This window comes from Clarias gariepinus, chromosome 2 (assembly GCF_024256425.1).
Source record: "Clarias gariepinus isolate MV-2021 ecotype Netherlands chromosome 2, CGAR_prim_01v2, whole genome shotgun sequence".
In the NCBI taxonomy this organism is placed as follows: Eukaryota; Metazoa; Chordata; class Actinopteri; order Siluriformes; family Clariidae; genus Clarias; species Clarias gariepinus.
The window spans coordinates 26,909,751-26,972,048 of NC_071101.1; the positions used below are offsets into that span (position 1 = coordinate 26,909,751).

General features: G+C 37.1%; 3 protein-coding genes and 1 long non-coding RNA gene across 5 annotated transcripts; all 4 read left to right on the plus strand.

Annotated features, from left to right (window-relative positions):
- The first annotated feature begins 15,523 nt into the window (after positions 1 to 15,523).
- LOC128513585 (uncharacterized) lies at positions 15,524 to 24,133 on the plus strand. The gene is made up of 4 exons (XR_008356413.1): positions 15,524 to 15,601; positions 17,824 to 17,909; positions 19,506 to 19,637; positions 23,058 to 24,133. It is a non-coding gene; the product is annotated as an uncharacterized LOC128513585 (long non-coding RNA).
- Positions 24,134 to 27,741: 3,608 nt separating this feature from the next.
- Positions 27,742 to 39,457, plus strand: hsd17b12a (hydroxysteroid (17-beta) dehydrogenase 12a). Its single transcript, XM_053483649.1, has 11 exons — positions 27,742 to 28,026; positions 34,079 to 34,125; positions 34,530 to 34,605; positions 35,981 to 36,088; positions 36,242 to 36,306; positions 36,702 to 36,746; positions 36,877 to 36,911; positions 37,360 to 37,441; positions 37,584 to 37,649; positions 37,746 to 37,895; positions 38,269 to 39,457. The coding sequence occupies exons 1-11, from the start codon at positions 27,849 to 27,851 to the stop codon at positions 38,374 to 38,376; spliced, it is 960 nt and encodes a 319-aa protein (XP_053339624.1). The 5' UTR covers positions 27,742 to 27,848; the 3' UTR covers positions 38,377 to 39,457.
- A 2,459-nt stretch (positions 39,458 to 41,916) lies between these two features.
- On the plus strand, positions 41,917 to 52,973 carry alkbh3 (alkB homolog 3, alpha-ketoglutarate dependent dioxygenase). 2 transcript variants are annotated; one of them, XM_053514188.1, is made up of 10 exons: positions 41,917 to 42,007; positions 42,432 to 42,516; positions 42,696 to 42,766; positions 42,853 to 42,887; positions 43,041 to 43,088; positions 44,561 to 44,667; positions 46,332 to 46,420; positions 47,534 to 47,743; positions 47,829 to 47,927; positions 52,536 to 52,973. In XM_053514188.1, exons 2-10 carry the CDS (start codon positions 42,441 to 42,443, stop codon positions 52,629 to 52,631), a joined length of 831 nt encoding a protein of 276 aa, XP_053370163.1. In that variant the 5' UTR covers positions 41,917 to 42,007; positions 42,432 to 42,440; the 3' UTR covers positions 52,632 to 52,973. The 2 variants fall into 2 exon arrangements, with proteins under 2 accessions (XP_053370163.1, XP_053370154.1); XM_053514179.1 differs by having other exon boundaries at positions 41,965 to 42,026.
- Positions 52,974 to 59,689: 6,716 nt separating this feature from the next.
- Positions 59,690 to 61,219, plus strand: c2h11orf96 (chromosome 2 C11orf96 homolog). Its single transcript, XM_053485599.1, has one exon. It carries the CDS (start codon positions 60,072 to 60,074, stop codon positions 60,441 to 60,443), a length of 372 nt encoding a protein of 123 aa, XP_053341574.1. The 5' UTR covers positions 59,690 to 60,071; the 3' UTR covers positions 60,444 to 61,219.
- Positions 61,220 to 62,298: the final 1,079 nt, after the last annotated feature.

Below are 62,298 nucleotides of genomic sequence, written 5' to 3' on the forward strand. Positions count from 1 at the left end.
ATTTCATGTTGGTATTAATCTATGTCCATTCATGGATTTAAATAGTCAGAACAAAGTATAAATTTTTTAAATACCTTTATAAGACTTTATGCAAAAATAAAACATTGAGTGGTGGTAAATGTAGAGTTTTCAGAAAGGCAACCCGAGCTCCACTACAGCTAGAATCCTTTGCCTTTTCCTATGACCTGTGTGTGTGTGTGTGTATGTGTGTGTTTGTGGGTGAAAACAGGCGTACAGTATATACACATACATGTGTTTATTTACAGACTGGGACCACACTCAGAATCTCAATAGTAATTAATACAACACATCAGAGGACAACACATCAGAGTTTCCTTGTGCCTAATTTCTTCTCTGAAGGATCATACAAAAAGGAAACATCACACTCTTGCTATCGATAATCTCTGAAATGTACGGAAATATTGAAAAGTTTCTACCCTTTAAATTTGGTTGTTATATATATTTCCCATTTTTGGACTTTTACTCATTTGAGCAAATTATGTGGCACAGAGTGGCTGAAAATCCAAGCACATCAGTTTTTTATGTCACAAGATCAGTGAAGCAAAACTACCAGCTATGCAAAACAACGGCTTCTATGAATGAACTAATACATTCAAGGGATTTTGGAGAATGTTAAAGCCAAGAAAAAAGCTATAAATATCTTTACTTAAGTGTAAGTATCTTTTTTCTTGGCTTGAACATTCTCCAAAATCCCCTGAATGTATTAGGTTAATATATCGTCCACTGTAAACTTTTCACTGCAGTTACCCCATTAATGGAATACAGGTATCAGTTGTTTAACTTTCACAATGCATTCTATGAAATCAAACATCATTGGATTTAAATGTTTTGTGCGAACACCATATTATATTCTTAACAAATCTATTCCTAACAAATCTTGAACTCACTCTGGACATTCTGGACATTCATTGACACTAGTGGCCACTGCACAACTGCACATTTGTGGACATTAGTCAATTACTCTATCACAAGTCACTTTAAAAAAGTCACTTTCAAGCATATTTCCACCATCCCCACCCAACCCCCTCCCCCCTGAACGTTTGTTTCCCTTATGCACAAAGTCACTTTAAATATGTGGATATTTGAATCATTACACTTTCAGGAACATTTGCACACCCCCTGGACATTTCCATTTATATTCATTCCCACACAAAAAAAATCCATTTTTATCATATATTTGTCTTATATTGTATATTTTGTACTGTACAGATATTTTATATTTTATTTTTTTCTTTCTTAGTTAAATTTAAATTTACCTTCTATTTTCTTTTTTATATTTATTTCCTATATATAGTCTTTTATTTTAAGTTCACGGGCAGTTGTCTAAGCATTTCACTGCATATCGTACTATGTATGACTGTGTATGTGACAAATAAAATTTGAATTAGAATTTTAATATAGTGTATCAGTCTGTTTTTTTTTTTCAAATCAAAATTTTTCTTTATTCTTCTTACTTCTACTATAACTATAACTAGAGATAATGTGTACAAGAGACAAAAAATACATGTGCATTATGTTTGCTATATCGTATTTTCCAGTGAGATTTCTAAATAGCTGAAAAAAAGATGTCTTCAACTACTGAAGTGAAAATAAAACTGTTAGACGATGCTGTAAACTAAAGTTTTATAAACTAATTATTTTATAGTCTTCAATAAACTAGGTAAAAATGTTCAATTAACAACTGTTAAAGGTTAACATAATGTTTCAAAAATCACACAAGATTTTTTTGCACATCATAAAGATGTATAAACTTCCTGAACTGCATTAATTCATTGTAACATAGATTCAACAAGGTGCTATAAACATTCTTTCAAAATTTTAGTGTATATAGATATGTTAGCATCACACATTTGCTGCAGATTAGTCAACTGCATGTAGCCTACATAATACAAATCTCCCTTTCCACCACATTCCAAAGCTGCTCTATTGTATTGAGATTTGGTGACTCTAAAGTCCATTTGAATACGGGAAACTCATTTCCATGTTCACGAAACTGGTTTGTGGTGATTTTAGCTTTCTGACATGGCTCACTATCCTTCTGGTCACAAATGGATGAACATGGTCAGCAACAACACTGAGGTAGGATGTGACATTTAAATGATGGTTAATTGGTGTGCCAAGGAAATATTCCACATAACATTAAACCACCACCACTAGCCTAGATGGGTGATAAAGGGGAATATGAATCCATGCTGTTTTTTTTTTATGCTGTTCATGCCAAATACTGACACTATCGTCCTAATTTTGAAACTCATCAGAACAGGCAACATTTTCCCAATTTTGATGAGTCTATGTGAATTGGAGCCTTGGTTTCCTGTTCTTAGCTGATAGGAGTGGCACCTGGTGTGGTCTGCTATTGTAGCCCATTTGCTTCACAATTTAATGTCTTGTGCATTTAGAGATGCTCTTCGGCATATCTCAGTTGCAAGATGTAATTTGAGTTACTGCTGCCTTTCTATAAGCTTAAACCAGTCTGGCCATTTTCTTTTGACCTCTGGCATCAACAAAGCATTTTTACCTAGAGATATGTCACTCAGGATATTTTCTTTTTTTCTGACCATCTTTTGTAAACCCTAGACATGGATGTGTGTGAAAATCCCAGTAGATCAGCAGTTTCAGAAATACTCAGACCAGCACATCTGGCACTAACAACTATGCCACATTGAAAGTCACATAAATCACCTTTCTTCTCCATTCTGATGCTCAGTTTAAACAGATCATCTTGATCAAAATACTAAATGCATTAAGTTGCTGAGATGTGATTGGCATATATACTGTATGTATGTGTGTGGGTAGGTATAAACAAGCAAGAAAGAGAGAGAGAGAGAGAGAGAGAGAGAGAGAGCGATGAAGTGGTACATCAAGTATAGCATATTGTAGTATTTTGTTTCAATTATGTTATTTGTTATGGACATGCTGTTTTCACAGTTTTCTCTATTTTAAAAACCAAATATTTAGTTTGCATCAGTTAAATGAAGAGAGGTTTTGAGCATCATCCAACCACAGTCAGCTGAATTTAAAATATTTTTAGCATCAGTGGTGAGTGGGGGAAGACTAGCTTTGTTGTTATAGATTAAACTATAGATCAAACCAACATTCCTCTTTTTTGAAAATGGTCAAGCTTTCTCAGTTGAAATAGCTATTTGGTTTATTGCTATTATTACACTGAAACTATTAAAACAACTGTTTCAGTACTACTGTCTTATAAAAATGAAGACAATAACACTATAAAATAAACCCACAAATTTTTCATTCTTAAAAAGTGCTTTACAATAATTATTTTAAATATAAGCTATTTGTTTATAAGCCATTTTATTTATATTAAAACTTCCATTTTCCACTGTCTTATCAGCAGTTTTCATTCAAGGCTACTGTCTTCCCAGTCACTGTTGTGCAGATGTTATTGTGGTACATCAGTTGTAATTGTGGTTCCAGCAAAAATGGATGCCCCCTTATGATTTGCATGAAAGAGGAGGAACATGCAGTGATTTTTGTGATATAATGGAAACTGGTGCTGAAACAACTCACTAAAGAGCATAAACAGAAGTGTTTGGAAATCTGCAAACAAAATTTGGACTGATACTCTAAGGAAGGTGAAAGTTTTTTTTAAAGAGAATCATTACTGGGGGCAAAACATAGATTTATCACTACAATACTGAGGGTAAATGGCATGTAAACTATCCAAGTATGGAATGGAAACATCTTCAATTGCAGCTGGAAATTGATGTCTACATTTTATAAACACAAAAGCTTGCTGACAGATGGACAAATTGAAAAGCAAGTAGATTATCCTGGAAAATTATGTATTTGCTTTTTTCTAAAAGTTATTTAAAATAAATTCTACAGCCAGTGTGCAGGTAATTCACACCCTCATACTTCTTTGGGTAAACTGTTATTAAAGCAAAAAAAAAAAAAAAAAAGATGCAATCATTAACCTTATTGTTAGGTAACAATTATGTTACATAAGTCAGTTAGTAAGTCAGTTAGTAAGGCTGAGCCCTTTACTATTAGTATTATTAATATTATCATGATGTTCGCAAAAACATGCTTAAGAATTTAATTGATGACCCATTAGGTAACAGCAACACTAGAATAAACCATTGGTGTGACAAATCTCACTCTTTATTTACTTAAAAACCATTCAAGGCTTAACTTAACTTTATTGCTCACAATGTTTAGAAGATTTTATTTAGAGTGTCAAACTGCCAGTTACATGATATTATCTTCTTTGCCAAATTGGTCTAACTGATACAAAATGATGGTTTCTCCAAATTGGGCATGTTTTGGAGGTAAATATGGTACTTTCAGTCTACATGCTACATCTGTAAAAATTCAAAAGAAAATCTGTAGTTTTTCACAGTAATCCTCAGTAATGGGACTGGCCATAGTATGGTGATTGGTTACATTTGGATACATATTAATTACTTGAAACAAAGGCATGTCATATATGACACAGAATTAAGAAGAGAAAGTACATTCTTCTCCAGGAAATAATAAACATCAGTTCAGAAGGTCCCACAGAATCAGTTATATATGTAATTACTTTTATTTGACCTCTTATAATCTTCAGCAATTACACAGCATGCAGACTAAGCCAAAAATCTTAGACTGACTGATTAACACTGACTAGCCAAACCAACAAGCACTTGACTGAGAGTCCCACAGCTTTCTGTCAATTTTGGATTGAGTAAAGCCACCAGTAAAAGAAAGAAGTGGAAACAAAGATCCCGCCAGTTATCTTAGGGCCACAACCAGGACACTGTGGCCCAGTGATGGAATAAATATGTGGAATGTGTGAGGAATTAATGGTATAGGGGGAAAAGCATATAGTAGAAGGTGAAGCCATTTGCGGACCAATGTCTCCTGTCCCAGAAGGGTATATGTTTCCTTCAACAGATGTTCAATCAGTATTCATGCAATTGGAGAAAAACTCTTAATATTGTGCAGTTCTGAACGCTAACCTAGCTAATAATTTTTTAGGGGTATTAATGTCATACCAGGACTTTTGATTGTATAAAATGAAAAAGGCAGAGGCCTTCACTCCCGAATCAAAAGTACATAGTACCTTAAATGTTCCTGGGGAGGCCACCTTGGGATGCCTTGGCTAATGTAAAATGTTATACTGTTTAATAAGTTTGATAGTATCAGTAAAGGGATATGTGACTGGATATATACCACTTTGCTCTATTCTTGGAAAATGTGAATGCATGGTAGCTGACCTGAAAAAATGTTTTGTGTTGTTTGAGCCAAATAACCACAATATTTATGCTATTTTATCAGCCATTTCAGTCTTTTTCTGGTATATATTTCTTTCCTTTTTCCATTAGATAAAAGCCTGTAAATACCTGCATGGCAAAATGTTGTCCAGGTAATTCACTAAAAGAAAACTTACAACTAAGTTGACATTAGCCAGAGGGGGCAAGGTGGCACCTGAATGACATGGTCTATTAAAAGAACACTTAAGTTTATGTCCTTCAACTTTGTACTTAATAAACAAATAAGCCACAAAATGTATTTTTTTAAGTAACTTCTGTCAGAAATGTAGTCTTGATTAATTAAATCAACCTTGTAACTATGGTTACAAATATGATAGAGTCTGATGTCCTTCAACACCATGACAGACTTTTTCCCACTCTTCCTTGACTTAAAAGGGTGAGTGTGTGCATTTGTTTGTTTGAGCCCTTTAACAATGTCACCTCCTAGTTTGGAGTGTTCTCTAATGTCTGGATTAATTTGTTAGCATACACTCTTCTGTGTATATGATAGGTAGAATGGTCTTTCAGTTTACTGGTTAGGAGAATTTATATCTGTTTCCTTATCATCATGCATGTCCCTCTAATATACTTGTGCTAAACACATACCAGTTCATCTGATTCCTCTGGTTTTTGGGATATAATTGTGTCTGTCTCTAAATTTGCCTTAAACCTACTGGTGCTTACTATAGTATGTCCCTCCATCTTGCCTATGCCACCAAGTAAATTTTGTAATCTCAGCTTTGCTTTCATCATGGAATTTGAGTGTCCATGTCTTTCTGTTTCTCTCCAGGCTATTGGCACTATCAGAGCTGGAGTGTGTGCCCCCCTCCAGAACCACTGTGTTATCATGAGCATCTTTTACAGTCTTCCCACTGGCTACCAAGTCTGTAATTATTTCCAGAGCCAGGCATTGTTTAGCTTGGTAGAATCTGGCCATCCCAACTAAGAAATCTCCAACTAGTCATGCTAGCATTTCAGATTGTATCTATGAATGATGGTGCACTTTGCACACCTGTGAGTATGTAGCTGCAGAGACTAAAGGTCAATGCACACATGCAGTTGCAGATAGTCCATGGGATGGAGGATATCAAAGCAGGGGTGGATGCAGGTCTATGTTGTTGGCAATCCTATTAAAATTTGGTAGCTACTCGTCTGATCAAGTGCACCAGGATTTTCTGCCTGTGGCAGCTATCTCAAGTTGCCCACAGCAGAGGATTGCCCACTTAATGTAAATTTTTAGAGTGGGCAGCAACTACATCAGATCTGTGGATCCTGATGGCCATGTCACAAGAGGACACATTGATTTTTGGTGCTGTCACCCAATCTTCTCAGAGCTCAAAGTCTACAAGTTTTAATCCCCTAATAAGTTGCTATTCTTATGCAAAAAGTTTTTTTCTTCTTAGATAGTGACATATTGGTATTTTATTTAATACCCAGCTTTGTTCTTGTATACCATGCAACTATGAGACTGGTTTACATGACTGGATCTGCAATGTACCCTTACTACCATGCTCACACTATAGCATGTGGCACATTTCAACAATTACTAACTAGATGCCAACAAGCATGCTACTTCTGATACTGGCTTCTATTGTGGATACTGGGATTTTTGAGTGCAGGTTTGCCCAATCATTTCTCACAAAAGCAATAATCCTAGGAGCTGCTTCCAACTGGAGAGACATCAAATCCTACAAGTTCAGCGTTACCCTCCCTTGTGGTATGGCCACAACCACCATTTCCCAACATCATACCAGTGAGCTATAGATGATTGGTTGTCTCGTGGCCATGTGGCAGAGGTATTCAGGGGTTAGCTTGCGCAGTTTGAAGTGGCTGAATTAAGTACTTGTTACAGATTTACCAGATGACTGCCAGATTAGACACAGGATTCTCTGAAATTTGAAATCTCACCCAAACTAAGAGGTATTCATTGAGTAGTTTCTAGGAAAAAAAACATGGAATCATGTAACAAATGTCTTTATAGCAATACCATGGCAGTGACAGTGAACTACAGGTAGATGTGTAATTAGCTTTAGGGTGTTGACGCATAATCTGCTTTTTTATTAGCACTAATAGCCAAAATCTGCTAAGTTCAAACACAATATACATATAATACCAGTAACCATGGATTTTCCACTCAACACAGTATTTTAGAACAACAACTCTTTTCTCGTATTGTTGATGTTCTTGGGTTTTCCATTAGAAGTGTACAAGTTAAGTTGTAAAACAGACCATATTGCCTTGGTACTTTAGGCAATCCCATAAAATGTCAACTGTTCTCAATAACTTAAAACATTGTGTCTTATATATACATAATGGGCTAATATAACCTCTAACTAAAGATTGATCTTTATCAATCTTAACTAAATTATTAGCCCTAATAAAACTCACAAAAGAATATAAAATCAGATTTTTTTAATTTGCCAAGATTGTTTTATTAATCTGCTAGTGCACCCAACTGACGACATCAGTGGCTCAGTGAGAACTGTGGCAGCGTTTGGCGACACCATGCGTCCATTAGTTCAGACAGTGGAGGTATTGATACGTCTCGGGTGCAGTGTGGTTGATTTACCCTTTTTGCTGCATATTTCAATTTCTTCGCTAAATCTGGCTCTCCGGCTCTCTGGGGTGCTTTGTGACTGTAGTATCGGGTTGCACGATTTAGAAGCAAGAAACCTTTCAGAAAGCAGTGCGTCGGATTTTTAGGTTTAATACTGCATAAATGCCTCGGTGTGAAAAATGAGCTTCCTGCGTTATGCCTTGTGATACCACACTACACTACACCGTACTACTGTCCGTACACTAGACTTTGCTCCAAAGCTTTGGGTCAATACAAGCAGCTACAGGGTACTTGTGTGCTGTTCAAAGAAATGATACATGGTGTTCCCTGCACTGGATGCGTCCATGGCAAAGCAAGTTGGTCGCGACGGCAATCCACTACATGAACCGATTCCATAATCATACTCTAATACTACAAGAAAACGTGCAGTAGATCTCTTAACCCCTTTTTCAAATCGGGTTTTAGTTTGTTACAACACCGTTTTTCTTCCAGTGCGTCTGTGTGCGATGGTTGTAATCAACAGCCACAGACAGTAAAGTGGGAAAACCTAGATGTGACGTCAATGCCTAGTAACTGACGCAACCTTCAGCAGGAAAAAAAAAGACTGACTGCAAGGCTTAATTATCATCTTTTGTATAATGTTTAATACGCAGTGCTGTTACTGTGTACTGTTATACATGTAGCGCTCTAAATATTTAAAGTCGTAGTGTAAAGCTGATTTGTTTGTGTGTGTGTGTGTGTGTGTGTGTGTCTTTCGCGCGCGGGGTCTCTCCCTCTCTCTTGAGCAGCGAATCCGTCCTGAGTTTCCAAGCGAAAGTTGCATGGAGACACACAGCGTAAGACGCGTGTAATGAAGAGAATGGTGAGAGAGGGAGAGATAAAAGAGAAGGAAAACGGGAATAAACTCAAACCATGCGAGATCACAACAGATCTCCAACGATTACTTTGCGAGTTGTTTCAGGCAAAAGAATAAAAGGGCATCAGGGCAGTATTGTAAACAAAAACCACTGCATCGATGCAACAGAACCGACTCGGAACCCGTGCACGGAGTCGGAGAGGCAGAAATTAATGTACATTGCATGCACTCCACGTAACGCTCCGGAGCGATGCCTTTGTGAGTGTTTTTTTTTTTCGTACTGCGAGCTAAAAATAGCAGCAGTGTTTGATCGCGCTCCAGAAATAGGCAGTGGGGTAACACAAGTATAAAAAGGACTGCAATTCTGAGAAACCTTGGACATTGCTGAGGTTAGACGTGAATCAAAGGCAGCATTTGATTGTCATCTTGTGTAATGTGGTCACGTTTGATTGATTTAAAATGTATGTGTGTGTGTATGTGTGTGTGTGTGTTTTTCCTTTTCAGCCAGGGCTCACTGCATAGGTAAGTACATGTGCAAAGCGGTGTTCGAGTCAATATACTTCTTGTGTTTGATTATTGCAACCGGGTTTGGTGCATGCATGCTGTTGGGTTATACAGAAGCCATTCCCGCCACAGAGCAGAAACGACGCAGGGTAAAACTACATTTTAGCCACTGGCATGGACTTCATCCAACCTTTGATTGTAACTTCATGTTTTTCCCCCCTCAGCTTCATGGAAATTAAAACGCCATCTCTTTCTCTCTCTCGAGCAGGAATCTCACAAATCGTAAATATGACAACCCCACAAGCAAGACCAAACTCATTTGTCTGACGGCGCTGTTGAGCCATTTTTACGCTTTCTGTCGTCGCTACAACTGAAAGTTCGCGATGGGAAATCCCTACCATCAGAAAAACACCGGGTGATGTTGGTTTAGCAGATGAAGAGGACACTAGATGAAAGCATGCATGGGAAAGAAGGAGTGCCGGGAGGCGCTGGAGAAGCGCTGCACCGGAGTCGATGCGATGAGAGGGAAACACACTGGCTGCACACTGAGCTGAAAATACAATGTGGCGTCAAGGGGAGCCTGTGCTCCTGCCCGACCTGCACCAAAATTACCCTCTACTAGGCATATTTTTAAAATAGCTACCACCCGCAGATGGATGCAGCAGCGCAAGCAGTCTCTTTCCAGAGCCACTTGAAATGCATCCTTAAGTTTCGTGCACATAAGTCCGCATGACAGCTTTCCCGCCTGCATTGTTCGTACAATTCAGTTCGCAGTTAGAAGCTACAGATAATATGGCAATAGGCGGGCTGACTTGGATTACTCTTCCGCCCACGTCATTTTCATTATACAGCGCTGCAACAGACTGTTTTCTCGTTGCCATGAACTGAAATGCTGCTCTAGTGATGGCACCTATGCGTTCACTTTTCTATTTATCAGTGGTAATTAGGCTACAGAGTATCACCAGCAGTCACAAAACTGCATCTGCCAGTACTCTTAACAGGTTTGTAACTCTAAGTCTGCAGCACACAGACTTATCTGAAATTTGGTGCAAATCTGTGGAAGTGTGTACTTGAGAGTGAGAAGACTTGCGCGTAAAGAAACAACAGTTGGTAGACGCCGCTATCCTGATCTATCGCGCCACTGTTACACCGCAACAATGTAGCTCGTAAGAGTCGACCTGGACTGCATATTTCAGGTTTATACGAGTCGTGCAACGTTTTATACCCTGATCCATGATACAGTATCCACGATCCTAGTCAGATTTCTTGAATACCTACCATTTGGATGATCCATCATCCAAAAGAAACAAACCCTGAAACTGGTAAATTGTTGCTATCAGGAATGCAAACTCGTATTTAGAGAGCACTGATTGCTGACATGGGGAACGAAAACACAATGTTGATAACCTTGACTTCAAATACCATGTGGCTTTCTTTGTTAAACGCACCAATAGTCCATGCAGGCCAAGATCTTCTTAAATAATGCAATACTGGCGGTGTAATTTTGATGGCAAAACAGATTTCTCCGAGTCGTGACTGCTATAGTGAGTAATATGGGCGCGTTGGCTGCGTCAGGAGATGCAGTCGCTGTGCGCTGCAGACGGAAGGGGGAGAATCGTGACTGACTGCTGGAGACGACCGCAGACGAAACGACCACCCAATAAAATCCTCTTAATGGCATCTGGGCAAGATATTTACACATGTTATCTCTCTAGCCCTTTACTCTTTGCGTTGAGCCACCTCAACCTCCCCTTGCACCACCGAAGACATGAGAAGAATATCTGTGATTAAGGGACGGGAGGGAGGATCTTGGTTTGGGATGAGTTCCGACTGGTGTGTGTGTGTGTGTGTGTATACCGGGCGGGGAGGGGGGTCCAGATATAGATCGTGACCCTCCCACCTAGTACAGTTTCTTGCATATAGTTCCAAAAAGGGATTGCCAGAGACTTTGTGGTGCATTTTGACAAATGATTACTATGTGGATATAAGAACAGGAATACTCTGGTAAGTAAAATTCAGCTACCAATACTGTACACACTAGGTCTGTTATTCTGAGGGAACATATGGTTGCTTGCCATTTTATATTACTTTTATGTTTCAGTTATTTCTACTTGTTGATGTAAAAGTAATAATAATGATGATAATATAGTTTAGTGAGTACAGAAGTAAAAAATTTTAAGCCACCGGAATTGTTGTTGTTGTTGTTGTTTATTTTATTTTGTTGTAGCAACATGTGCTACATTATAAAATAACATTTTGTTAAAGATAATACAATTTAATTTGTAAATGCAAGTGATACATCCAGCTTGCTTTTAGCACTAAATGAGTTCGGCTATGAAGTTTTGGCTACGTCAATGAAAGAAATCTGAATTATTGTGCAGGTAGTTTATGGGGACCCCCATGTCCCCACTCAATGGTATCAGCCAGTGAACTCTCTGTGGTCATGCAATGAAACTGCTTCAGAAACCTGTCATGTTGTTCTGTTCGTGTGGAGGGCGATTCGGTGGTCTGCTCTCTTGAATGACACACTGTCCTGGAAAGGGGTGAACCTGTTTATTAATGGTCATTTGTTTCTACAGCATAAGAACTGGCGGTATACCGTCATTCATAGGCTTGCCTTAACCAGCAATATGATCGCAATCGTGAATGTATACGGTGCCGTATTAACATCACGAAACACTCTGAGACGTGACTAGACAAAATTTTTATTTTACATTTTTTACATTGTTTTATGCGAATGTCTGGTCATTTGCGCTAACTAGGATGCAATTTGGTTTCCCCTTTCTTTCTTTCTTTTTATTTTTTTCAAAAAGGGGGGGTCCCTATATGAGCAAGACACCGATTGGTCGATGACGATTTTTTGTTTGCTCCAATAGGCAATAGGATTCCTTGCTGCTCCCTATTTATTGCGAGCAGATTACAGACTGCTCTCTTCCCACCCAGAGCACTCCAGCGGCACTATCTGCTCATGGCACCACTAAGCGATAGCTCGAATGAGGGGATATGTGACATTTTGTCTACAACAAAAGAAGCGCAGAGCAACGAGAAAAAGAGTCCGTGGTGTTTCTTTTTTTGTTTGTTTGTTTGGGTTATTTTTTTTGTTTGTTTTTTTTGCACGCGTGAAAGATGTATTATAAGGCGAGTCATACAGTGCAGCGCGCTAGGCGAACTGAAAAGGGGAGAAATAGGTGGGAAATAAACTATCGGAATAAGGAGTGTATTCAGGACCGTGGAGAGCGCTCGCAAGCAACGCACTGGCTTTTGGATGTTAAACCCCCGCCCCCCTCGTAGAATGTGAATCGTAGAATGTGAATGAGTGGGAATACACTTTAGGCACGGAGAAGCCTTCAGTGCTTCGGCTTGCCGAGGTCTGGATACACACACAGCGCGCGATGTAGGAAACAAGCGAGACTGAAAGCGCGAGGCGCCTGGATGTCACTGTTCGATGTCATGGACTTAATCTGCCAGCGGACTGAAATTTGTCTTTCGCGAATCTTTTTGCGGTCTGGGCTTGCTGTTCATATGTATCTAGCTGGGAAGCCCTTACCCCAAAAAGCATTTGCGGAAGACGCATTCGGCGAATTTTCATCGGAAGAAGCTTCACAGATCTCTTGGACTTTATATGTTTACAGTTATTATTATTATTATTATTATTATTATTATTATTATGTACCTTATTTGACTAATATTATTTTCATTGCCGCTGTGGGATGCGGCTCCTGTGAAAGTCGAACTTTTTTCACCACTCCAGAGTTAAAACTATCTGGCGTGTCAATTGCCAGAACGCTTTTCTATCGTGAATACGAATGCAGAAAGTCACCCAAACATTACACATCTACCAAAGGGTTTCCAGCTCGCACGTGGGAAAACACAGAGGTCCATTTGGGGGGTGAAGGGGAGGGGGGGTGGATGTGGGGTTGGGTATCTTGTTTGGGTCCTTTGAAGGGAAACACGGTTTAAATGACCCCACCCCTTTTTCAACAATATTTACACACGTTTATTCACAATTACACTATGGACAAACCGATTTATGGACAAACAAGTATATTTTAAATGATCAGCGCATAAGTAAGTACCAAGGTGTGGAAGTACAGGCGTCACTGTGAGTCTGTACGTCATTTTAGGGGCCCCGAGAAGATTCCTCCCTTCCAGTAATTCATTTCTCACACACACACACACACACACACACACACACACACACACACACACATTCAAACACACACACACACACACACACACACACACACACACACACACGGCAGTTGTAACATCCCTATAAAATAAGAAATCAGACTCCTGGTCATTTCCAGATCATATACAATCTTTCCCAGTGACTGAGTAACTAAGTAACTACATTCATGAAAATAAAGATTTTGACAACTGTCTAAAGCCAAAGGAGCAAAGCAAGCGTGTGTGTGTGTGTGTGTGTGTGTGAGAGAGAGAGAGAGAGTGAGAGAGAGAGAGTAACAATGACCCTAACGACGTGCTTTCTGCATGTCCAATGAGCCGCCTCAACTTACACAACTTGTGGCTATCATTTTGTTTCTCGTGGGAACGTCTCAAATTGTTGCTACGATTTAATTTTATCCTGGCATCTGAGTGAAAACAGTGAGATTATTTAGTGACCTAGATGAAAGTCTGGAGTTATTTCAAAACAGGTTTCGCTGTTACCTGACCATAATCTCACTGTCGATTATGAACGGGTTAGGCCTTTTTTATGTAGACAGTAATAAGATACCTCTCCTGTTCAATTAAACATAGATGTAGAACTTTATTACTACTCATAAGTTACTCAGTTTTATCTGTATCAATGTAAAAAAAAACAACAGTGGTCCTGTTTTTTTTCTCAATTAAAGCCCAAATTTCAAAACATTGGAAGGTTACATATATGATGACCTCGAATAAAAATTCATTTGTGCATATAAAAAGTTGTTACGCACGAAGTTATACAGGCAAGTAGATGATGCAATTGAATAAACTTGACTAATCGGGACTGCAAGGGAATAATCAAAATTACTTTTATGCAGATATTAATAAGGTTACATCACGACATTGTAAAAGAGCCAAATGGCTCCCAGAAATGACGAGCTATCAGTAAATTTAGTTCTGTCGCTTCCGAGCTGACCACATTATGTTTAGCCTTAACAAAGTGGCCCCATAACTGAAAACAGCAGCAATCAGAAACGTAGACAACATATGAGAAAACAAAAAACGACGTATAGGTCCAAATCCTGGGGGACACGGGTGACGAGTGACGGGTTAGACTTTCCACATTATCATGAACTTCCCTCAACCAAACACCATACAGCCCAGTGTCATGACGGAACACTCCCGAGGGCTCCAAGCACGTTTTCTTGGTTTATTAATAGAAATAGCTTTTTTTCTCATAACACGTGACACTTGACAGAATGCAGGGATGCAACTCTTTTTATTATCATTATTAAAATGAACATATCCAGACCCTAATATTAAAGCTCATGTCCTGGGAGGATCAGAGCCCATTAGCTGTGAGCTGTGAGATTACGTAGTAAGGGCATAATTATGTAGCAATGTTTCTCACGCTCGCTTTTTCAGGTTGGGTTCTTAAGACTTTAATATAAATGTCTATCCCGACAAAGAAAGAAAATGAGCAAAATATGCATATACATATGTACGTTTCTACCATGGCGTATTGTCGTGTGAGGAAACGATAGTTAATCCACTCTGCTGTTTTTCAAAGAAAGAAAGTAGGTAAGAAAGAAAGAAAAAAACACATAATCATAAAAATAGGCGCAATAACAAATATTAAAGAAGTATATTTCATTGGTTGAAGATGAAAAGTTGAAATGTGAGTTAATGACCCCGCGCGCATCCTCTGATCTGCGCGCGCGCACATACCAACCCCTGTGCGCTCGTACATGCAAAGCAAACCCAGCTTCACTCACATCTGTCTGAGAAGTTGTAACCTTAATACCCATCTGTGTCCCTGTGTGTGTGTGTGTGTGTGTGTGTGTGTGTGTGTGAGAGCGTGCGTCTTTGTGCGACACAGGGGCAAAGTCGTTACCTGTGACTCGACGAAGCGCAGAAGTTTCTTGTCAGTGCTTTCTATTTTTATACCTAAGAAAGTCATGTATCTCAAATGTACAGAATTATTAATACAGGTCTTACACCTCGGACAAGGTATACATTCATGTGTCACTTAGCCTATATGATGATGTGATGAGATTGAGGGACGTAGGTTGTACTTTTTTTTTTACTCAAGAGTTTGGTGATTCAGCAAACCTGCTAAATACTGTGGACTCTGCACGTTATATTTGTACTCAAGGCTAAACTGTGTTTTGTTTCTTTTGTAGGTTTTAAAGCGTCTTGTGACTACTGAAGTCGCCTCTACTTTGTGCTGCCCTATGCACATTGTTCAGCTCATTCCCTGTAAGTTTTTTATTGGCAGAAATAACCAAGCTATTGTCTTTTCTTTAAATAAATAAGTTGTGTTCTATTGTATCAATGTGCTGTTAACACAGTTGTTAATTCCAAATGCCATGTGAATATTCTCTAATATATGGCATCCAGTAGGAAAATTAAAAGTTAAGTTAGTTAGGCCAGCCTGTGACACCTTCAGTTTTCTTAATAAAAAGAATAAAAAGGAAAGCTATTTAAGTGGCCCAATCATGGAATTGTCTGTCTAACAGTATCTGACAGTATTAGAACTGGGTGTGGTGCACATAATAACTGCCCTTTATTGTACTTTATACTGTCTGAGGATTATGCTATATTTATTTTTCAAGCTCAGCTATATGTCATTTCAGCATACAGTGCTTACTATGATATTTAGCATATGATTAGATAACATGGACTTTTGCACCATAATGACAGTGAGCATGACCCTCTTATCTGTTAGAATTTTAGCATTTTGATTGTTCAAACATTATTTATTTTCATGAGTTTTCTACTTAATATACTACTTAATGTTAAATAAAAAGATATAACTTTGCACACAGACACGCACACACACAAACAAGCATATACTGTGTATACATACATACACAATGGACGGCTAATGCTTATGATTGCCTGGGTAAAGGGCTTACTTCTGTATAGTTCCCAATTCTATTTTAACTATCGTGAGTCTTTAAACACCACAGAAAGGGTATACATTAAGAGTAGAAAGTTTAGAAACATCTTCCTATAGAATGAGTTTCCTCTACTATTTCCTTTACTATTACTAATACAACTTCATACGTATAACAATAATAAAAGAGCTAACTCTATAAATAGAGTAAGTTCTATTACTCTATTTATATTATTTATAGTAAAACTATTTAATATTTCAAATTATTTTAAATTCAGTATTCTTCAGTTTTGAGCGCTCTTGTCATTTTTTAAACCAGATTCATGAGGGCGCATCCCATAGGAGGCTTTTCTTAAAGTTCCCAAAAAGGCTGAGCACTTGTTGAATGAACATTTTTTAGGAAGCAATTTCATTTTAAGTAAAAACTGCCTGATTTAAATAAAATAATTATCTTCAGAAATAAATATATACATGACCAAAGACAATGAGACTTTATCAATATGTCTTTAGGACAAATATATGTACATATTCAGTCCCAATCAAATCAAATGATAAAACTTTTCACACTTGAAATGTATATCCAATATATTTTTTATAAATGGGTGTAGGGGGAATCGTGTAACTACATGGACAGTTTTTGATGTTCATCCACAGGGTAATTTCTTTAATGTGAAATTTATTCCACACTGGAACTATTGAACTATATGTGACATTGAGCTTGTCATGAAGGAAATTAGTAAGCCCCTAATATGCAGTTGAAGTCTTGCATTTCTTTAAAAACTTGTTTTAACTTAAGATAACAAAGATTAGTGACTCCATAAATCAATTCACCTGATAAAAGTAATGTTAAGAATTCTTCAGGAAGTGATGTATATATTTTTAATGTATCTAAACACACATCAGAAAGAAGCTTTTTCCCCACATCTAACCTAAGCTCTCTAAAGTATAAGACAGGAACTCAATGCTCTCAACTGTCTCATTATTCCTTCATTCATCTGATGGAAATGCTTTATCCTGATCAGGGACACTGAGGTGATAGCCTATCCCATGAATACTGGTTAAAAAGTAGAAATACACCCTGAATGAGGTCACTGTACATGCACACATTCATTCACTCAGTGATAGCTGGGGGTAATTTGGTGTAGTCAACCTATTTATGAGCATGTTTTTGAGACGTGAGAAGGAATCCCACACATACTTGGGGAGAACAAGTGAAACTCTGAACTCAGAAATGAACTGTGAGGCTGTGACAAACGGCAACTGTGAGGCAGCATTCGTGCTGCCTGCAGTCACTGTGAAATAGTTTAAATCACTTTATGCAAAACTTGGCATGACTTTACAAAGCAAAATCCATTAAAAACAAAATACTAGCTTTTTATTAATAGAAGAAAGCATGCATATGAGCTAGGGAAATTGCAAAAAAAAAAATCATATTAAACACAAGAGTAAATAAGAGTAAATGATAAAAGTAAACATTCAGCATTGTCATTTTCAGGTTAATTTAACATAAAACACATTGGTGTCTGAATGTATTTATTTTGTCTTTCTTACAAATCTTTCTCTCTTAAATCTCTTTTCGAAGACTTTTTCTAAAACCTGGATGTCTGAAGATCCGCAAAGACATTTGAGTCACTACCTCTAATTTTCTGCTTCCATCATCAATAAATGGTACAGTAACCATCAATATATCAGTCCTTACTTACAAATATTTTAATTATATATTTATTTGTGGCTCATTAGAGTGTTTTAGGGAGTAAATGCAAATCCTCTACTGATATGTTATATATGTTATTAAATCTGTTTGTAATTGTATATGTATTCTAAACATTGACAAGGACAGCAGACAGTTCATTAGCTGTCTCTGAATAATCTCTTAGCTAAATTTCTTCCGCTGTCCTCTGACAAAGGGATTAAGACATTAGGTTACAATACAAATAGTAGAACAATTTTATGTTTATGAAGGATGCTATTTATTATTACTAAAAAGAAATATAATACCCTTGACTAGAGGAAGTCAAGGTGTTCTTTACAAGTTTGAAAGGATGAGTCAGAGAAGGTGCAACGGATGAGTCAGAAACATGGTAGATTTGGAAACATAGAGCATCCTCGTCTACTTGAGAGGGGGTCCTGTGACTGGACCTGGTGCAGTTTTAGAGACTGCTCAAAATAAATGTGATAAGTATTGGTAATGTAAGTATATGATACAATTTAAAAACAAATTGTACAGTTTATTCAATCTTTATTATTATAGCAGTTCTGCATTCAAGTAATATTAGGTCTACAGCTTTATTAACATTGGTATTTAATATAATTATTCAGTTTATAGTAGACCTTATTCTTAGGTGTATGTAATATATTTGGATAGTTTTGATAAAAGTGTTTAGGTTCTTTAATTATGCATGGGCAAGTCTTTGCGACAGACCCACAGGCATTCAACTTAACTTGGGACAAATTAAATGATAACATTTTCATATTATGTATGGGTATTTATATATGAATTAAACATTTTGGGTAGTTTTTCCTCAGTAACATTCTTATCTACTAATGGACAGATTACTGAATGAAGTATCAACCAACATTTAGTCACTCAAAAGAGTTAATTTGAGTCTGGTTTCTCACAAGGTGTCTCTCTTATGTCATCTTAAGGAGATTTCCTTGTCAATGTCACCTCTGACTTGTTCATTAGACATCTCATCTCCTGACTCCTGTAAAGCTGCTGTAATAAATACTAAATTAATCAAATTAACATGTAATGATTTAAATTGATGCCACAAATAATAAAGTATATAAAAGCTTATATTATGGTACTGAGTATGTAATATACATTACATTCATTAAACTTTTTCTTAAAGCACATTTAACACACAATTTTTGGAACTATGATTTAAATAAATTTCTTTATTAATATTTTTATGCTGTCTGTTTTAAATTTGTACAAAGTGAATACAATTAGCAGATTATATTATGATTTAGGACTTAATAGAAAATAGAAAATAGTGTCGTTGCAATGTTGTATAACAAGGCATGCAGTGGTAGATTATATTCGAGTGCCTAGAGCATGATATAACGAGCATCCGTAAATATGATGAAATAACACAATTTATAAACCAGTACTGGATTTAATACGTAAAACTACTGAAGCAGGGAAAAGTTAGATTTTTGGATTTATCTGAAACGTGTAGCATGATGTACGCAGGTTGTATAAATTTATTCGTGGCTATGTATTAATTTATAAATGTCTTAATTTTTACATTTCAACTGTAGGACATCTCTGAGTGCCAAGTGTCCTGTCACAGTACCACATCATGTTTTTACAAAGAGCACAGAGGGCAAGACTGAAGAAGGGACTATATGGACATGTGCAGAGTAAAGTGGATAAATCAATCAACACAGTAGGTACTTGCTGTCTCTTTACCTCAAAGCAAACCTGCAGAGAAAAAAATACAATAGCAATTAAAATACTAAACATATTAAAGTTTGAGTTATAATTCTGTATAGTCTTACTATATGTCTGTTTCCACACTGTGTGTGCGAATCATTCTAATATTAATATATTAATTCATCAAAGACTCAGATTACTATTAAAATAATAAGGAAGTCCTAGGCTTATAAAGGAAGTCAAAATATTTTATATTTTATTATATGCTTTACGCATTTAAAAATGACAACAGCTTTCACTTTAGTATGACCTTTATATGAAATGAGCAAAATATACACATGATGTATGCTCTAAAACACATTTAACAATGTATTTGATAGATTTATTTAGAACATACAGGGTAAAGATTCAGATGATAAAACACTTTGAGTAAAGAACGTAAAAAGCATCAGACAAACAGAAAAAAGGGGCCCTATAGTTCAATTATAAGAACAACCAATACCTTTTGGTGAATAACATGATTCAAAGTGTATTCATTTTTAAATTCAAATTTGCTTAATGTGCCCAATAATCAACTACATTCAGGAGACTGTTTTAGTTTCTATCCTTTCCACACTGATTCATTCAGCATATGGGCTGACTTGTAAGCTACGGCACACAGGTTGTTTGACACTTCAATTTTTTTACTTAGCACATTTGCAGATATGAGAGACTATTTGAGAGATATTTGATTTTTTTTTAATCAGGAAAAAATATTGTAGCCATATTATTGAAAAATTACTTATCAGTAGTTATGCAGAAAGAAATAATGCATTAACACAGACAGGGTAAAAATATTTTTTCATAATGATAAACCTTCAGTAGTATGTTGTGGACGTATGGAAAATACAGTGGACTGAGGAGAGAGGGATAAAGAGTGTGGTAGCTTTGTCTTAGCTGAAGACTGGCCACGTAGACAATAACAATAAGAAGCAACATGTTGAGCTTCTCACATTTTGGTTGAAGATATGTATAATACCAGGGATATATAATACGTTCTGTCAGTCCTGTATATAAAATTGTAATTGTTGAAATAGGTTGAGTTAAAAGGTGAGCTAGGGAGACCTCTCTGCAGGTAACAGGCTATACATTGTGCATGGCATGTTTTAGACATAAAGCAAGTCCAGTTTAAATGTAAGGTTGTATGTTGGGGTGTACGTTTCTAATACCCAATAGAGGAAATTAGTATGTGAGTATTCTGAGGTGTTAACGTAGTTAAAATTAAGTACAGATAGTACCATAGAAAACTGCTTAGAATATGTGCATATGTAATATATACTGTATGCTGAAATTTGATAAAAAATTATTTATATTATTTTGAGGCAGAATCATACTGCATAGAGATGGTTTTGCTGTGGACTGACTCTGTTGTTACTGAGACAGAGGTAGCCAGAACGATCGTCATGAGCAGCCATTTTAGTGAGCATGTGTGCTGCTGCATGGAGACGTATGCATGCATGTTTGACTGTGTATTAGTGTGTGTCTTTATTAAAAACAAATCTTGCAAATTTATACTACCTTATGTGCACAAATAGATCAGTTTTATGTTTAAGCAAGAGCTTGCCTTCTTTTTCTGTGTCTATATGAGTTTGTATAAGTTATGATCACGGAGAAAGCATGTATGCTTGTATATGATTGAAAGTCCACATATAAGGCATTGTATGTGCATTTTAGGTCAATGTTTTGTGTGTCTCTAAATTCAAGGACAGACAGATAAGTTTTTACTTGAGGGCATAATGATTACAGTAGGTACCGTGATGCAGTCCTGCCATTTTAGGTATCACTGGTAAATATGGATTTACTGACACCTTTACATTTTCCTAAAGAAGAATTTGTAACCTTTAAAATACTTTTTTAGTTGTGCTGATAAAGTGTTATGCCATGAGTGCATTTTAAATGCCATTTAAGGTGTTTGATCACACCGTCAGCTCTGTGTGCACAATTATTAAATTATTATAGGGACGACCATGTTCACAATATAAAGACTTATGCTGTTTCTTTATAAAAGGTTACGTATGTATTTGAAATTAAGCCTCACTTCAAATAAAGTTTAGGGGTTTTAATTTTGGAGCTGTGACCCATGGAAGGTTTGTCTTTATCACTTTAAACATGTGACTACACTCACTGACCCAAATATCAACAAGTTATTTCTATTTGATTGACTTCAAAAATATTAAAACATTATATTACACAGAAAAATATGCACACATTAAGGCATGGCATGTATATTCTATAGATAATATAGCTCATGTGATTTTACATTTTTAACTGTGCCTGTTAATACAGGAATATGATCACAATTGCTGTTAATTTAAATATATATGCTCAGTAATTAATATTTAAAAAATCATGTGTTCATGCATGCTGCTTGTTGGTGTGTGTGTGTGTTTGAGTGGGAGAGAGGGAGGCCATAGATGCACGCATGTATCCCTGTGCATGGTACTGTTGTTGAGGTTGCTGTGTGCGTGTTTGTGTATGTGTGTGTACACCTGCTGTGTGTGTATACATGTATTTTATCATGTTGCACTACAAATATATTATGATTTATATTTTTCGAAATTATATTATTTATCTCTTCACAATAGAAAAATGTGTCATGAGACTGTTTAGACCCCAGAATAGTACATTTATTATGTTTGGCACTATTTATTTTTAGTGGTCGACAGTTAATTAAGTGCTTAAAGTGCATATTTTACAGTAAAGTGTTTGTCAGTCTGGGGTTTTGGTGTCACAATTCTGGCTTTATTGATTTTAAGCACAGTTGTTTCAATCCAAGTCAACTAAATACTATAATTCCAGTACACAATGCTTCATAGTCTAGACGAACATTATTAAGTGCAAAACCTGTTTGCAATCTCTATCATTTTCTTTATTCTTTTTATTTTATGCAGTTCGCCACTCAACTGTGATATATCTCATATAATTTACACACTGGTATTTTCTTGCTTTTATTTTAAAGCTTTAATAACACGAATGCCAGTCTAAAGTATGTTAAAACTTTGCTGTTTAAGCAGAAAGGGATGAATTAGGTCTGTTTTTTGTTCATTTTGTGTAAGTGTATGTACATGTGCGTGTCTGCATCCGTCTGTCCGTGACTTTTAAAACCTGTGCACAGTACATAAAGTACATATAGTATGCCCCTTTATTGGCTTTCTTTTCCGTCCTAGACAACACTTCCTAGCACTTCCTAACACTTTAAAGCTACTTTAAAGAGGACCTAAAATGCAATATACTGTACAAATGATATCAGAATAGAACCGACAGCAGAATGACTAAAGCAGTAGATAACTGTGCATGTGACATTTAAGATAATGTCCTCATTTGTAAAGTTTTTGTTTTAAAAGGAAGCTGTAAGAAAAGTAAAAATATTTTACTGTGTTCTGTCTATGTGTTTGCAGGAAGCCATTTAAGAAAATCCCCAAGAAGTTGGGTCTGCCTCATGCAATCTGTTTATCTCAGTTCCATATGTCAAGAGGACATTTCTGCAGCTTAATCAAGAAACAAGATGACAATCATAACAGATAACAGATATTTATACTTCTGTTTCCCTGATATGCTCAGATATCTCTAATTGGTAAATGGTGGACATTGTAGTCTTTAGCATTTTCTGGCAATTTGATCATGTTTGATTTAAGGTTAGTTTCGAGAAACTAGGAAAGGAGGCCTTCAAGCTTTTAAGCTAGGGCATTAAACATAAATGAAAGATTAAACAAATATATACAGAGCATCCTAAGAGCTATTTTTTTCCTTTTTTCTGATGCATCTGAACTATTGAAAGGTGACGGTTTAGGACACATTGTAAGTCTGATTAATTGAATCTGTCACCATATTTTACCCATGTCAAACTATTTAAGTAGCTTGCTACAACTTGTATAAAAACATGGTTTTAGGATGATCGGATTGTGTGTGTGTGTGTGTGTGTGTGTGTGTGTGTGTGTGTGTGTGTGTGTGTGTGTGTGTGTGTGTGTGTCTGTGTCTGTGTGATTGTGTGACTGTGTGTGTGTGCGCGTGTTCATGCATGTTGGTGTCATATTGGTGTCTGTATTGGCTGATGCATCTCTGAGAACAAAGAACAAAGTTTTGAGTTAATTGTGTTCATGATATATGGCACTTTACAGTGAGTACTGTAAAATAATAGTACACAAGCACATTTATGCTCATTTGTATGTATGTACAGTATATATAAGTATAGATACGTGTGTTTTTGTGTCGTGTGTATATGCCTAAATGTGAGTACTATTTGATGTGTTTGTGATTTCCATGAGGAGACGCAGTATTCTCCTCTAAATGTGTGCTATGACTCAGTATGTATAGTGTCATATAAACAGGCTGTAAGGTGCTCGCATATAGAAGTTCAGATAAAGACAAACAATACTCTTTAATGTTTTTTGGATTATGTAACTGCAGTTTTATGTTTAAAATGTGGCATAAAATATATATTTTTAGCACTATAAGCTTTCTGATAAAATGTGACATCACGACCTAATAATTATTGCAAGGTTTTTGTTTTTATTATTATTAACCTTAATGATATTTTTATAGCGTAATAAATAATATTATAGAGAAATATAATTTCATATATTATTGCAACCTGTGAACATTCTTAAAAAAGATATGCAATGTTGCATGGGCTTGTGCATGTGTATGTGTGTGCATTTTTAGCTTTCTCTCTGTGCATATAAATCTGTGTTTGTTTGTAGCTAAAAAGAAATACAGTAATAATATAACATAATTATTATTGTTATAATTATTGAAGCTGTTGTGATCTGTATTGAATTATTTATTTGTACATGTTTTGTTTTCTTTGTATCAAAAAGGCAGTGCTAAACCACATCCAGGTGTTGTGTGTCTGCTGAAACCTGAAAGTGAGGCTATAAGCAGGTACGTCCAGCATTATCAGGATCAGAAGCATGACTGTTCAGAAACACTTTACATGTAAAATGTGCACATATGTTTCTAAATATAGATATTATCAATATAGCCTGATGTATAAAACGTGATGTTTCTAATCTGTTAGGAAAGTCAAAAGAAGATGATTGGGATATTTATTATTCTGTTGATTTGTTTTATTCATGTTATTGGGCATAATATATGTTCTGTTGTTATATGCGTGAAATTGAACATATAATTCACAAACAAGATTTTTCAAACTGGAAATGGCAAACGTTATTTTTTTTACTTTAAATGTTCTCATTTTTTCATGTTTGTAGAGATGACCGTCATGAACACGTTCACAGGGATTTGCATAACGGCGCTGAAATTCACTTAGGACTGTTCTGTACCCGTCGAGGGCAGCCGGTTAATTAAGGACCAATTTGACACCGTCAGGTATTTAAGTCTCTGTCTCTATAGAGCTTGCGTTTGGAGCAGTATGCAGACGTATCATTTCCTGTCGTTTCTTGATGTATATGATGCACGTGTGTAGTACCTAAGATTTTTTTTTTTTATCATAACAAGATAATTGGCAAGACGTATGCTGAACTAAACTCCGGAGAATTAAGTAAAACTAAAGTACGTGTAGCTTGTTAGAGCAGGACCGCGTGTGAGAGAGTTTTGCTTTGTCTGTACGTAGGCTGCTGTGTGGCAGGGACAGTGGGTAATCCTGTAAGGGTGGATACAGGGTTTTAAACATTATCTTACAATTGTTTGCTGCGCAAAGGTGCAAATGGCTGCGGTAGGACGATGCTTATAAAATAAAGTCTTTGCTGCTGTAAAAAAATAAATGTCTTTAATTATTTGTTAAAAATGAATTTATAAGATGTAATGTGTGCAAAATTGTTTCGTTAGAAATTAGTCCGTGGATTTCTTTTAGGGCTTTTATATGAAAGGATAAACAAGAAAACAGAAGTTATGTTTCTGGGGTTTTTAGAGGCGCATGAAGGTCGCTGTCCACTGCAAAGGTGCTGAGAAGAAATAACTGCATACGTACATTAGATTGCAGGGTGTTAATGTCAGACTATAAGTTACGTAATTTATAATCATTTTATTGCTGTCATGATGTTAAAATTTGACACACATAAACAGGGAATCATAGTCATAACAATGTCCACACCTTAAGAAAAATTTCATCCTCAGGCATAGTATTAAAAAAGTAATTTTAGTCGAGAGGCACGTAGTTGGAATGTGCAGAAAGCATGAGGAAGGTGAAAGCTGTGAGAACATCGATACTGCAGGTGGGGTGAGAGTGGTTCAGGGCGAGGGTGTGTATGTGTGTGTGCGCGCATGTGAGTTTGGGTGGATTGGGTCTAGATACTGAATATGAATTGTTTTATTTAACATAAAAATAAACAAAGGGCAATCTGTGGAACGATGTCCAGTCTATACACTTTAATCAACACTGTAATCCAAACCCTGGCTGTAGTTTCTCTAATAACATGAAAGTATTTTTGTTTAATATGTGTAAGTATATTTACAGCCAGTATGTCAATATATTTCATAATATAAAGCTAAAACTGAGTCTGTTTAAACGCTGGAAATGTAAAATGTAATCATTTCTGTATGTGTTTTTGTACAGTTTATCTTATATGTGCACAGCAAAGGAAAGTTTGAAAAAATGTGTAGAATACAAAATGATATCCTGTTTGTTGGAACGTGTGCATTACAAAATTAAATCCATAAACGTATGTTGCATTTTGCACTTTAAGGTTTTGCTGTTTAATGTATTGGCTTAGTGCAACTGAAATATTTGCCATTACATTTACCATAATTTTATCTCTTCGTTTCTTGATTTGCTGTCATGTTTTAGTTCAAATAAATAAAGCTTGCATTTAATTGTGCACAGTGCTTGATGTTATTTGCTTGTGACTCATTCTATTAAACTATGTGTTTGAATGAAACCAGATATATATTCAATTGTGAACTATTTGACCTAGCCACAAATGCTTTGTATGTTGGAACATACAGAGAGTTAAAATGACCATGTGAATTGTTACTGAAAATAAATATTAAATGTGAACAGCAAAATAATTTATTCGGACACAGGATTACATTTTTGTACTAAGTAGTATCTAAGTAATACGCTTCCTATATAAAGATAAAAGTCTAAACCTGTATCTGCTTTAATTTGACGTTAAATGTCAGGTCGTGCTGACAGTGGAGTCAGAATGGCGACAGGACATGAATGCATGCTAGAGAGAAAATCTGTGGTATGAAATCCCCACCATATGTGCCTGATAAACCACGTTGAGACTGAAACAGGTGCATGCTGTAATTCTGGCATCGTTTAAAATGCTTGATTCTTCAGCGTATGTAAAACCCTGGCATGGCTTTCATGTCACGTAACACACATTTCCCCCCCAAAACCTACTACTAGCTTTCTATGCCATGTTTACATAATCCAAGGCACAGGCTCTTCCGTATTTGTAAAAAAGAAAAAAAAAACGCAGGTACCAAATTTTCTCGCGAGATTTCAGGAGAGGCGCGTCTGGTAGTTGTGTTTTTTTTTCGGAAATAAAAACATCAATCTGTAGAACCCTGAGTCTGTGTAAATATATGCTGAAAACCGTAGTATTTCATGTTATGACCTCCAGTCTGATAAAGAATGTGCAGTTATGGTTCTAAATGTCTACATATCCTTTCTGAGTCCTGCTCGAGACAGCAGCTGTGAATGAACGTGAAGGACATACCTCTCACCGAATAGCATCATCCTCACATTGCACAGAAGGCGGGAGAACAGGCTGTCGACTGACCAATAGGTAAAGAAATTCATTCATAAAAAAGTGGGGGGTGATCATCGAAAACGTGGATTTGGAGGTTTCATAATCCTGACCGAAACAGAAAACCTGTTCTGAATTACAGCCAATGAAAATGTCTGAATGGACGACTACCGTGATGTTTGTCCAATCGGCTTCGAGTTGCAGTCACATAGGGTCCGCCCCCTACTTACCCAAACCTCGATGAATGAGAAAGACGCCTTTGTGACTGACGCCTGGATTAACCACAGAGCCGAGAGTATCTATTGGCGGACAGGAATTTCAACCAATCCTAGGTGAATCTGGGCGTGCTCGGGGGGGCTGACAGAGTAGGCGGGGGTGTGCACTTCAATCTGGATAGACTAGTATGTTAGAGGAGTTGTGGGGGTGTGATGCCACAACCTGCTTATAAAGGGGCTCGCACGTTGTGGCTCTAAATCAGTGCTATCGCCTAATTTTGTGGGTCAGACAGCACGCTCGCCCAGCCGTGTAGCCTACATGGAGCACTTGAACGTGGTGAAGATGCTTCAGCTTGCGGAGACTCCTGTGTACTGGGTCGGTGCAGTCACCACGGCCTCGCTGGCTCTCTGGCTCATCTACCATATCATCTCCGGCTTCAGGATATGGGTGCTCGGGAATGGGGATTTGCTGTCCCCCAAACTGGGGAAATGGGCAGGTGAGTTCAATTCATTCATTCATTCCAGAGGAAACCCGTGAGTAAGTTGAGCAACAAGCAGTGAACGAAATGGGAAGATTTTGAGCTCTCGAGTAAAACAGCTGTGAATGAACTTGAAGGATTTTTAAAATGTATATCATAAGTACTACCTACCAACTAATTGAACTTTATTGCTGAAACATTCTTTTATAAAACACACTTCAAACATGTCACACGTATTGAAGGTGTAAGGTTAAGTTTTTTTCCCCCCTTTTCTCAATAAGGCAGTTGAATGTAATTGAATAATGAGCTACCCTGTGTTCACCCGTATGGTCCTTAAAGAGGCGCCGAGAGTCTCAGGTTGACAGATTACGCCATACCTCCATGGGCTGTGCGCAGATAATCGCAGGTTCTGACTCACTGAGATGAAGTCAGACTAAACCATGGCTGTAAATACTAGCTCTCTAGAAGCAGAAGAACAAATGAAGCTGGATAATTTGGATTTTAATTGGATTAACACACCTCTCTGGAGAGTTTCTTTAAATGTCAATTTCCTTTCTAACTTATAGTTTATGGGTATCTCCTAATGTGTTTAAATACTTGTTTTTCCTCATAATTAGCTATCTCGTGTTTCTTACTATTTGTTCTACACAGCCTGACCCACTTATTCAGTTTCTCGTCTGTACCGACGCACTGTGCGTCTAAGCCAGGCTTTTCAGTGCTATCCCATAGATGTATACAAAAAAAAATAAATAAACATTTTTAATCAATTGGTGTGCTTCCTGTGGCCGGGTTTTTAGCCACCGCACCAACTCCATTCATTTTGCAGGACTACCTATGTTGTTTCTGGGGACGTGACGCAGTTTAAAACGCCAATCCTAATTATGATGCGGGTCCATACCACGTGCGGCTTGTGTGGGTTGGTGTCCGAGACTGTGGATTTCAGGGTCCATCAAATGCTTAATGAAGACTTCACACACCATTCAACTTTCTATAAACGGGCAAACGGATACTGATGTATAAATCGTTGCATGTTCAGTACAATACACCCCAACCCCCACCTAACGCCAGGATTTGGTCGTGCCCGAGAGCGCCTGTGAGAAAGAGCCTCTTTACGCATTAGTCGGTTTATGGGTGATGTAGTAGTCGTGCCACTCCCTGAAATGCTGAATCAGACGACCAGTTTGACTTGTCCTACATTCTCTTCAACATGGTAACATTACCTAGGCATCTTCAGCGCAGGTAAGCTCGAGGTGACTCGATGCAGGTGGAAGGCGAAACCTTCTCTTCCTGTCATTCCTGCGTCTCCAGTTCGGTCACTTTGAGCAACAGAGTTTCAAGTTCTCAAATATTTCTCAGAACCATGCGGCAGGTCGTTTTGCATAATAATTTCCATCGTGAACATTATCATGTTTTGTTTGTACAAGTTTTTTTTTTTTTTTTTGCATAAATTGTGCTGCATATATCGTGTTCGACCAGATTTCCTCATACTTGTGTGAGCAAATAGGAAGGAGTTTAATGTTAAAAGAAACTCAACAGCTCGTCGCATCCAGACCAACAAGTTTTTTTTTTGTTTTGTTTTTTTGTCATTCATACGTGTATGCGTGTGCATATACAGTTTTTTTTCGTATGTCAAGTGAGTCATGTTGGCGCATTCCAAATGTAGTCTGCTGTTTCTTCAGTCTCTCAGGAATCCATGCTCTCGGTGATGAGGAGACCCCTGCTGTTCAATCGGAATATTGCACAGGAGTTGTGAAGGTCTCAAACCTGTTTCAGGTGTAGCCAGCATACCCCTCTGCAGCGCGCGAAGTTGACCTTTAACCTAGTGTAACCTAGTCAACTTTAAGCATTCATAGCAACTAGTCCCAGTTCTCTCTGCAAAAAAGTATCACAACTTTAAGTGGCTATAATGAGCTTGTGTAGTAAAAACACTGGGTTTTTTTTACTGTTTAACACTTTCAGGGTTTATTTGGGATCAACTGGACTTAATTTAGCACTGCAGGATTTGCTGTGTATTAAGCATGCATGGAGAAATAAACCAGGGCAACATATTGAATAATTTAAACTATCTCTAACTGGTCCTTAATCTCATGATACCCAACTGTTCTTGTGATGTCCTATTTCTAAACAACTACACTGTGTGTGTATCCTTGTATAATAGTCATATGAAGACCATTAGTTATTACTTAATTTTGAATACATTTAATATCAGTTCTTTGCTAAGTGAGGATAAATTGCAGTACACATTAGTGATTAGAATTTGAGGACATTAAGGACCACTGATGCATGACTTTTAAACTTTAAGATAAATAAGGTATTTTATACATAGCCAGATTAATTTAAGAATGTATATATTATTATTATTTTTTTTAATCACAAAATGGATATCAGTTTAATGATTGGGGGGTGGGGAAGGCAAAGATTAGATACATCTATTTTGAGTGTACACCCAGACTCCTACTCCTTGTTCCTGTTAATGTTGTGTATATGTATAATGTCTGAATATATCCCTATCATTAGACATGGAGGCTAATGGGCTTGTTTTGTGGAGTGAAGGCGTTTTACGCATTTGATTAGAAACAGTTTCTACCTTACTTTTGAGAATGTGAGCCCCAAATTATTCTTCTCTTAAGTCCATCGGTCACAACATGAAATATAATTTTTGCAATATAAAAATGTACAGGGAACACAGATAATGTATACAAATATATAGCTTTAAATTTATTTTATTTTTCTAAAGCAAGGAGTTTTCTGTAGTAGCTTAAGTAAGAAAGGCAAAACAAAAGGCAGGTGCATAAAGCATATTTTACTACACTTCTTACACATTCAGAGGATGGGTATAAAATTAACAGACACTGCCTATAGTTGTTGAATAGCTGAATTTCATTCATAACTGGGAACAGCATATGTGAATGAAATGTATTCCCCTATGTCTCTGAATGGGTGAATGTCAACCGTGCGTGTGTCTCTAGCTCCATACTTGTGAATGTGCTGGCGCTGTGTGTTGTGAATGGGACTGGCTCCTGCTCTATCGTGCCAGTGTAGGCAGGAGGGCTGTGAGTTAAAGGGGGGGCCAGGCAGTACAGTGATCAGGGAGGGGTCCTAAAGCGCGCAGTTATTCATGTGACCAACAAGCTCATTGCTATGTCCCGAAGTGCGATGTCCTGAAGTGCAGATCTTTTCTTTTCCATCTGAGCCTCCATTATGCTCCCCTACACCACTAGGCTTCTCTTCTCCCTCTCCCGCGCACTCACTCACTCTTGTTTGCCCTCCTAGACCCCCTCCCTCTCTTTTCTCTTCTGTCACGACTCCTTTTTTTTAATATATTTTCTGAAAAAGGGAGTCGTCCATCTGGCATTTCCTTTTTGAAAGAAGTTTTGCTTGCATCAATGTTGCGCTTTATTGCTTTTGCATTTCAGCATTCATTTTTAATTCATTTAGTATACTATATGCAAAATTGTGCAAATTGGTTAGCTTATGGCGAAATGTATGTTTGTTTGTTTTTGTTTTTTCCCCTGCAGTTGTACAACCTAAATTCATCCATTATTTTCTTAATTCATTCTAAATTGTATACTTTAAGTCAAAAGCTGACCCAAAAATGGCCTTACCATGTTTTATTTTTTTCATCATTTACAATACTGGAGCATACCCTATAGTATACACAATTCTGCTTTTATACTTTTTTTAATTATAGTTGTTTTATTTTTGGATAGACTTAGGAGCTTGATAAGAAGGGGAAATATAGATTTGGTTTTTTTGGCAACTTCTTGGTGCTATTTCTTCCACCTTTTATATAAGTAGCAAAGCTATTTTGGGTGCTTTGCTGTGTAGTTTTTCTCCTGGCCATGTGACAGACCTATTTAAAGCATGATGAGCTGCTTTTGGGAGTGGGAGGAGGTGTGAGTGGGTGTTTTAACATTCTGCAGAGCTACAGAGCCAGAGATGGACGAGCTTATTCAGTGGTTGAGGGGGAGGGGGGGTAATCAAGGGTGAATGCGACAGATCACATACAGTGAGAGCACTCTGAGGGTGTAGGCCAGTGCTTTACCTTATATAATTATAAGCAATATGAAATGTATTCTAGTTATAAGGTTTCTATTTGTATAACATCAACTGCTGACGTGATGGATGGGCCATGTCATCATTGTGTTCTTTTTGGCCAAGTGGAAATGCCCTGTTGAATAGAGTAGCATTCTGCAGTAGGGCTTCGAGTGCTGTTCTGGCACTAATGTAGTGCAGCAAGCACTCTGTGGTGAGCTGGGTTGCTGGGGAAAGCAGAGAGTGGGTGGGGGTGGAGGGGATGGAGGGAGGGTGGCGTGTTGTTGGTATTCAGGTGCAGTGGCTGTTCCAGACACGGCAGCTATTTTTACTCACTGCTGCTTTTTTTAGCCTAGGAAGCGGGGCCAATGCGCCTGTGCAGTGCTGGGACATTCCGTATTTCTGAACGTGATGTTCACGAAGAGAAGCTCTGACCTCCATGTTTGAGTGGGGGTGGGGAATGTGAAATAGAAAAAGAACAATCTTCATAGCCTGACACCTCCCCAGCCCTCCCTTCCCTAGTCAACCAGGTGAGGGCTCTGATTTGTAAGTAACATTTAATGGCCTTGATGCAGTCTTTAATTGCATCTGACCTGGCACTTCTCTTTTGACCACTTATAATGGGCACACACCCCCACACACAAGCTGACACTTTGCATTCAGAGCCATTTTTTAAGCATCAACATTCATAGTACTTGCAAGGCAGTTTGTGTAGCTACACGGAAAGCAGCTGCTCTCCATGGTACTGCTCATGTGGATCCCTGCCAAAACACTACTGTAGGCTTTGTCCAGAGATTAGTGGGGAAGGGTATATTAGCTGCTTTCTGATCTATTTTTATTTTAAGACTTTGACATGAAATATGCTGAATTTGTTTATTTTTGGCTTTTTGGGGTGCTTCCGTTCTTCCTTGGCTTCCTCTTGGAGTTTTTATTTTATTTTTTTTAAACATTGTATGGACCTGACAATATAGTTTTAAGACCTAAAGTTTAGACCTATAGTTTTAAGACATTTAACAGGATGGGATATTCACCCCCATGCACTTTGATGGGGAATGTTTTTCTTCTATTTATGCATTATTCTGTACTTTCATAAGCTTGAGTTTGATCATTTATTTCTTATAAATCAGAGTTGTACCAACACTTTTTAATAGCCAAAAATGTGTAAAATTTTTTGATGCATGTACTGATTCCACATTAAAACTGTGAATGCAATGGTGTTCTCAACTTGCCTTTGCTCCAAATGAATTTCTGCACAATTTCCATCTACCGATAAGATTACGTGCAGTTCAGCCTCCTGGGTTTTTTAGCTGGAGTTTGATTCTTAACATTGGTTTAAAAATAGGTAGAGATTCGAGTTCTCCCTCTTCATCCCTTGACTTTACGCAGTCTCCCTCTCTCCTCTTGTTGCTATTTTTGGCAGTCCCTAGGATCCCTCCTTACCCCTCCCGTTCTGTTGTGCTTCATGAACGTCATCACTCGCTCGCTCCCTCCCTCCCCTCCTTTTTTCTAGCCAACTTCTATCTCCTCTAGCTTTGCTCTATTGAATAACTGCTGCCTCCTGAATGCATTAAATATTTTCATTATGCACAGTGTAACGACTTTTCACTTTCAAAGAAAGTCAGATCAACCTATGGTTTTAAATTTTTTTTTTTTTTTACATGCTTGATCAAACAGTTTCTAGTTGTGTGTTGATATGGAAAAGGTACTGGCCACTGGCTTAAACAAATTTATGACCCCACATGCATCAGAACAAACCTTGGGATTTAAACCCCAGACAATAATAATACCTATATATATATATTTTGCAGCCATGTTCTTTAGAATTTTGCAGCAATCAACTCTAAAAGTAACTGCATCATTTTGACCCAAAGACACAGCATGCATCTGCCCTTTGTCCCCCCTAATCATTTACAACATGGTGACTGTGCTCTTACCATTACCATGTTTCTGTGTAAAGGGTTTTAAAGTTGTGCATTGGTTTCTGACTCTTTTTTTTTTTTTTTTTTTTTTCCTTTTTTTTTCTTTAAATATACAGTTGTAACAGGAGCCACAGATGGAATTGGGAAATCCTATGCGGAGGAGGTAAGGGTTCCTCTACTTATTTATTTCCCTCCCTTCATGGAAGGCACTGTGACTCATCACAAGAGAAGGGTTTCTCTCTAAGACCATGGGAGGGAGGGCAACTAGAGGACTACTCATGGAAAAGGGCCCTCTTTATTTACACACCAAGCTATACTGCCTAGCAATGTCAAGGAACTTATTGATCCAAACTCATTGAAGTTGCAAAACTTTCTAGTGTCTACTGTCCACTTCAAAAAAGCCTACCATTTATTACTAGATCTGTTATTACAAACAGGATGTGAACCTTAATGTTTATGTTCATTACTTTTTTTTTTTTTTCTTTTTAATTTTCAAATATAAATTGACTAGGATGCAAGATGGGTTACACTGAGTAATAACTGATCAATTCTCCTTTTGGTTCTCAGCTTGCTCGACGAGGATTTTCTATAATGCTAATCAGTCGCTCACAGGAGAAGCTGGATGATGTTGCCAAGTCCCTTGGTATGTATTTTCTGTGTTCTAGTTAGCGAATCATAACTTTCTCTAAATGGTTAATGTTATTAAAGTCAGGTACCTTTTGGGTGCAGCTTTTCAACAGAGCCTCCACTGACAGCTAGGTTAGGTCTCATGCATACGTTAGTCCTACTACTCCACTGTGAGATGCATAAGACTTATCGGTTTTACCTCACACTGCTCTTAGTCTTTCCAGAGCATCTCTGACCATATTTTTACAGGAAGTTCTATCCCTATTTGTCTCCTGCTGAGTATTGTTGTTTGTTCCAATGCCACCCAAGCCCATAAACATTTCTTGTTAACCATAGTCCCTGCAAGCCCTGGAATCCTTTATGATGACTGTCGTCATGGAAATGTTCTGGGCTGGAAACATGGGGTCTAAGGATTTGTTTGTGTGTCTATATTCACTGACATCGGCTCCCCTCCCCTATCTCTGCTGCCTGAATGAAGACGCTGATATGCATGTGTGAATGGAGACCGTCTCCCTGGAAAGATGTACCTCAGAAAATAATTAATATTGACTTTACTCTGCATGGTCATTTTGTTTACAGTGTGTAAAGTTTCCATTAGTTGTCTGCACCGATTTAGTTTGTCCTGGCTAAATTTGTCTCAACTATCTTGTTTTGCAATTTTATATCCATGTAGTAATAAGAGTGGTTGTTGAAAAATGAAAGCTTTCTGAAGCTTCCCAGTTTGCTATAACCACAGTCGTGCTGAAGGCACACCGAAAAAGCGAAGGGGGGCGGGGGGGGCTTTATGGGTAGTCACGAGCTGGGTCTCTCCCTACCAAACCTGGCACTCTTTGCTCACGCCTCAACCGAATGCCTTGGCAGTGTGGGAGCTTGGAGTCACCAAGACCACTTTGCTACGGTCACAAAGCTATTTAAAGCTTCCTCTTAAAATAGGTTTCATATTTGCTAATTTAATAGTCTTATTAGATTATTTTTACTGGCCTGCAGTCCTGCTAACACTTGTGCCTCCTCATATAGATGGTCTACTGTGTGATGCATTAGAGGAATTTTCCTCTCATAACTCCCTCAAATGGGGTTTAGACATGATTCTTTGGACAATGCATTCTAATTGCTGCAGGCACGTCAAACTGAAGTAGAGGAAGGGTGTGGGAAGTTGCATCTGGCTCGTTTCTTGACCCACAGCGCCCCCTGCTGTCTCACTCTTCAAAAACCTTTTAAGAAGTGTTTTTAGTATGTTCAAAAAATAAATAGCTTTAAATGGTAAACTCAAGAGCCATTTCCAGAAAAAAAGGGCATTGTTTTATAGAAACTGCTGTAGAAATCGTGACTGCTTTAAAACAATTCTTGACATCAGAAATCTTATCGACATTTTAATCTGTTTTGCCACACAGAAACTCTGTATAACGTGGAAACCAAGACCATTGCTGTGGATTTCAGTCAGACTAACATTTATCCAAAGATTGATGCTGCACTTGCTGGGCTAGAAATAGGAGTTCTTGGTGAGTTATTTATTTTTTCATGAATAAAATGACCAGTATCATCTTATCCTAGCAGACCTTTAAAAACACAAAGCTCAGTTGCCCCATTTGACTTTCTGAAGTCAATCAGTTTAATTTTGGTTGACTAACATGAATCTCCTTTTGTCTCAATAGTAAACAACGTTGGCATTTCCTACCCTTACCCTGAGTTTTTCCTGCACATCCCTGACCTGGACAATGTGAGTAGAACCTATGCTTTGTTCCTTTTAAATTACTCTTATATATGTCTGTATGAACATAATGTTCACATTTCTTTCATTTTTGTGAAACTGCTTTGAGACAGTGACCATTGTCAAAAGGTCTATATAAATAAAATTGAATTGAACACGTATAACCATGGAAAACCGATAAGAAGGAAACATGGGTCTTAAAAGCAGAAGTTGTAGCATTTAACTTTGTTAATTTTGGGTAACTTGCATGTTTGCACATCTTTTCTAAGCCATTAACAGTGCTGGGTACAAAATACAAAACCTGATTGAATTCATGGCTAATATTATAAAATTTAATGTGTGCTCTGTCTAACTTGTGTTGGTCTAATTGTCATTGGGGTTTAAAATTGTCATCTTCGTTTCAGTTCATAACCACAATGATTAACGTCAACATAACTTCAGTCTGTCAAGTAAGTGCTTTATTTGAGTTGCATTTCAAAATGTGTTCATTTTCTTGCCTTGAAAATTTTCACTAAGTCAACACTTCCTAGGTCGTTGGGTTTTCTGTACCAATCTTTTTCTCCCTTTTTGTCTCATCAGATGACTCGTCTGGTTTTGCCCAAAATGGAAGCTAGGTGAGCCCTGAGAATTTCCCCCAGACTAAGATTACACTTTATATTATAAATAAAAAATCAGAAAGGGAAAGGAAGGATTTGAAGCCATTGCCTTGCCCATCATTCCTTCACTTTTTTCCCCCCCTCAAATATGGCTTTTCACTCTGGGCAACAAATGCCTGCTAAACTGATTGGCCCTACTGATGCACATGACCCAGACTAGCCAATCACATTGCTGGGAAAATTTCATACAATTGGGACCAACCTTAGGTTGCTAAAGCACACTACTGCAGCTGCAGGGGTACTGCATGTGAAAGCAGGTGCCATGGCAACACACAAAGCGGCCATAATTTGTATGTGTGGTGGTCTGTTACAGTTTTGTCAGAGAATTGGTTCCTGTTTTAGTACTTTCTAGCACAATACATGTTCAGCTCGACAAATAAAGATGTAACTCTTTTGTCTGTTTTAGAGCAAAGGGTGTAATCCTCAACATCTCCTCTGCTAGTGGCATGTACCCAGTTCCACTGCTCACTGTCTACTCTTCCACCAAGGCAAGTCATTTACCTTAAACGAGTATCTACGTCGACATTAAATGGAACACTTACATTTAAGAGTGTTTGATATAGTGTATACCTTCATGTAGTGCTGGCTGAACTAAAAATGTAAGTAAAATGTTCACTGTTTGAAATGTAGGCTTTTGTTGACTTCTTCTCACGTGGACTTCAAGCAGAATACAAGTGCAAAGGGATCATTATTCAGGTGAGAATTTGTCATTTACATCCAGCGGTTTATGTAAAGCAAGTTTTCTTTTGATGCTATTTTGATTTGGTTCTAAACAATCCCATATACCTACAGAGTGTGCTGCCTTTCTTCGTGGCCACCAAAATGACGAAGATCAGGAAACCCACCCTGGACAAGCCTACTCCTGAGCGTTATGTAGCTGCTGAGTTAACTACTGTGGGGCTACAAGATCAGACTAATGGCTATTTCCCTCATGCAGTCATGGTAAGGTTCAGGTTGAATAAATTGCTAGTCTGCTGACATGATATTTTGCATCTGTAAAAGTGTTGCTCTTATATTAAATATGTAAAGGTACTTTTTTTAGTTAAACACGTTACATGGTTTACTCAGACTAAGTATAAATGGTAATTTCTCCCAAACAGACATCTAATCAGTGACTATTTGTGAGAAATGTAATGTTTTTCTCTTTTCCTCCCACCTTGCAAATACATACTTGATAGATTAATTCCATTAAATTGTTTGTGCACATACATGCATTGTTCTTATCCAGGGTGTATTCCTGTCTCATGCCCAGTGTTGGTGATTTAATGAAGGTGATGGAACAAATAAAAAAAAATTTTATGTGTCTGTCTTGCAGGGATGGTTTACCACTGTTCTAGTTCCTATCAATCTGGTTCTTTACTTTGGCATGCGCATGAACAAGGCTCAGCGTGGCGGTTACCTCAGGAGAAGAAAGCTGCGATAGCTTGAAGTGGTCTAACAGGAAAAGACAAACCGCATCCAAAGTGTCCTTTTCTTCCTGTTGGCTTAGTATGGATATGACTGCCTGACCATTGTATCAGTGTTTAAGTAGTTCTGTGTCGAGGCGTTTGTATTGAATGTCTCATTAGACAAACTTCATGTTCTTGTAAGAACTACAGACCACACATGTTACACTTGTTGAATGAAGTAGTTCAATCTAGGCTTTTAATTTGGTGACCGTTCTCTTTTTGTCTTGTGTGATTTGGGGAAAGGGTGTATTACTTATAACTGAGTCCAAAGAGTGTTGTATTTGGTGCATGGAGGGCTGTTTTTCACTGCTGTTGTAAGCAGACGGTATTTGAACAAGAGATGGGTTTCATAAGCATATCTTCCTGTGTGTAAAAGCCACACGTGCACCTGATTACTTGCTCACTGATGCCAGTTCCCTGTTATGTTTGTTTACAATGATTTACAAAGGTGAAATTTATACATTTTCTTTAGCTGTTGAATGATCATCTGAGTATTGGCCTTTTTTAAGATTTTTTTTTTTTGTATCCCCCGCCCACCCCCTTGCTTTTTATGTTTTGTACAATTTATAATTTCTTAGTATTTATGAAATTGGTGGTGGGGTTTTGGTGTTTTATATGTTTAATATATATATCTACAATGGTGCTTTTTATAATTGAGCCAGGTTGAACACACTGTCAATCTCTGATCATTCAGAATTATGTGCCTTACAGAAATGCACAAATCTGCTGACTAGTAAAGGAGATATGTACCCAGCTGCTATTCTCTCTCAAACGTAGCAATGCACTTACTGACCTTATCCATACCAAATGAATTTTTTTTTTGTTTGTTTGTTTTAAAGGGGTTTCTCCATGGTTAGATCTCCATTTGACTTGTTGAACCAAAGCCAGTTAAATGAAAGCGCTCAGGTGTTTGACCCTTGCTGGTTGTGTGACAGGGAAAACTTGAATGTGTACATTCCAAAATATTTGGTAATGGTCTGCAATGTGTGCCTTTTTTCCACAATTTATGCTTTTGTTAAACTTGGTTTGTCTTCTTTAAATAAAGATGTGATTTTACTCTGGTTCAGGAAAATTCTTTTTATTTTATGATATTTAATTTTCATTGCTCAAAAATCAAGTAAAAGTACCCAGGCCAACTTGGGCCACATACGATTGGAGGGTTGGATAACAAACGTAAGTGGAAAAATAACCTAAATAAAAGAGAGAAACCTAATGAGTGTAAGTACGGCCTGACAGATGTAGTGCATAAACAGGTTAAGCAAGCAACATCCTGCAATGTTCTGTGTCACGTATGAAATGCTGAGGATGTCCGGCTAGTTCAAGAAGAGTTCAAATGTTTCTGAAGAACACTGACATGACCTTCGTTATCATCTTTACAAGGGATATTTCAAGTCAAACTGGGACTTGTCATGAACTTTCTTGTGAAGGAAGACAAAACCAATCAACATTTAAAGATTTCAACCACAATGATAGGACTTTTACCCACAGTAAAACATCTGAATGCTGAGGATATTTTAATGAAGGCTGTTTTTCTGTGAATGCATCCAGGCGAAGGTGACTCGGAGTCCAACGCGGTGGGTTTTTGTTTTTGCAGGACAGACGCACTCGTGTTCATGCTGCAAACTACACCATTCGAACATTTCAAGATCTTGGTTGGGAGTGCTGTACAATCCTGACCCCTCTCCAACCATTTCCACATGTTTGGGCCATTAATGTTCCTGTGAGGCCGGCTTTTCAGACATTTTTGCAGGGAGAACTTTCTACCTTGATGGTATACAAGTAGTAGTGAAACACTGGGATGAGTGCATTAGTATAGCAGAGAATTATGTAGAGAAATAAAGGTAGTTTTTACTGTCCTAACTGTTTTGTTTTTCTGTACAATCAAAAGTCCTGGTTTAACTTGAACTTTACTAGTATAAGAACTTTATATGGAATAAAAAGAAAAAAACTCAAAAACAAACAAAAATTGAACTATTAAAAAAATTTGAGTTTGTACTGTTACAAAAAAACTGGAGTCTAATTCATAATAGTTTGCATTGTTACTTTAAGAACACAGATAAGGTATAATCACTGTCATGCTAAATAGAGCGTTAGTTTATTGTAGATAACCTTCTTTTATGGAAATTTGCCATATGATTATGTCTAGCTAAGATGTCTTGTCTACAAAACTACGAAAAACATTGTGCATTTTGTCTACAAACTCTTATGCACTGTTTAGACACTACGAGCAGAGAGAGGGCCACTGGATTGCTTTAACTTGTTGCAACACAAGTAGAAGTCACTAGACTCTCTTTACATGCCAGGAATACCATTTCCATTCTGTGGAACAGATTCTAAACAACCGGTTTCACTGCTGATCGTCCTAGGTCTGGTAGGCTAAGAGTGACAACACCAAGACAGATGGCGTTTGGCGTTGTGTTTAAAAAAAATTACAGAAAATGTTGCCTCTGCTGCTACTGTATTTCTGGGTTGTAAATCATAAGTCGCCAAACTATTCAACAATGTTGGGCTATATCTGGACTTGCTTGACGTGCAAGTAGAAGGCCTTGTGGGCCATTGCTGACTCTACATCATTGTAGACATTGTCTGAATTTTTAATTTCAGACAGATATTATTTTTTGTAAGGAATGTTACTTCCTTGTGTATTTTATCTATCTATCTATTTATCTATCTAACTATCTATCTATCTCTATATAGATTTATGTTGATGGAGTGCAGAAACACCTCATTACAAAGATAATTTGCTGACATATCTGACTGACTAGAAAACAAAAAGAACGGCTGCCCCATGGCTGTGTTTAATGTCAGTGGCAACCAGTTCTGGATATCTTGTGTGATAATAATAATGTTTTTAAAAATTAGCAATATTTAAAAAAAGGACATTATGTGTTCTGGTAAATGGCATAAACTTTTCTGGACAGAAAAGGGGGATAGTCTTTGGAAAATTGTGAGAGGTGGCAACCCTGGGGGGATCAGAAGACTCACTATACCCTCATTACAGTTTGGGTGAACTTATCAAATTAAATGCAACTGCAAATAAAACAAGGTTACTTAATTAATAACTTTATTTTGTAATAATGCATTTTTTGTCCTGAACGCAATTTTAATTTTAAAGTATAAAAATTATGGAAATCTTTCACATTCACAAAGATCATAACCTGAACCTAGAACATATAAGAGGTTTCGTATCAGCATGTTAGACAGCCCTGTCCACTAGCATCATCAAAACGTTGTAAGTCCAGCACAGCTAAAGCTAACACTAAAGCTGTTCTGGCAACTTGTGGTGACCAAATCTTACAAACAGACACTCTGTGTGGCTGTTTTAATATGTATTATGAAAATCATACCTATTATGAATACATATTAGAAGGTGTTCGCATTTTTTGTTGCAGGGTCAAGGGTCTGATGTATTTGTTTAAATTAAAAGAAAGCACTATATTTTATTATATGTCTGAGAGTGAAGTAGTTAAATTCCTGTATATTAAGTAGGAACCAATGCTCAGTATGTGGGAAGCCGGACACTTATTCTGGTTACACACCCCGAGTTTGCTGACAGGCTTTGCGAGTAATTTTATTTATTAAAAAGCTGCAGCTTCGCAGATTAAAGTACGAATCTTTTGATTAGGTTTGTAACGTGTGACGCTTTTTTAAATCCTTACAAGGGGCGTGGAATAAAGACGACAGAATTAGCATGTCTGACTCTTTTAACTTTAAAGTGTTAGCTTGTAAATGTCTGACAGCTTTCTCCAGTTTTTCTGTTAACACACAACTAGGAATTGGTTATGTTCATCCTCCAGCCCAGCTGAAAATCAACCGCTTACATCGATTTAATGATTTTAATACATTGTAAATGTAGACGTCAGTGAGCAGTTATCTGTGTACAGTTTGGGTTGCTTTAGCGTGTTGTGCTAACTGCACTGTTTATACCCCATTAGACCTGAAGGTGGCAGTCTAGCTCTATTTATCAGTGCTTGTGGCACTGTGTTATGGTTGAGCATCACTCACACACACTTGGTGTCTTCTGTTTCAGTTAAATTCTATGGGTGACAAACGGCAGAGAGCGAGAGTGCAGGGCTCTTGGGCCAAACCTCTGCCCAAACCAGCACGACCAACAGGTAGGGAAAGCCATCCCGTCTGAAGCCAACTTTTCTTTTAATCACTATTATTGTTAAATGTAACAAACCTGTTTCTAGCACTGTTTAAAATGCAATAAGCATTCATCTTGTAATTTGGAGTTAATTTGATCATGAGATTGTTTTTGCGAATTAAATTAATAGTTCAAATGTTTTACAAGCACATGTAGAGCAAAAGTCTGGATCATGGAAAGCTGGACCGGTAATGTACGAGTTCAGTCAGCCCACTGATGTAAGTGATAAGCAATGCATTTTGATTGAGCTTATATCAAATAAGATAAACCTGTTCTTGTGGTAATATCTGGACATTTACTGCAGCTCATCAGAGCCATGCCTGTGGAGAAGGTGATTGAGTGAGTGATCTTTACTTTATTTAAAGTATACCCTTTACTCCAAAAGGTGATGGATAAACTTAATACTATATTTCAGTATTATTCAGTATATCCATGGAGTACCAGATTGTAGTATTCAGAGTACCACAAAAGTTGTTTTTCTCTTTCTGGCAGAGATGCTGGGGTTCATGAGATCAGCCAGGGTCCAACCGGAGTATCCAGGTAGCAGTTATCATTTCTGTTTTTCTGTAAATTTAAGTCTGTTCCTTTGTTCTGGGTGATATTTCTCTTCTGTGAGAAATTATGATATGATGCATTGTGTGTACTTTAATGTTTTGATTTAATATGATGTACTCGCGCATATTTACTCTTGTAACTTGAGCCTTGGACAAGTGGTAGCACTGTATAGTGGTTTGTGCTATTTATAGTTTACTGAACTTAAGAAGAAGAAAAGCTAAAGAAACCTATATTTTTCAAATATAATACAGAATAGTGGAATTCTTTCTTTACATATCCCAGCTTTATAGGAAGCAGAAGTCAAAACGCAGGGTCAGCCATGATACATCACCACTGGAACAGACCGAGTTAAAGGCCTAGCTCAAAGGACCTTAACCTGCTGAGCTGCCACAGCTCCCCCAAAAATTTAATAAATGTATATAATGGAAACAAAAAGGCTGTATAGAAAAATATTACACACTAATTATTCAATATTTTATTTTGACAGCTGAGTAAATAAATCATCCTTTAATAATATTATTTAACCCTTTTGTATTAATAGTATTTTTAAAACTAAACTTGTGGCAACATTATTATTAATATTATTGTTATTATCATCATCCCCATTTTTTTAATTATTATTATTATTATTTTCCCCTTATTTTGACGTAGCCACTTCCCACTCTCTGTCAGAGTGCTCTGTTACCAAAACAGCAACTACCAACCAGGAAGGATAAACACTGTGTATCCTCTAAGATACATTTACAAGCAATAATATTGACACCTTTAAAATAATTAAAGTATTTTTAAATATTCCATTTTAACATTTCTAAGATGGCACATTTCAGTCCTTTAGATTTGTGCTTAGATTAGAACAAAACTTGATTCCAAATCAATAATAGATAAACTTCTGTAAAACTGATAGGTCTGAGCTCACGTAGTGATGTAACTAAGCTCAATGAACCAATCACAGCCAAGATGAGAGATGGCCATGGTACCCGGGATCTTTCAACCATCTTTGTGCAAGGCCAAATAGCTAACTTCGACCTATAAAATTCAAAGGAAATCAGCGGTTTTTGACACCCTGGATTCCTTTAACAAAAAGGAAATAAATCCTGCAAACAAGGTAAAAGCACCCGGGAAAATCTGGTGATGTGTCATTGATGCTTTGCAGGTGAGTGGGAAGTGAGTCTGGGAAATTATGAATTTTGCTAACATGCATCTGAATCGATTCCAAAATGTGTAAAGAAACAAAATTAATGTTATATAATTCCCATCTCAGGCTGGTCTGAAATTAAATGGGAATTAAGGGATGGTGCAAGATTCTTTACAAGTGTATCCAAAGTTGCTGGAGTCATAACTGGCACCGCTAAAAACTGTATTGCATTATACCTGAAATACCGCTTATTTCTTGTGATGCATCTTTCACCTTAATTTTTGCTTTTGTTTGTGATATAATGTGTTATGTTTGTCCCTAGACTGAGGCTACTTCCTGGATTTTTGCCACTGGAGCAGGCAGACTGGATGTTCTCTAAACTGTTGGCCGAGCTTCCATGGTCACAGAAGACCAATTATGGCATGATGGGTGAGTGATAACAAATGAAATTACTGCTGAAAGGAAACCTCTTAGTAACAAGTTACATTAAATTGAGCAGTAGTATGTTAAATTAAAAAATAAGGCTTTGATTATTGTGCAAGTTTGTGTGTGGGGGGGGGGGGGGGGGCGGGGGGGGGGGGGTGCTCATGCATGCACGCACTTGATGACTCACTTTTTCCAGTCCTTTTTCCTCTCTAAATTGGCAGACTGCCTCTAGCACAGATCTTGATCCTTTCCAGGGCTAGCAGTGTATTATACAGATGTAAATATTTTAAGGGTTAAATATTTCCTTTGGACAAAATCTTGGTTGAAAAATATTGGTTTACTGTGGCTCCTGTTAGTAAAACATATTTCTGATGTGTTATCAGTTAGATGTACACTCATGTTCAAAAGTTGGTACCTCTTCATTTAATTATGTTTTTCATGTAAAAACATAATAAAAATCATTTATAATCAAAATCATAGTGGGTCTCAATATTAGGCAATAACCTTAGATGAACAACATATTACTTTTTGTTCACTGTGCAATTATTTATTTAACAAAATTAAACAAAAAAAAAACATGTGGTCAATACTAAGTACCCCCACTGTTTCATTAGCTTGTAGATCCACTTTTGCAGCATAATCATAAATTAATTGTTTTCTCTATGACTGTAACAGTCTCTTACATTGTTTTGACCCATTGTTCTTTGCTACATTGCTACAGTTCATTGAGGGATTTGGGCATTTGGTGATGCACATTGTCCTATTGCATGACAAAATTTTGACCTCGCATTTGCCCCTAGAATACTCTGGTACACAGAGAAGGTCATAATCGATTCCATGACCACAAAGTGCCCAGCTCAAATCATGAGGTGTTTCTGCTGAAATGCTGTTCACTTTTCACTAAACATGGCGTTGGTACAACAACTCCTCTTGGTCTCATTTGTCTGTAGAAATTCTTGGCGTTATTTAAGATGCAGCAATCCTTAGTCCTGCTTCCATTTTCTTTTCATAAGACCCTTTCAGAAAAGGGTTTCTGCCGGCAACCCTTCCAACCAAACTGTGCTTGTTCAGTCTTCTTCTGATTGTGCTGTCATGGATCTTAACTTTTAACATGCTCAGTGAGGCCGGTAGGGTCTAAGATGTAACTCTTGTTTTTTTTTTTTTTGTATTTCTTTGAGTATTAAATGCTAGAACATACACTCCTTGGGAAGATTGGAAACTATCTTGAAATCTTTTCACTTGTAAATAATCTTTCTCTCTATAGAACATTAAACTTCAAATTGTTTGAAAACCGCTTTACTGTATAACCCTTTCCCAATTGATATGCAGCAACAATGAGTTCTTTAAGACCATTGCTTATTTATTATTATTTATTATTTCTGGTTGAATTTTTGTTAAATAAAGAAAGGCATGGTGAAAAAAATGCACATATAATTAAAAAAGTGGGTACGAACTTTTGAACATGACTGTACTGTATTCCCATATGATAAAAAAAATGATTTTTTTTTTTATCTTATTGGATTTGGACATTTTGTGGCATCCTTATAAAGAAAATTAATTAAATTGCAATTCAATTATTTTTGCAGTTCTAAGTAGACATGCAACAATGCATGTAAAAATATTTTTTTGGCTGTATGAATGACAGTTTAAAATGTTTCCTGCCTCAGGTGAGTCATATGATGAACCCAGGTTGACCTGCTGGTACGGGGAATCTCCTTACACATACTCTCACTCCACGATGCAGCCCAACCCTCAGGTTTCTGCTACTTTCTCATTTCTCTGTACTTTAAAGAAGTAGGATTAAATGTACTGCAAGTGTAAAAAAAAAGGGGGGGGGGGTATATTGGGCTGAGCTGCCAGTGATCCAGACCACCTCTGCCTTCTGGAGCCCTTTGACTCGTCATGGTGTCCTGCTTCTGGTTTGAGATCTCGTCGCATGGATGCCTCGTGTGGTCTGTTTGGGATGTGTGTGGTGACTGGGGACGGTTCCATTTTTCCACGAAAACGGTCCTGTCCTTGGCTGATGCAGACAGCTGTTCTCTGAGAACTTGTGACTTCAGTCGCTTGATAGTTCATGACTGGAGTTTCCTACAGTCTAGCTGAGCCTCCAGAAACGAACTGAAGTTCGTTTTAACTTTAACACACCTCTTGTTACTTTACACCTCCTATACTGAACTTCCAGTCTCACACAGTATGATGCAGATCAATCCCTGCTATCTGTTTTCACCCAAATGAGGATGGGTTCCCTGTTGAGATTGGTTCCTCTCAAGGTTTCTTTCTATTACCATCTCAGGGAGTTTTTCCTTGCCACTGTCGCCGTCGTCCTCGGCTTGCTCATTAGGGACAGTCTTATCATTTTTATTCATTCACATTTCATACAAACTTAATTATAATATTATTAATATATAACTTAAAATAATTATTTGACATTCAGCATTGTGTAAAGCTGCTTTGCGACAGTGTTATTTGTTAATAGCACTACACAAATAAAATTGAAATTGAATATTATAAAAATGCCTTATTACTTTGTTACATGTACTGAATGGGAAATCAGATTCTGCTCCTTCATTTACGCTCTTTTATCACATTATGCCATTTATACCATGTTCATAAAGTCGGTGTAAACAGACAACCACATCTTGGAGCAGTAATTTAAAATAAGCAGTAGGATTACATGGTGTCATTTGCTTGGCACATACATTTGTTTATCTATGGTTAAATTCAATTCAAATGTATCCTCTCCATGTTCCTTAAATAAAATAGTCATCTGATTTCATAATGCCTTGATTGGAATTGCAGTTAAATCAAATAGATTAGGATATACATCAGCAACTTTTTTGCATTTTATTTTTTGCATTTTCTTGCATAGTGGCATCCTATCCTCCTGAACCTACGTCAGGCTATAGAGAGGGAAATCTCTCACCCCTTTAACTCCTTGCTGTGTAACCTGTATCGTGATGGGAAGGACAGCATTGCTTGGCACAGTGATAACGAAGCATCTTTAGGCCCAAACCCCACCATAGCCTCATTCAGTCTCGGGGACACAAGGTTTTTTTGTCTCCGGAAGAAGCCTTCTCCAGTAAGTGACCAGCTTTGCTGTACTGATCTTTATAGTATTCTGGATTGCTAAAGATGAATGGGGTGGACTTGTTTGTGTGTTTTAGGAGGAAAATGGAGATTACACATACACAGAGAAGGTAAAGATACCACTGAGTCATGGAACACTCCTAATAATGGAGGGATGCATTCAAGATGATTGGCAGGTATGCTATTACACAGTATGCCCAAAAGTATGTGGACAACTGACCATCACATCCATATGTGGTTGCTGGACATCCCATCCCGAAGTTGGTCCTCCCTTTGCTTTAGGACTTTTCACAAAATTTTGGAAAGTGGCTTTGAGATTTTTTGTCCAAAGAGTAATAAGTGTATTAATGAAGGTACTGGTGTTAGCTGAGGAGGCCTAAGCTACAGTCAGCAGTTTAATACATCCAGTGGTGTTTAACAGTGTTCAGTGGGGTTGAGGTCAGGGAAATCTATAACAACAACAAAAAAAAGAATCACATTTGAAGTGATGGTCAGTTTTTCACAGATAATATTTGTAGAACACTGACTGACTGGCTCTCATATTTTGAGCAAAGCATGTCTAGTGATTATAGGAAAGTCCTTAACATATTATTTTAATTACATTAAAATGCACAGCCAAAACATGGTATTGGTGCTAAAATGTGAATTTTCAGATATAATACTATTTTTAATAATACTTAATGCTTGTTATCTCCCGATCCACAATGTTTTTTTGTAAATATACACACACATTTATATGTTTATCAGATAAAAAGTAACACCTTTGCTAAATACAATGTCATGTCCTTTTATGTAGTGTCTGTAATTTTTTGTTAAATTAAATTTTTTTGATGATCTTAACTGCCATTAAGATGAAACTTGGCCAATTTAAATTTCACTTTAAAAAACATAAACCTTAAAAAGTGTATTATTCTAAATTGCAGATCTGTTAAGATATTGTAACTGGAATTTGACATGGTGATGGACACTACATAATACCTTGTTTTGCATGTTCACACACTTGCCAAATCTTCTAACAGAGAGACAAAGTGGTGTATTTACTAGAAGCATTTCATGCATGTTTGGATCGCGTACTATCCACTACCCACATTATTGTCTTTTATGACTGCATAGTAATAATGATTGAACTCAGCCATTAGATTTACATCATTGAGTCTAATTGGGGTAAAAAGGCTTCAGTTTGCTAGGGATCATAAAGAATACGCTGTGGAGTAATGGAAAAGGGTCATGTGGTCTGATGAGTCCAGATTTACTCTGTTCCAGAGTGATGGGTGCACCAGGGTAAGGAGAGTGCATCACTTTATTTGTCCCCCCATCATGCTTAGTGCCTAGTGTAGGGACAGTGTTATGATGTGGGGTTGCTTTAGTAGGTCAGGTTTAGGTTCAGCATTGTCATGTACTAGAGTAAGTTGTGCCAAGGCTGCCATCAGCAGCGCCATCAAGAGAATTTTTTTTTATGTAGCCGAAAATGAAGTCAGCTGATGTACTAATACTGAATATACCGTTTTTTTTCATCATTGGATCTTTTCTTTCGTGATGGAACAGACAGATTCCAAGATGTCAATGTCAGGATTCGTCAAGATCAAACTGTAAAAGGGTGGTTCAGTGTCAGAGTGCAGACCTCAATCCCGTTGAGAATCTTTGGGATGTGCTGGAGAAGACTTTACACAGTGGTCCAACTCTCCCATCATCAATACACCATCTTAGCGAACTTGGACAGAAATAAATGTTGCCATTATAAAACAATGCCACTACAGTGATCAAAGCAAAAAAGAGGTCCAGTGAAATATTAGAGTGTGGGACCTTTTTTGGCCGGGCATGGTATGTCCAGATAACATGCTGCTTAAGCACTGAGTGTGCAGCCACACAGATCATGTTGTAGTGAAAACTCAAGTTAATACTGTATTTAATATTACATGCATTGGCAATAGGTAACCAGTTTACTGCTGGAATTGCAACAATTACTCCTCACACTTAGTATGACTATGAAAGAGATGACTTTCAGTCAGCCGTATATATGCATGACACTAAATCTGCTTAGTAATCCCTGTCTCTGTTGGATGTGTGCACATCATCTTTACCAGGGTCACTCTTGGTTCTTTGCTGTGAGCAAGGACTTGAAGAGGAAAGATTATGTTTCACAGTTACAAAACCTGCTTGGCCAAATAAACTGTTCATGCACATCTTCTATGTCACTGAAACCCAGTTGTATATCTCCGTTGCATAAGTCTTAAGCAGGTGCTAACGATGGGAGGCTTCACAAATTTAAACATTACTCATTAATTGGGCACTGTACTGATTTCCTACCCCTCTACCACACTCCCATACTCACTTTTAACATGTGAAAAAATCCTTGGATGTGATTCTTGCTGTATGATCCTCATGCTGGTTCATATAAACGGATTTGCTCAATGCTTACTTTTAGGGCCCTATTGCCCGAGACCAGAAATGTATTTTGAGGTTTGACTTGCAACGACAGACGTTTTCACCTTGCATGGAACATGGGCCCAACCATGATTATCATTGATTAAACTATCATGTTCATGTGGCAGACATGCATCTCCTAGCCTCACCTGACTACAAAGTACTTTCAGAATGTATGCATTCACAAATATCTGACTAGCTTTGATCCTCTGTGAAAAAAGTGAATTGAAAATATTTGATGATAAACAGTGTATTAAAAGTTCTGTGTAGAAACATGTACTGTATAAACAGCCCTCCAAGCAAACAAGGAAAAGACATCTCATATATGAGAAATGACTTGAAATCATTGTGCTAGCCCATCAAGAGCTTTCAAAATGACGAAGAAAATTTCTAGGCGAATCTTGTAAATTAGCCAGCATGGGATTATCAAAACTGGGGTATGTGCTCTTTGGTGCCTGTAAGCAATTTATCTTTTTTGTGCCAATTATCAGAAAGGAACAGAACTATTACTTATGCCAAAACACCACAATTTTCAGCAGTCTACACAAAACTTGATGAAGCATGAATAGCATTTTCCAAGACTTTAAGGATTTTAGAAATCTCTCTATGCTGAAGATAACTACTGCCAACTACCATTTATCCTCTCTGGTCACCAGTGTTGGGTGTAACGCGTTAGAGTACTTGGAATACTGTTTTGATGTAACGAGTAGTCTAACGCATTACCTCCGCCATTTAATTACTGTACTCGGTTATTTAGTTATATTTTTAAAAATGTAGTCCGTTATTAATTACAGTAGTTACTTTAAAAAGTAATGTCCCCCAACACTGCTTAGACAACTGAATAAAATGCCAAGATACTTCCAAGTTTTAATTCAATTGAACAGTATTAACCATCTGAATTTTATTAGCCCTTATATAGTCTTTTGAGGGATGCCACAATCAGTAGTAGATAAAAATAAGTTTCTGCAATTAACAACTCCTGTCCTAAGGGCTTAATTGTACTAAATAGAATTTTGTGTTTAGGCCGTCAGTTTTTTGTTTGTCAGTTTTGGTTATGAAAATGATTAGAAATAAGATGCTTCTAAAATGATTAGAAATAAGATGCTTTATCAGTGTATTATTTAAATTTGATTGATGTTTTAAACAATCAGTTAATTAGGTTCTTGGCCATCTTTATTAGTTGTCTAGAAGTTAGCATTTTAAAATTACTCTGCATTGCTACAGTAGATGTCTAGTTATACACACACATGGGTTAAAGTGCTTAAAGGTCAAAGCACGCTGAAGGCCTCAGAGATTGAACTGACCTCTTGAATAAAGTGCGTTTAAGAAGGCTGCTGTATTTTCTGGTGATTATAGGCTGATGATGCCTTTTGCAAATTGTAGTGGTATGTACATCTGTAGTGGCAACATTAAAGTGTAAATAAATATAATGCCACCGTGATCATGGTTTAAAACCTGGGTAACTGTTGGAAATCAGACTTGCCTGTTTATTTCATTATTGTCGTCTTGCCAGCTAAATTCTAAAGGCCTTGGAAGGGTGTTCTCCCCCTGCTGCAGATTTGCTTTGGCTTCTGGCACAAATACCAGCTAGAGCTATTTTTCAGAGAGCACAAATAAGGGAAAAAGGTCAAGGACATTTTATAGCAACACCTAAAGACTGTCTCTGAGGCTTTTAATTTGATCTCGGAAAGTGTCTGAAAGTACACATCAGCCAGACACGATTTACACTGCACAGCCATAATAAAGTGAACTAATCCAACATGGAGAACTTGCTAAAAGATTATTTAAAAGAAAAAAAAAAGGAAATGTTTATAGACGGGATAGGGACATAGAGCAGTGTTAGAAACTTACATTGGATGAGACTTACTGCTAAATCCTCAGAGACAGAATTGCACTATTGTGAAATCACAAGTCTAGTGGTCAAGACAGGTCAGTAGACATGCCGTGACTGTTACAATATTGATCTGGTGTCCCCCAGATAAGATGCACAGTTAAAATGTGTGCGTTTTGTCTAACACATAGTTAATTCAGATCAGTATTACTCTGATGGGGCAGTGGTGGCTCGAACAGGTAATGCTCATGGTTACTAATAGTAAGTTGGGGGTTCAAGCCCCAGCACTGCCAAACTGCCACTATTGAGCCCTTGAGCAAGGCCCGTATCATGGATGATCCTGCACTCTGACCCCAACTTGCTAACTGGGATATGCAAAAAAATCATTTTGGTGTGCTGTAACGTACTTGGGACAAATAACTAAATCGTATTCTTATAATACATGTTAAAGCCGAGTATATGTTTTCTTTAAAAGCTATTAATTCATAGTTGTCTGTTGTTTTCTTTTTGTTATAATTCTGTTGGACAGCATCAGGTGCCAAAAGAGTACCATGACCGCGGGCCTCGGATAAACCTGACCTTCCGTACAATCTACCCCGAACCAGTACGCTCCTCAAAGCGATAAAGAATAATTACATTGGAGACGAGACATGTAAAGGTAGTGGAAAATTGCATGCCATTTACTGCAGGTGGAAGAAATGCGAGTAACCCATGTCTTCATCCTTCGTCCTTATAAATGATTTCCTTGCTTCAAATGGAAACAAGTTGTGTTGGAAATATATTTACTGTAAAGCCTTGTTAAAAAGCTTGGCTGCATTCTAAGGCTTAAGTATAGCATTATTTAAATATAGTTTTATTTAAGTATAAAGTGTACTACTTAGTTTTGACAAATTTTTGTTGTTGTTTTACTCTATTTGTTGAATAGCTGCTCGGTGTAATTATTATAAGTTTTTTTGTTGATCATCTTGTTCAATAAAAGGTGACATATTTCTACCTAAAGTGATGTTTAATAACATACAGAGTTCATTGTGTTGAAATTGGTTCACACTATTGGTACATACCTATTTTTTATTGCCTTTGATATGAAATCCATATAGCTTATTGTCACTAATAGGGTATTACCTTTAAATAGGATCAGTATTGCCACTGGTTTCCAAACATTTTTTTATACTGGTATTATAAAATGGTATACTAGTATAATCGATTTAATAGAGGTGATAAATCCTTTACCTTTTATTTGGCATGCTTTCATGCTGCAAACCCTGTAAAAGTTTAACAGAGTTAATGTACTATGTTTCTTATGTCATGATTAGCCATGATAAATCATTGCTGTAGCTAAGTAGAGACTGAAAGGATATCAGTTCATTGTTGATACATCCATTTAAATGCTATTTCAAAATGACATTTCTGAATCCAAAATTTCTGTATAGTATTGGATGAACTGAATGTGAAATTTAATTTACCGTAGTATTGTGGACTTTAAGTTTAATTCATTTTAGCTGGTGGACCACAGTGCGGTTTGTTTACTACCTCCACAGTATGGTAAGTAAAAAAAAAAAGAGAAGCTTTTTTTTAATAATGTGTACTGAGTCTGTTTGTACAGCATTGAAAGGTGATAACTTCTAGTTAGGACTTTAACCAACAACTAGCCCCCCCTCACCCCCAACCAAAAAAGCATTTAGACATTGCAAGTGAGAGTAAATCTCCCGGGTTTTTCTCACTGTTATCTACTTGCAGTGATTTGTTGCAGAGCCTTAATTAAAGCTGCATGTTGTACCCTAATACTTCACAGACGTTGCTGCAGGCCACTTGTGAGAGCCCATAAAACCTGACTTGTTTTTGGAAAGTCCAAGCCTTGCTGTCTCTGTTCTGGAATGTAATACTTCATTTTGTTTATTGTAATTGGTCCACTTGGCCTTTTCTGACGCAACTCTGTGTGTGTGTGTGTGTGTGTGTGTGTGTGTGTGTGTGTGTGTGTGTGTGTGAGTGAAAGAGAGAGAGAGAAAGAACGAGTGAAAGAGAAAAAAAATGTGTGCCTAAGGTTTCAGAAGCTACATTTATTTGATAATAGTTTCAATAATATAAAATGGCTCAACTGCAGTACAGAGCTATTTTTGCCCTATAAAAAACAGCCTTCCAAGTTATAGTACTAAGTGGGTGCATACAGCTGTTCAATGCATCATGTCGTCATTTTAAAAAAGTGTCTCTAATGTTGACACTTGGAATTTCGGGTTTTTTTTCTGTTTCTTAAACAATATTTTATCTGTGTGGTACTGAACCTTAAGATTTCTTAGGCATGATGCATCTAAATTTAGCAAAAACCTCTTCAAATTGCTGACATTTATTGTATACCTGTTTAGACAGGTAATTTAAGAATTCTTTAGACACAAAACACACTTCTTTACCTTTTACTAGAGCTATGAGGAGCATTCAGGTCAAATTACAACTTTTGATTGTGTAGAATAACAGAACACAGTTATAAGAGTAAAAAATACCTTTATTTCTCTATATGATCCCCTGCTAAACTAATGCAATTATCCCATTGTTTCACTAATGTTTGGATACCATCCAAAGCAATGCCTGCAATGCCTACTTGAAACGCTGGCCTTCCAGGAAAATCTTTAAAAAAAATAAGAATATCGTGCAAAAGTTCATTTAACTACAGAATTTTCTGCACAACTGTTAGGTCAGCAGTCTTTCCCATGATTGTGCTTTCTACTGAACCAGACGGAGAGATCATTTAAAGGCTTAGGAACCAATTTATGGCTTAATTAGCTGATTAGAGTGGGACACTTTGAGCCTTGAATATTGAACCTTTTCAAAATATTCTAATTTTCTAAGATTGTGGATTTGGTTTCATGAGCTGTAAGCCATAATCATCTCAATTATGACAAATTACAGCAATTTAATGTGTTCATTAACAGGAAATTTCATCTCAAGTCCTGGTTTGCCTTAAATGCTTTTCATATTAGTAGTACTAGTATAAGACAAGGAACGAAAAGAATTCTTACATGACCTATCCTAACAGATCTTCGATAAATAATGCAGAATGAGACAAATTCCCACAGGAGTGTTTAAAAAATTAGTAGAAATCCTTCACAGGCGAAGTGGTTATAACAGCAAAGGGGAATAAAATTGCAATAGAATGTTTAAAGACGCACATGATTTATTACTTTTTTTAGTCTGGTGTCCACAAACTTTTTCCATATTGTACTGTACATATATGCAGGATAAGGCAATATTGCCCAGTGTCATTGGAGGAGGTTTATGGAAGATCATGACACTGGAAAATGTTACAAAAGGGTTTCTAACTGAACATACCCAGGCAGATTACTTTACACACAAAAAGAATACAGCACGTTTTTGCTGCTCTCACCCAGCAGTGGTCATCCTGCAAAGATCAGCACATGACAACACTAGAATCTTTAAACAAGAACCCTAGGGTGATAGATAATCAAATGCAGGATTCAGTTACAGTTAAAAATTTTGAAAAAGCTCAGGGGAAGTGGTGTTTGTTGGGGTTACTGTAAAGGAAACCACTGTCCAAAAGATTAAAACACTTGGCTGTACAACTAAAGTTTCCTACAGATCATGCTGATGTTTTTGAAAAACAATAGACTGCATGTCAACACCAAACCCTCAATATAAAATTGCTTTCAAATCTGACCGAGTTGTTTTCAATGGCTATAATAAATCAAAAGTGTACTCAAATCAAATTAAAAAAATTTTATTAAAGCACCAGGTTTTTTTTTTTAAATAGACTTGAACCATAGTTCTGTTCATAGTGTAACCTTTGTTGTCTTGCTTCTGATATCAACTTCCTGATAACAGACTACATTGTGTGGTGGAAAAATTGTTTACCACAAAAGATGAATTTATCAAATACTTTACTTTATTTGTTTTTATCAGTGAAATGAATGATGAAAATAAAATAAAGTGCAATATGTTACTTTGGACTGTGCATCTTGCCTAAGAATGCCCTTGGACATGATAAAAACACTGTCAAGCATGTCACCCTGTGCCTAATTGCTTTTTTCATCAAGGTAGAGTGATGCAGTATATAGTAATTTTGTTCTACCTTTTAATAGGAGACCAATGACATCCATGTTGTTTCAGGACTGTCAGCTGACATTCAGAGAATGTTTGACCTCAAATCTCAAAAGGTTCAGTCTGGCATCCTGAATGAACTCTGAACCAATACACAAGACTCAGACAACGTCTAAGTGGTTCGAGCAAGAAAGTCAGTAGAACGGGCAGATCAGGACAAGCCTCATTTAGAAACTGTTTTGACTGGCTGCATGTTTTGGACCATGCTATTTAAGAACTCAAATGAACAGTTTGTACATGAAGAATGAGCTAAAATTAATTCTAACTGGTCTAACAGAGTGATTACCAGCTAATAAAATATTTGTTTTAGGTTTTTGCCAAAAAAGGAGGTTCTATAATGGTGGACATTTTTTTCCATCGATGGTCTTTGGCTATTTAAATCCTCTTTTCAAAGCTCTGTGAGTAAACTTGTAAGTGGTTTTATTATAGTTACCTGAATGAATATCACATCACATATTAAAAGTATTTTATGCAGAAAGTCTAATATACCAAACTCCAAATTAGTTTTTCATGCAACTGTAAATGCGCTTGTGGGTTGTTGTTTTTTTAGCAATCCGTGAAAGAACTCATTGTGCCAGCAGCTTAATTCGCAGTAATACCAAATAGATTGTCTTACATACATTAATGTATGTACTGTGTCTGTTGTCAATGCTTGGCCGAATCCTGCAAGTCACATTTCCTCTGAGTTCAGCTGGCTGATTCCGGTTTCAGTTCTTACATCAGACTCGCACTCACTCCTGTTTCCATCCACCCCACCATCATTAGCCTATTAGTACCACACAAACTGGAATGAAATCAGAACACACACCTCTCCCAAACAGAAACCTCTTTGTGATGGCTGCCAGATAAGGTTTTACGCGTGTTCCACTCTAACTTCTGGTTTCTGTTCAACGATCAAGTGTATTATCCAGATAAAATTTTCTTAGCCTGTATGGACTTAATCAGTTGGATGGAAAATGATGTTAATGGGAAGCTTAAGGCTTACAAAATAGCTACATGTGGCCTAAGCTGCCTGGTCTCTCCTTCTCCCCATACACACAAACATACAACACTACCAGGTTTCTCCTGTCTGTGAGAGGCATTCTCCTCCCTGTTGAGTCTGCTCACGAAATTCAAAACAGTTTACCATGTGTTTTCCACAAATTGCACATCGGTCAGAACACTGGAACCACTGTTCCTTGATTTGTAACAACCTTGATTTTGGTCTTTTTTAATTTGTTTATTTTTTTAACTTAAACAATCACAAATAAGTTCGACAGTTCTAATTAGGAACATTGTGTTCTGTTACTTATGCCAGTAATTGATTGTGATTCATGTCACAATATTTCTGAAAGTGCTGCTGTGCACCTGATTTACTTCTGCCATAAAGGAGACTTTTTTCACGGTCTTTCTTTGCTTTATCTATTTCTAGGAATGGAAATAAATGTGAAGTAAGTGTTGTTGATTACGCAATACCGTATCCGAGAAAATGAGTGCAAAATAACATTTCTGATAATCTGAGATGTTGTGGATGACAAAATAGGTTATATGGGAATGTGACTTTTGGGAATAGGATACATTTATAGCAACGTTCTTACTTTTATGTTCTCCATAGAGAATTCATACTCTTAAGAGGTTAGTTTTACCCTCCTAATAGTTTCATACACTGTCTTTTCTTTAAATAAAAACGGGCATATGACTCCTAGATGGACAGTATGTTACATTAGCAATTGACTAAATTCTATATATTCTTTTCTGTATAGTGCTGGTCTTTTCATTGACCTATTTGTTACTAATATATAATTATTATACTAACAATCATTTTATCCACACAGACTTTTGCAGTGATGCTCTATTCATGAGCGTGGACAAAAAAGACTAGATTACGGCTTCATTATTTTCAAATCAAATGAAAAGCTACGGCTTTATTCTCAGTCTATATGTGGGAAATATTTCAGTACTGCAACACTCAGAAGTTCTTTTTTTGTTGTTGTTGTTGTTTTTTTAATGAGGTTCGATGTCCTTGCAACATAAGCATAAAAAAATCCTGCAGCCTATAACACTACTACATTGTTAGTCAGTCCTGAACTGCTATAGCCTACTTGTACCAAGGGTGGAACCATAAAGTATGAGTCCGATGTTTGCATGAACCTATTTTCTTCTCACTATGTTCCACAACTTGGGAAAATACCAATTACATCACCTGTGTGAAACAATACTGTTTAACTGACAAAAACATGTAATAGCGGTAAAGTCATATTTTATTTCTTCTTAGCAGCTTCAGGAAGTGACCAGCTGGGATGCTCTTTTAAAAAGTTTGTTGATGTTCCCAAGCTTTGTAACCTCTGGACAATTCGCAAACTGTAAATGTAAACTGCTTGTGGGAACATTTGTTTAAAATAATGGTGATTAAAATATATTTTTTTAAAACCTAAAATCTGTTTTAATATGTACTTTTAGAATAAATCAAAGCCAAAAACTGAAAAATTTGTCACATATGACAAAAAAAAGTAAATTTAAGTATTATTTACACAGCTGTGTACAAGACAGTGAACTTGACTGAATATTAGAGAAACATGTTTGGAACTACAATAGAACATTACTGAAGTTCTTGTGTTATGGTTATTGTTGTTATATCTCATGTTAATTTGTAAAGCAAGAGTTGAGAAAGGATCAGGGGTGTTAAATTTAACATTGCTGTGGAAGTTATAGAACCAGTGTACAGTATTTAAACTATATATATATATATATATATATATATATATATATATATATTACACAAGTCTTTGCCAGCTACAGCAACAAGTCACTGATCACTTCAACACATTCTTTAAATACATAATAAATAACTTCACTCAGCTGACATGTAGAGACTAAAAATATAATGTTTAGGTACGTGACTGAATGAAATAACCATGTGATTGACATTGAGGGACAAATACCATCCAAAAATACACTTACTCTCAGCAAAATACTTACTCTCAGCCTCTAGTCATGGGAAGGGCACCCTTTTCTTTTTAGGACTCATCATTAGAGACCATGACAAAAATGGTGCAGCTATAATTGCCTGATGTCACTCATCTCCTGACTAACGTAGTAGTAGATCCTGTTATATATAGTAATGACAGTTCTGGACACAGTTCAGAGAGAGATAGCTAGTGGATGATGATGACACTCATAAAGCCTGTGACATGTTAGGAGAGGATCTTGTGTATAAATGCTCCCATGCCAACTTCCTCTCTAAATTACAATCAGTGCTTAAATATGTCCATGACATACTTGGTGTATGTATGTTAGTAATGGACTATCAGTAACATGCAGTCAGTAATCTGGGAAAAATAAATAAAAGAAACAGGAAACACACTAAAGATATGAACTGTTCGCATAGTGTTGTTTATTTACCCTGTACAAATTGCCTTTATATATATGTATATGGCCATGACTGTAAGCATAGTGTCCTCCCCTACTCCTCCCCTCCAGCTGCCCTGTAGCAAGCATTTATTTAAAGGGGGCTGATTCAAGGGGCCTGGTATGGTAACTGGAAAGACGACTGGTCAGAGACCGAGGGAGGGACTTACCGGGAGTGGAGAGATGTGGAGGGAGTAAGCAGCTATAAAAGGCTGTGCTGGATGTGTTCCGTGGAAACAACCCAGATACAGAGACACTGGCAGCAGTGCGTCTCAGAAAACACTCTGCAAGGCGCTGAATCCAAGGACGTCTGACGCATTAGCTTTTGTGGAGCCAAAAGCGAAGCTTGGTGGACTGAAAATTATCAACCCCTTGAGGACATAAAGCATTTTGATGTGTGCTGTGATTTGGGAGTGCTGTGGTTTGTGAGTACACCTAAGCTGTTTTGGAGTGGCAAGAGTTAAAACTGAGAAAATTCGCTCTGGAATCTTTAAAAAGTGAAAAGAGGAGCGAAGGAGAAGCAAATAGTGCACCTCAGCGGATAAACACACAGCATCTCCCATCTCCATCGATGGCTGTGCGTCCAGTAGAGACGGTGGGTTTCTCAATGCTTCCTGCTCACTTGATGGCTTCTGCTATGGAAGAGTTCCCACAGCAGCTTCCTGTGCCTAAGGGCCCAGCTCGGGGCCGCAGTCGTCCCAAGCGACCACGAGAGGCCCGCTTCAAAACTCAGCCAGTGACCTTTGCAGAGATTGCAGAGGTGGAGGAGGAAGGAGCCTCGCCACTGGAGGAGGAGCGAGCAAGACGCTCCTTCTTGCAGTCACTGGAGAGCCTGAGAAGGAGCACACAATCCCTGCAACACTCAGGAACTACACAGAGCGGCAGAACCAGCACCCCAACACAGGCTAGCTTGGACTCCAGTGACTCAGACTCAGCCCAATAAAAGAGGAAGAGAGGAAGAGTCTTCTTCATCTGATCACTTTTGTCGTAAAGCTTACTTACTGGACTGGACTCCAGTGTGCTCAGCTTTTTGCACATAACCTCTTGAAGCTTGCTTTGCAGCTATAACATAGCTACAGTATGTTATTTTATACACAGACTTACGTCACTCCATTGAAGCAACAGCAGGCTGAATAGTTTAAGCTTCTTAGTTTGTAGTGTTTCAAATTTCCTAACTACTTAAATACCAGAAATATTCCAGAAATATTCACTATAAGACTTGAGGCCTGTTATTCTTTGTAAAATATTGATTTGTTCTAGTTACAATTCCACTGGACAAGACAAATGGTTTATCACTTTTAATCTTTGTCAATTTATCATAATTGTGCAACAAGTCATCGATGGAAGCACTGAAAGACACCACATTCTGGATAGAAGATTTTTTTTTCATATGACTTGTGTCAGAGAAATACATCTTTTAATGACCTCAGATGTATCTTATTAGTAACAGTGAAATTAGAAATGTTTTTTTGACACTGATGGCTTTGTAAAGTCACAAGAAAAAAAATGAAATTGATGACTGTCTTTATACTATTGTTTTACTTTTTACTATCTTTGTAAATTTATTTCATACCTATTTTAATAAAAAAAATGTATATATAAATATAATGTACACTTTTAACATTGCCCTTATGTTTGGTCTATTTTTTTATAGAACTGTAATAAAATTAATCTTACTTCAAGTCAGCAGGAGTTCAGTCAAAAGATACAAAGGTACAAAAGAAAATGAAAATGATAAAAAATAAAAGCAAGTAGATATGTCAACCCAAAACACATATAATTAGTTTTTTTTATTATTTAATTAAATATTTTAAAATCCTAAGCTATGTTATTTTCTTCATTAAATTTCAGTCATCTTGGAGTCACATGAAATAATACTTGTATCTTTATAGATAGCTGTCATGATTTTTGATGCTGCACTGCAACAAAATCATATCTTAAGAAGTAATGATATACTGAACAAAGAAAAATTATCTAACATTACATCTTACGAGGTTATTATATAACAAATATATGACCATAAAACCTATTTCCAGACATATTTACTACATTCCAACTCATAACTGTCCTATTCTATGGGCAGATTATTTAGCTTCTCAATAAACAAACTTATCTGCCAATGGAATAAGATAAGGTCAAGCTTGAAAAAAAGACATTGGAATCTACCTTTAATCTACCTATTTTAATCATTAAGACTTTTTTTTGCAGTGCATGGGTGAGCCTTTCTCTGAAAAGCTTGTCGATCTCATCCTTAGTCTAAAAAACAAATTTCAACAGAACCTCACTGGACACTTCACCCAGAGATCTGTTTCTTGTGTGGATAAGAGCTAAAAATAGCTTCAGTTTTAGACATCTACTGATCTGATTACATTACAAAAAACAAGCTAAAGTCGACTCTTTAGTTGGCTTTAGCATGTTTTTTTGTAATGTAAGACAATGATGTGTTCGTGATAACTGTGCAAATCCTATATAACAACAGTAAAGCACTCATTTAATGTGACATCTACACTACTCCTTGGCACCTTAACCTATAAGAAGCAAAAATCTGATCTTACAAATGTTTATCTAACAAAATCTATCTAGTAAATCCATTTACCTCCCTATAACCTACTTTTTATACAGTTGCCTTGGTGATGAAATATCAGGTCTCGAAATGATCAGAAAAACAAACCCAGTGTTCTACTTCACACAGCCTGCTCTCTACCTCCAATTTCCCAGCATAATTACAGCAACAATTTATCATATACTGTGTGATATTCGTCTCATGTATTTCTGTTTTAATCTTTAATAGGAGATTT

Coding starts and splice junctions, on each gene's coding strand:
- hsd17b12a (XM_053483649.1), top strand. CDS start 27,849: ATGGAGCACTTGAACGTGGTGAAGATGCTTCAGCTTGCGGAGACTCCT. Junction 34,126..34,529: donor GGAAATCCTATGCGGAGGAG/GTAAGGGTTCCT, acceptor TTTGGTTCTCAG/CTTGCTCGACGAGGATTTTC. Junction 36,747..36,876: donor ACATAACTTCAGTCTGTCAA/GTAAGTGCTTTA, acceptor TTGTCTCATCAG/ATGACTCGTCTGGTTTTGCC.
- alkbh3 (XM_053514188.1), top strand. CDS start 42,441: ATGGGTGACAAACGGCAGAGAGCGAGAGTGCAGGGCTCTTGGGCCAAA. Junction 46,421..47,533: donor CGATGCAGCCCAACCCTCAG/GTTTCTGCTACT, acceptor TTTCTTGCATAG/TGGCATCCTATCCTCCTGAA. Junction 47,928..52,535: donor GCATTCAAGATGATTGGCAG/GTATGCTATTAC, acceptor TCTGTTGGACAG/CATCAGGTGCCAAAAGAGTA.
- c2h11orf96 (XM_053485599.1), top strand. CDS start 60,072: ATGGCTGTGCGTCCAGTAGAGACGGTGGGTTTCTCAATGCTTCCTGCT.